Source organism: Arachis stenosperma, chromosome 9 (genome assembly GCF_014773155.1).
Source record: "Arachis stenosperma cultivar V10309 chromosome 9, arast.V10309.gnm1.PFL2, whole genome shotgun sequence".
NCBI lineage: Eukaryota > Viridiplantae > Streptophyta > Magnoliopsida > Fabales > Fabaceae > Arachis > Arachis stenosperma.
Window position 1 is genome coordinate 144,633,375 of NC_080385.1, and position 72,089 is coordinate 144,705,463.

At 39.2% G+C, this 72,089-nt stretch overlaps 1 protein-coding gene, 2 long non-coding RNA genes and 1 other non-coding gene across 5 annotated transcripts; 3 read left to right on the forward strand and 1 right to left on the reverse strand.

Annotated features, from left to right (window-relative positions):
- The first annotated feature begins 21,268 nt into the window (after positions 1-21,268).
- LOC130948076 (uncharacterized) lies at positions 21,269-23,998 on the forward strand. The gene is made up of 3 exons (XR_009072922.1): positions 21,269-21,651; positions 22,247-22,410; positions 23,578-23,998. It is a non-coding gene; the product is annotated as an uncharacterized LOC130948076 (long non-coding RNA).
- A 401-nt stretch (positions 23,999-24,399) lies between these two features.
- Positions 24,400-26,995, reverse strand: LOC130947954 (uncharacterized). Of its 2 annotated transcripts, XR_009072876.1 has the most exons (5): positions 26,757-26,995; positions 26,512-26,630; positions 25,319-25,409; positions 25,176-25,236; positions 24,400-24,803 (listed from the first exon to the last, which is right to left on the reverse strand). It is a non-coding gene; the product is annotated as an uncharacterized LOC130947954 (long non-coding RNA). The 2 variants fall into 2 exon arrangements; XR_009072875.1 differs by having other exon boundaries at positions 24,402-24,803; positions 25,176-25,409.
- A 181-nt stretch (positions 26,996-27,176) lies between these two features.
- LOC130951257 (uncharacterized) lies at positions 27,177-30,534 on the forward strand. Its single transcript, XM_057879903.1, has 4 exons — positions 27,177-27,637; positions 28,423-29,649; positions 29,730-29,806; positions 30,103-30,534. The coding sequence occupies exons 1-4, from the start codon at positions 27,206-27,208 to the stop codon at positions 30,383-30,385; spliced, it is 2,019 nt and encodes a 672-aa protein (XP_057735886.1). The 5' UTR covers positions 27,177-27,205; the 3' UTR covers positions 30,386-30,534.
- Positions 30,535-68,456: 37,922 nt separating this feature from the next.
- On the forward strand, positions 68,457-68,564 carry LOC130952933 (small nucleolar RNA R71). The gene has a single exon (XR_009075107.1). It is a non-coding gene; the product is annotated as a small nucleolar RNA R71 (small nucleolar RNA).
- The last annotated feature ends 3,525 nt before the right edge of the window (positions 68,565-72,089 follow it).

The window sequence follows — 72,089 nt, forward strand, 5'->3', positions numbered from 1 at the left end:
GCATGAGACGTCAAACAAGCTTTCAATTGATCCAAAAGAATACAAAAGTCATAGGAAAAGACAACTCAATCATTAGTAATTTCTCAAGGATAAATCTTTGACTAAAAACTCTGGTAAAGACAATGAGAGGATAAACGATGCACTATTTTGAAACGAATTAAACTGACTCATATAAGAATGAGATTCACCAGAGAAGTGAAGCTGAGATTGATTGTAGTGCTCACAAGAGGTAGAAGAATAATTAAAACAGAATCAAGTATAACATTCATAAAGATGAAAAGCTTAAGGGAGAATTAGTCCGCTCATAAGAAGAAAGCTATGAGTCCAACATTTTCAAAAGAATCACAATGACATAAACAATGTAGTAGGCTAAACCAAACTCAAATAAAAAGTAAATTAAGTGAAGTTTACCAAACAAAACTCAACCGGAGTAAGAGTGAAAAATTCTTTCTTTCTAGAATTTTGAAAAATACCCAAATACATAATAAAATGAAGATGTGCATTGGAGCTATAGTAGAATTACTAGAAAGGCAATTTACAATTAAAGTAAGTGCAGTTCCGTAAACAAGTAAAAGTACAGGCGAGGCATCAGGAATAAATAGTTGTTAAACTATATAAGTAATCTTCAAAGTTTCATATATAGATAAGTATATATCTAACCAACAGCAATCTTTATAAAAATCTCAAAATTGACTGTAATCACTGTCAAATAAGAGAAAAACTGAATCAATAATTTCTCTAAGAATGGACTCGAAATATGGAGTAAAAAGGCATAGCGCATTAAGACAAGTTCAAAGCTACATCAAAGAATACATGAATCAAGAAGAATCAAACAAAGGAAGATAGATGCAACAAGGATTTCAAACAAGCATATGCACGTAAGATCAAACAAGAATGCATATTAATAGAGGGATAGAGTTAAAAAAATCAAACTACCTTTCAAAAGGATTAGCAAACAAGAACTTCAAGTTAGGATATGAAAGAACAAGTCGACTCGAACAGAATTCAAGACACACAACTGAATAGCCTCGAGAAATAGTTTCCAACGTTCCCAAAACCCGCGATTCGCTTTACGCAAAACTCGTATATCATCTATGATAACCTATTAGTGCTTTCATATACATAATTCAACAGTATTAAGCCGGCCAAACTTAATACCAAGAATTATGCAATGCAAGACTAACATCATTAATTAATAGACCGTCATGTGCATAAAGCTCTAATTCTCGTCGTCTGACAAGACCTAATACATGACAAACGCTTATAGTATGCAATTGAAGCATAGTCGGTCCATTCCTCAGGCTCTACAGAAAAGACCGCTCTAATACCATAATGTAACACCCTAACAATCAAAGCTCACGCTTTTGGCTGCGCGACTCTGATAGCTCAGACATTATGACGACTCTTATAAGAATTTAATACTAAAATATGAGTGTTTAAAACTTTAAACCGCAATACCGATCTAAAAATACTTTTTCTAAACAACGTGCATCCATACATACAATAAAACTTACAAAAACTCTCAAAGAGTACATACATACATATATATATATATATATATATATATATATATATATATATATATATATATATAATATTACAAGCATTATCCAATACAATTTCTATCCCTCTTACAGAATATATCAAGATAAAGGCGAGGGTACAATAAATAATAATCTAAAGCAATACATAGCATTTCAACAACAACTAAAATAAACTCTTCGGTGGATCAACTATAATAACCACGCGCATCAAAACTTTCTCGAAACCCAAAATGACAGAAACCACAAATTTAAAACCCTTACCGGCTTTAGTCTGTCTAGTATCGCACATTTTGGAAGGGTGAAAATAATTTAGAACTAAAAACCGGGCACTAATCTTAAAGGTTTTGGCCTAAAGTACTCCAAACGGATCAAAAACACTTAGCGGGTTGGACCGGCCCAAGTGGGCCCAAGTCCAACATATATAACCCTCATTTAATGAGGTTTTCAGCTCATTCCACCCACATTTGAAGGAGGGGGGCACGGTTATGAGAGAAGAGAGGAAGAAGGGGGTGGTTACTACTCACCTCTACCTATCGGGAGCCATAACTTTTGATCAGGAGCTTCGATTGACGAGTCATTTGTAGCCACGCGAAGCTCTCATCGTGCACTATGTTTCTATCCAAGAAAATCTGGTAAGAACTCGAAGCTCTCACCCCAGTTTCCAGCTCTAGCAGTTCTACATTTTTAAGTTTGGTTTTTGAGTAGATTTTGTGGTTTTGCTTGTTTAGGTGATCTCTAGTAGCGGGCAAATATTGAATTTTATCCCTAATCACGCTGGATAAGGTAAGGTTTTTCTAAACCCTTGTATTTAGTTGTTATATATATATATATATATATATATATATATTTATTAGGTTTTGATGTTGGTATATATATGTGTGTGTGTGTGTGTGTGTGTGTGTGTGTGTGATATTAGATTGAGTTTTGGTGTTTGTTGGAGTTGGTTAAGGCTTTGGATCAAGTTTGGTGGCTTCGTTTTGGTGTTTGGTGCGGTTGGAAATCAGCCAAGGTATGATTTCGGTTTCCTTTATGTAATATGTAATATTCATGGACACTTAGGCTAGTAGACCATAAGATAAGATTGAATTGGATGTGTGGTTGTTTGAATTAATATTGTGGTGTATGCATGTTGAAGGGGATTTAAGGGATTGTATATGTTAAAGTAGGATTTATGTTAATTGAAGATTGATATTGATTATTGTGGTTGATGAGGATTATTGGGAATTGTGGGGTTAACGAGTATTGATGATTAGTGTTGTTGATGAGGTTGTTGGTATTTAAGGATTGATGATGAATAATGATGTTGTTGGTGCTAATTATAAATTGTGATGTTGGTTGATGTTGGTGAGTATGTATGTTGAGTGTAGTAATATGATTATGGATAATAATTGAATATGTTGAGGTTAAGTGATGAGGATTTAAAGTAGTTGTTGATGTTCGTTGTTGGTTAAAGATAATTTATGATGGTTTTGGATATTGATGAGTAAGGAATTTGATGGTATTGAGTAGTGTAATTGGGATTATGAATGGTTGAGTTGGAAAAGAAAGGGTATGGGCTTTTATGTTGTTTTGGTAATGTTTGGGTTGTGGTTGGTTTGGTTTTGAATTGTGAGTTTTGGAAAAATTGGAGTTTTGAGGCCTTTGGTAAAAATGGATTTTTAGTGAACTTTGTCTGATCATAACTTTTGTCTCAATTTTCAAAATCTGATGAAACTTATTTAGAATTAAAGATCTTTGAAAACCCTTTAAATCGATATAAAGTTTGTAAGATTTGGAATTCTGTAGAGGAAGTTATGATCATTCAAACTTGGTGTTAAAAATATGAAATTATGCAAAGTTGCAGAATTTTAGGATTTTCTGATATGTGCGCACGTACAGCCTTGTGCGTACGCACAACCCTGTGAAAAGTTAGACCTGTGCGTACGCACATGCAAGGGAAGGCTTACTGTCTTGAGCGATGGCATAGCTGGTGCGCTGGTGCACGAAATTGCAATAACACTTTTGCAATCCCGCACAACTAACCAGCAAGTGCACTGGGTCGTCCAAGTAATACCTTGCGTGAGCAAGGGTCGATCCCACGGAGATTGTCGGCTTGAAGCAAGCTATGGTTATCTTGTAAATCTTAGTCAGGATACCAGAAATTATCAGGATTGATTGTAAAAAGCAAAAGAACATGAAAAAGGTACTTGTTTTGCAGTAATGGAGAATAGGCTGAGGCTTTGGAGATGCTCCATCTTCCGAATCTCTGCTTTCCTACTGTCTTCTTCATCAAACACGCAAGGCTCCTTCCATGGCAAGCTGTATGTAGGGTTTCACCATTGTCAGTGGCTACCTCCCATCCTCTCAGTGAAAATACGTCCCTGATGCTCTGTCACAGCATAGGCTAATCATCTGTCGGTTCTCAATCAGGCCGGAATAGAATCCAGTGATTCTTTTGCGTCTGTCACTAACGCCCCGCCTTCAGGAGTTTGAAGCACGTCACAGTCATCCAGTCATTGAATCCTACTCAGAATACCACAGACAAGGTTTAGACCTTCCGGATTCTCTTGAATGCCGCCATCAGTTCTAGCTTATACCACGAAGATTCCGATTAAAGAACCCAAGAGATATCTACTTAATCTAAGATAGAACGGAGGTGGTTGTCAGTCACACGTTCATAGTTGAGAATATGATGAGTGTCACGGATCATCACATTCATCCGGGTTAAGAGCAAGTGATATCTTAGAATGGAAGCAAGCATGATTGAATAAGAAACAGTAGTAATTGCATTAATCCATCAAGACACAGCAGAGCTCCTCACCCCCAACCATGGGGTTTAGAGGCTCATGCTGTGGAAGGTACACAATGAAACGTCTAAAATGTTATGAGGTCATAAGGTACCGATACAATGTCAAAAGGTCCTATTAATAGTAAACTAGTAACCTAAGGTATTACAGAAATGAGTAAATGACACAAAAATCCACTTCCGGGCCCACTTGGTGTGTGCTTGGGTTGAGCAATGAAGTAATTTCGTGTAGAGACCTTTTCTGGAGTTAAACGCCAGCTTTCATGCCAGTTTGGGCGTTTAACTCCAAGTTTCATGCCAGTTCCGGCGTTTAACGCTGGAATTTCTGTAGGTGACTTTGAGCGCCGGTTTGGGCCATCAAATCTTGGGCAAAGTATGGACTATCATATATTGCTGGAAAGCCCAGGATGTCTACTTTCCAATGCCGTTGAGAGCGCGCCAATTGGGCTTCTGTAGCTCCAGAAAATCCACTTCGAGTGCAGGGAGGTCAGAATCCAACAGTATCTGCAGTCCTTTTTGGTCTCTGGATCAGATTTTTGCTCAGAACCCTCAATTTCAGCCAGAAAATACCTGAAATCACAGAAAAATACACAAACTCATAGTAAAGTCCAGAAAAGTGAATTTTAATTAAAAACTAATAAGAATATACTAAAAACTAACTAAAAGATACTAAAAACACACTAAAAACAATGCCAAAAAGCGTACAAATTATCCGCTCATCACAACACCAAACTTAAATTGTTGCTTGTCCCCAAGCAACTGAAAATCAAAATAGGATAAAAAGAAGAGAATATACTATAGACTCCAAAATATCAAAGAAACATAGCTCCAATTAGATGAGCGGGACTAGTAGCTTTTTGCCTCCGAACAGTTTTGGCATCTCACTCTATCCTTTGAAGTTCAGAATGATTGGCATCTATAAGAACTCAGAACTCAGATAGTGTTATTGATTCTCCTAGTTAAGTATAATGATTCTTGAACATAGCTAGTGTATGAGTCTTGGCTGTGGCCCAAAGCACTCTGTCTTCCAGTATTACCACCGGATACATACATGCCACAGACACATAATTGGGTGAACCTTTTTAGATTGTGACTCAGCTTTGCTAAAGTCCCCAATTAGAGGTGTCCAGGGTTCTTAAGCACACTCTTTTTGCCTTGGTTCACACCCTTATTTCTTTCTTTTTCCTTCTTTTTCCTTTTCTTTTTCTTTCTTTTTTTTTCGAAAATTTTTTTTTTCTCTTTTTTTTTCACTGCTTTTTTTTTCTTGCTTCAAGAATCAATTTGATGATTTTTCAGATCCTCAATAACAGTTCTCTTTCTCCTCATTCTTTCAAGAGCCAACAATTTTAACATTCTTAAAACAACAAATTCAAAAGACATATGCACTGTTCAAGCATTCATTCAGAAAACAAAAAGTATTGTCACCACATCAAGCTAATTCAACTAGTTTCAAGGATAAATTTCGAAATCCTGTACTTCTTGTTCTTTTGTGATTAAAGCATTTTTCATTTAAGAGAGGTGATGGATTCATAGGACATTCATAACTTTAAGGCATAAATTTTATTAATTATGAACTAAGAACAAGACTCAAATCTAGATATAAGATGAGAATAAGAAAAAATAAAAATAGAAAACAAAACAAGAAAAACGAAAAAATTAGGCTCCTAATGATAGAGGTTTTCACAGAGTTAGGACTCAACAACCTTGATTTTGAGAAGTGGATGCTCCCTCAGCTTGAGAGGAGAGCTTTTGGCGCTTCATCTCTTGGATTTCACGCCCCTGCTTCTCTTGTTCCTTCAGCAATTTGCAGAGCATGCAGTTCTGATTTTGCTGTTCTTCCTTAAGTTGCTCCATAGTCTCTTGCAACTTGGTGATAGATGCTTCCAGGCTGGCCCAGTAGCCAATTTCAGGAAATTCAGGGAGGAACTCATGCACCCTCCTTTTGATAGAGTTGTCTTGCACTTGTCCTTCCATTGACTTCTTGGTGATTGGGTGTTCAATGGGTATGAATTCATCTACCCCCATCTTCACCCCAGCCTCTTTACAGAGCAAGGAAATCAAGCTTGGGTAAGCTAGTTTGGCTTCAGTGGAATTTTTATATGCAATTGTGTAAATCTCACAAGTAATCACATGATGAACCTCCACTTCTTTTCCAAGCATAATGCAATGAATCATCACTGCCCTCTTGATGGTGACCTCAGAACGGTTGCTAGTGGGCAATATGGAGCGCCCAATGAAGTCTAGCCAACCTCTTGCAATTGGCTTGAGATCTCCCCTCTTGAGTTGGTTTGGGACACCCTTTGAATTGGTTATCCACTTAGTCCCAGGGAGACATATGTCTTCTAGAACTTGATCCAACCCCTTATCTACTCTCACCATCCTCCTATTGAAGGAATCAGGATCATCTTGCAGTTGAGGTAGTTTGAAGATTTCTCTTATTTTGTCCAGATGGAAGTACATAACTTTCCCTCTGACCATAGTTCTGTAGGTATGGTAAGCAGTTCCAGTCATTCTCTGCTTATCTGTCAGCCACAGATTTGAGTAGAATTCCTGAACCATGTTCCTTCCAACCTTTGTCTCAGGATTGGTTAGAACTTCCCATCCTCTGTTTCGAATTTGCTCTTGGATCCCCGGATATTCATCTTCTTTCAGATCAAATTTAACTTCTGGGATCACTGACCTCAGACCCATTATTTTGTGATAATGGTCTTCATGTTCTTTAGTTAAGAACTTCTCTTGATTCCAAAGATTCTTTGGATTATTCTCTTTCTTGCCTCTTAAATTGGTTTGTTTTCCCTTAGGAGCCATGATATTGATGAATCTTGGCTTAGTGATCACGGAAAAGCACACCAAACTTAGAGGTTTGCTTGTCCTCAAGCAAAAGAAAAGAGAGAAGAGAGGGGGAGGAAGAGGAAATTCGAATGGTGTGGTTGGAAGAGGGGAAACAAACGTGCATTTATAAGGTGGGGAGGGGAGTTTTCGAAAAAAAAGGAATTTGAAAGAAGATTTGAGAAGATATGAAAGGGAATTGAGAAAAGGGTGAAATTTTTTAACAATGTTTGTAATTGATTTGAAATAGATTTGAAAAATGGTTTTAATTTTTGAAGATTTGAAAGTGAATGATGAATGATTGAAGTGTGATTTTGTAGAAAAGCATGGGTGAGAAAAGGAAAGTTTGAAAAAAATTTGAGTAGAAAACAAAATTGTGGTCCCCCCACCTTGCTGGCGTTAAACGCCCAGAATGGCACCCATTCTGGCGTTTAATGCCCATTTGTTGCCCAATTTGGGCGTTTAACGCCCAGCTAGGTGCCCTGGCTGGCGTTAAACGCCAGAAATCCTTTGTCACTGGGCGTTTTTTCAAAACGCCCAGGATGCTGCACACCTGGCGTTAAACGCCCAGAATGGTGCCCATTCTGGCGTTTAACGCCCAAAATGGTACCATTACTAGCGTTAAACGCCCAGAATGGTGCCCATTCTGGCGTTTAACGCCCAAAATGCCCCTTACTGGCGTTTTTTCGCCAGTAAGCTCATTTTCTCTGCTTTTTGAGCTGGATCCTTCTGTAACTCTGTGAATTCCTTCATTTTTGATACTTGCCTCTGTAAGAACAATTCATACAACCTTCTAATGACTGGGTTGCCTCCCAGCAAGCGCTTCTTTACTGTCTTTAGCTGGACTTTCACTGAAAATCACTCAAGTCTCAGTTTTGAGCATTCTTGCTCAAAATTTCCTTCAAGATAGTGCTTGATTCTCTGTCCATTTACAATGAACTTTCTATCAGAATCAGTATCCTGAAGCTCAACATATCCATATGGTGAGACTCCTGTAATCACATACGGACCCCTCCACCGGGATTTGAGTTTTCCTGGAAACAGTTTGAGCCTAGAGTTGAAGAGCAGAACTTTTTGTCCTGGCTCAAAGACTCTGGTTGACAACTTCTTGTCATGCCATTTCTTTGCCTTTTCCTTATAAATTTTTGCATTTTCAAAGGCATTGAGTCTGAACTCCTCTAGCTCATTTAGCTGGAGCAATCTTTTTTCACCAGCTAACTGTGCATCCATGTTTAGGAATCTGGTTGCCCAGTAGGCTTTATGTTCCAGTTCCACAGGCAAATGACAGGCCTTCCCATACACCAGTTGGTATGGAGAGGTTCCTATAGGAGTCTTGAATGCTGTTTTGTATGCCCACAGAGCATCATCCAAGCTCTTTGCCCAATCCTTTCTTCGGGCTATCACAGTCCGTTCTAGGATTCTCTTTAGTTCTCTGTTAGAGACTTCAGCTTGCCCATTTGTCTGTGGATGATATGCAGTTGCCACTTTATGGCTAATTCCATATCTAACCATAGCAGAGTATAGCTGTTTGTTACAGAAATGAGAGCCCCCATCACTGATTAGCACTCTGGGGACACCAAACCTGCTGAAAATATTTTTCTGGAGGAATTTCAGTACAGTCTTGGTATCATTAGTGGGTATAGCAATTGCTTCTACCCACTTAGATACATAGTCCACTGCCACCAGAATGTAAGTGTTTGAGTATGATGGTGGGAATGGTCCCATGAAATCAATTCCCCATACATCAAACAATTCTATCTCTAATATCCCTTGTTGAGGTATGGCATATCCGTGAGGCAGGTTACCAGCTCTTTGGCAACTGTCACAGTTACGCACAAACTCTCGGGAATCTTTATAGAGAGTAGGCCAGTAGAAGCCGCACTGGAGAACTTTAGTGGCTGTTCGCTCACTTCCAAAATGTCCTCCATACTGTGATCCATGGCAGTGCCATAGGATCCTTCGTGCTTCTTCTCTGGGTACACATCTGCGGATCACTCCGTCAGCACATCTCTTAAAGAGATATGGTTCATCCCAGAGGTAGTACTTGGCATCTGAAATTAATTTCTTTCTTTGCACTCTGCTGTACTCCTTGGGTATGAACCTCACAGCTTTATAGTTTGCAATATCTGCAAACCATGGAGCTTCCTGAATGGCAAAGAGTTGCTCATCTGGGAAAGTCTCAGAGATCTCAGTAGAAGGGAGGGACGTCCCACCTACTGGTTCTATTCGGGACAGATGATCAGCCACTTGGTTCTCTGTCCCTTTTCTGTCTCTTATTTCTATATCAAACTCTTGCAGAAGCAACACCCATCTGATAAGCCTGGGTTTTGAATCCTGCTTTGTGAGTAAGTATTTAAGAGCAGCATGGTCAGTGTACACAATCACCTTTGATCCCACTAGGTAGGATCTAAACTTGTCAATGGCATAGACCACTGCAAGTAATTCTTTTTCTGTGGTTGTGTAATTCTTCTGTGCATCATTTAGAACACGGCTAGCATAATAAATGACATGCAGAAGTTTGTTATGCCTCTGTCCCAACACTGCACCAATGGCATGATCACTGGCATCACACATTAATTCAAATGGTAATGCCCAATCTGGTGCAGAGATGACTGGTGCTGTGACCAGCTTAGCTTTCAGGGTCTCAAATGCCTGCAGACACTGTGTGTCAAACACAAATGGTGTGTCAGCAGCTAACAGGTTACTCAAAGGCTTTGCAATTTTCGAAAAATCCTTTATAAATCTTCTATAAAATCCTGCATGCCCCAGAAAGCTTCTGATTGCCTTAACATTGGCAGGTGGTGGTAATTTTTCAATTACCTCTACCTTTGCCTTATCCACCTCTATTCCCCTGCTTGAAATTTTGTGCCCAAGGACAATTCCTTCAGTCACCATAAAGTGACATTTCTCCCAGTTTAAAACCAGGTTAGTCTCTTGGCATCTTTTCAGGACAAGTGATAGGTGGTTAAGACAGGAGCTAAATGAGTCTCCATATACTGAAAAGTCATCCATGAAGACTTCCAGAAATTTCTCTACCATATCTGAGAAGATAGAGAGCATGCACCTTTGAAAGGTTGCAGGTGCATTGCACAGACCAAAAGGCATCCTTCTGTAGGCAAACACGCCAGAAGGGCAAGTGAATGCTGTCTTTTCTTGGTCCTGGGGATCTACTGCAATTTGGTTGTAGCCTGAGTAGCCATCCAAAAAGCAGTAGTAATCATGACCAGCTAGTCTTTCTAGCATTTGGTCTATGAATGGTAAAGGAAAATGATCCTTTCTGGTGGCTGTATTGAGTCTTCTGTAGTCAATACACATGCGCCACCCTGTGACTGTTCTTGTAGGAACCAGTTCATTTTTTTCATTATGAACCACTGTCATGCCTCCCTTTTTGGGAACAACTTGGACAGGGCTCACCCAGGGGCTATCAGAAATAGGATAAATAATCCCAGCCTCTAGTAATTTAGTGACCTCTTTCTGCACCACCTCCTTCATGGCAGGATTTAGCCTCCTCTGTGGTTGGACCACTGGTTTGGCATTATCCTCCAATAGGATCTTATGCATGCATCTAGCTGGGCTAATGCCCTTAAGATCACTTATGGACCACCCAAGAGCTATCTTGTGTGTCTTCAGCACTTTAATCAGTGCTTCCTCTTCCTGTGAGTTTAAAGCAGAGCTTATAATCACTGGAAAAGTGTCACCCTCTCCCAGAAATGCATATTTCAGGGATGATGGTAGTGGTTTGAGTTCAGGCTTAGGAGGCTTATCCTCTTCCTGAGGAATTTTCGAAAATTCCTTTGCCTCCTCTGATTCTTCCTGATCAGGTTGAGCATCTTTGAAGATGTCCTCAAGCTCTGATTCTAGGCTTTCAGTCATATTGATCTCTTCTACCAGAGAGTCAATAATGTCAGCGCCCATGCAGTCCTCTGGTGTGTCTGGATGCTGCATAGCTTTTACAGCATTCAACTTGAACTCATCCTCATTGACTCTCAAGGTTACTTCGCCCTTTTGTACATCAATGAGAATTCGTCCAGTTGCTAGGAAAGGTCTTCCTAGAATGAGAGTTGCACTCTTGTGCTCCTCCATTTCCAGCACCACAAAGTCAGTTGGAAAGGCAAATGGCCAAACCTTGACAATCATGTCCTCTATTATGCCTGATGGGTGTTTAATGGAGCCATCAGCAAGTTGGAGGCATATCCTGGTTGGTTTGACTTCTCCAATCAACCCAAGCTTTCTGATAGTGGATGCAGGTATTAAATTGATGCTTGCTCCAAGATCACATAAAGCTGTCTTGGTGCAAGTGCCTTCTAATGTGCATGGTATCAGAAAGCTTCCAGGATCTTGAAGCTTTTCTGGTAAGCTTTTTAGAATGACTGCACTGCATTCTTCAGTGAGAAACACTTTTTCAGTTTCTCTCCAATCCTTCTTATGACTTAAGATCTCCTTCATGAATTTAGCATAAGAAGGTATTTGCTCAAGTGCCTCTGCAAAAGGAATCTTTATTTCAAGAGTCCTTAAATAGTCTGCAAAGCGGGCAAATTGCTTATCCTGTTCCGCTTTGCGGAGTTTTTGAGGATAAGGCATCTTGGCTTGATATTCTTCAACCTTAGATGCTGCAGGTTTATTCCTTACAGAAGTGGTTGAAGAAGCCTTTTTAGAGGGATTACTGTCAGCACTCTCAGGTGTCTGATCTTCCCTTGGCGTTTGAACACCAGGAATGGGTGGAAATTGGGCGTTAAACGCCAGCTTTTCCCCCTTTTCTGGCGTTTGAACGCCAGAACTGGGCAAGGAATGGGCGTTTAACGCCAGCTTTCCTTCCCTTTCTGGCGTTTGAACGCCAATAAAATTCCTCTCTGGGCTCTTACTGTCCTCAAAGGGATTTTGAACAGTGGTTTGGTTGTCCTCTGTCATTTGTTCCTTGTTTGGCTTTTTGCTCTTTTGAGCAGTGTTATTCAAGGTCTTCCCACTCCTTAATTGAACTGCTTGACACTCCTCTGTTATCTGTTTGGATATTTGCTGTTTTGCTTGATTCAACTGTAGTTCTATGCTCTTATTAGCAACTTTAGTTTCATAGAGCATCTCTATAAATTCTGCTAACTGTTCTGTCATCAGGAGTAGTTGTTGATTAAGCTCAATTATCTGTTCTTGAGGATTAGAGTCAGTGACTACCGTCATGACTTCCTCTTCTGGAGAGAACTCATTGCTAGAATACAAATATTGGTTTCTAGCAACAGTGTCTATAAGCTCTTGAGCTTCTTCAATTGTCTTCCTCATATGTATAGATCCACCAGCTGAGTGGTCTAAAGACATCTGAGCTTTTTCTGTAAGCCCATAGTAGAAAATGTCTAACTGTACCCACTCTGAAAACATTTCAGAGGGACATTTCCTTAGCATACCTCTATACCTCTCCCAGGCATTGTAAAGGGATTCATTATCCTTTTGTCTAAAGCCTTGGATGTCCAGCCTTAGCTGTGTCATCCTCTTTGGAGGGTAAAAATGATTCAGGAATTTGTCTGACAACTGTTTCCATGTCTTTATGCTTGCTGTAGGTTGGTTATTCAACCACCTTTTAGCTTGATCCTTTACAGCAAATGGAAATAGTAATAGTCTGTAGACATCCTGATCTACCTCTTTATCATGTACTGTGTCAGCAATTTGTAAGAACTGTGCCAGAAACTCAGTAGGTTCTTCCTGTGGAAGACCGGAATACTGGCAATTTTGCTGCACTATGATAATGAGTTGAGGGTTTAGCTCAAAGCTGCTTGCCTTGATGGGAGGTGTGCAGATGCTACTCCCATATGCAGCTGTAATGGGGTTAGCATACGACCCCAGAGTCCTTTTGGACTGATTGATTCCACTTGAGTCCATTATGGACAAAAGGGAAATGATAATAATTGCAAAGAGATAAATTTTGTTTATTTTTTTTTTGAAATAACCGAAAAAAAAGGAAATTAAAATAAAATAAAATAAAACAAAAGGAAAATAAATTAAAATTCGAAAATTAAAAATAAAATAAGATCAAAGCAAATTGAGAACTGAATCAATTAGTAAAGAAAAAGATTTTGAAAACAGCAATTAAGAAGATATGATTGAAAAATTTTTATGAAAAAGATTTGATTTTTTTTAAAAGGAGGAAAGAGAAAAATACAAAAAGACACCAAACTTAAAATTTTTAGAAAATCAAACACACAGTTTTCGAAAATTATTAAGGGAAAAACACAAAGAGGACACCAAACTTAGAATTTTTATGAATCAAAAAGGGACTAAGAACATGCAAAATTCGAAAATCAAAAGAAAAACAAAAGCATGCAAAAGACACCAAACTTAAAATATGAAACTAGACTCAACTAAAAGACTCTAAACCAACAAAAATAAAACAGTCCTAATCTAAGCAACAAGATAAGCCGTCAGTTGTCCAAACTCGAACAATCCCCGGCAATGGCGCCAAAAACTTGGTGCACGAAATTGCAATAACACTTTTGCAATCCCGCACAACTAACCAGCAAGTGCACTGGGTCGTCCAAGTAATACCTTGCGTGAGCAAGGGTCGATCCCACGGAGATTGTCGGCTTGAAGCAAGCTATGGTTATCTTGTAAATCTTAGTCAGGATACCAGAAATTATCAGGATTGATTGTAAAAAGCAAAAGAACATGAAAAAGGTACTTGTTTTGCAGTAATGGAGAATAGGCTGAGGCTTTGGAGATGCTCCATCTTCCGAATCTCTGCTTTCCTACTGTCTTCTTCATCAAACACGCAAGGCTCCTTCCATGGCAAGCTGTATGTAGGGTTTCACCATTGTCAGTGGCTACCTCACATCCTCTCAGTGAAAATACGTCCCTGATGCTCTGTCACAGCATAGGCTAATCATCTGTCGGTTCTCAATCAGGCCGGAATAGAATCCAGTGATTCTTTTGCGTCTGTCACTAACGCCCCGCCTTCAGGAGTTTGAAGCACGTCACAGTCATCCAGTCATTGAATCCTACTCAGAATACCACAGACAAGGTTTAGACCTTCCGGATTCTCTTGAATGCCGCCATCAGTTCTAGCTTATACCACGAAGATTCCGATTAAAGAACCCAAGAGATATCTACTTAATCTAAGATAGAACGGAGGTGGTTGTCAGTCACACGTTCATAGTTGAGAATATGATGAGTGTCACGGATCATCACATTCATCCGGGTTAAGAGCAAGTGATATCTTAGAATGGAAGCAAGCATGATTGAATAAGAAACAGTAGTAATTGCATTAATCCATCAAGACACAGCAGAGCTCCTCACCCCCAACCATGGGGTTTAGAGGCTCATGCTGTGGAAGGTACACAATGAAACGTCTAAAATGTTATGAGGTCATAAGGTACCGATACAATGTCAAAAGGTCCTATTAATAGTAAACTAGTAACCTAAGGTATTACAGAAATGAGTAAATGACACAAAAATCCACTTCCGGGCCCACTTGGTGTGTGCTTGGGTTGAGCAATGAAGTAATTTCGTGTAGAGACCTTTTCTGGAGTTAAACGCCAGCTTTCATGCCAGTTTGGGCGTTTAACTCCAAGTTTCATGCCAGTTCCGGCGTTTAACGCTGGAATTTCTGTAGGTGACTTTGAGTGCCGGTTTGGGCCATCAAATCTTGGGCAAAGTATGGACTATCATATATTGCTGGAAAGCCCAGGATGTCTACTTTCCAATGCCGTTGAGAGCGCGCCAATTGGGCTTCTGTAGCTCCAGAAAATCCACTTCGAGTGCAGGGAGGTCAGAATCCAACAGCATCTGCAGTCCTTTTTGGTCTCTGGATCAGATTTTTGCTCAGAACCCTCAATTTCAGCCAGAAAATACCTGAAATCACAGAAAAACACACAAACTCATAGTAAAGTCCAGAAAAGTGAATTTTAATTAAAAACTAATAAGAATATACTAAAAACTAACTAAAAGATACTAAAAACATACTAAAAACAATGCCAAAAAGCATACAAATTATCCGCTCATCATGCGCGCGCACATCAATGAAAGATTACGACCTGTGTAGATACACAGCCCTGTGCGCACGCACAAGTCAGGAAGGGTCGTCTGTTGGGGGCATTCGCACAGCTTGTGCGAGTGAACATACTTTATAAATTTTAGTACCTGTGCGTACGCACACTTTCAAAATCTTCTTGGGTGTGCACACGCACACCCCTGTGCGGACGCACACTCCCTGTTTCATAATTTCAAACTTTGTTTTCAACTATTTCACCTTTCCAACAAGGTTGTAAGCTTCTATTACACCATTTTAAGGCTTTCAGGCTTAGATTTGAGTATGGAAATAAGGGGAATAGACTAAGGGTTTTAGTTGATGATTATATTAAAAAGTTAGAGAATGGAGGTTTAGGTTTTTGATGTATTGACGTTGGGTTTGGTTGAGAGAGAAGGAAGAGTAGCGAACTTGGTGATTGCCGATGATGAATTGAGAAACTAAGGAACTAATGAGTTTGGAATGGAAACGGTGAATGGCTAAGGTTGATGGAATGAGTATGAGTGGAAGTGTGTTATGAGGAGTGGCCTCTGAGATTAAATATGTAATTATACTATGCATTGTTCTCCGTTGTAGGGGCTGTGGCAGAATCCTGCCTACGTTCGGATGTGAGAGTTGAAGCTGGACTTCTCACACTTTTCGCAACCAAAGGAAGGTGGTAGGGCACTCTCCCTCGGAATATTTTCCTCTGAAAGGAGAAAGTGGTAGGGCACTTATCCCTCGAAATTATTCCTCCTGAAAATGCGATTTCTCTCTGATTGCAAGGTGGTAGGGCACTAACCCACAGAATCATGCGACAACCAGAGGAAGGTGGTAGGTCACGTCCCCTCAGAATATTTTTCTCTGAAAGATGAATGTGGTAGGGCACTCTCCCTCGGAATTTTCCTCCTTATGCGCAATAGAGAGACTAATCCAGGAGTTGTCGACCGGATTTGCCGTCGGGTTTGGCACAATAACCGACATGTGATATCACAGCCAATAGGGCAGACATTCATCATGTGCATCTTCTATATGCTTGCTTGCTTTGTTTACTTGAGTTTGCCTAATTGTATAATATGCCTATTTGCTTCTTGAACTACTTGTTGTATATGAATATTATCTGTGTTTTACTTGTTTGTATTAATTGTGATTGACTGGTGCTTAGGAGGTTAGGTAGGCGGTGGCGATGGGATCGCACGAAGGTTAGGTTGGTGACAGCTGTGGGATACAACGGTGTTAGTAGTATTAGTTAGAATTTCCCTAAGTTAGATAACCCGGTTTATGGTTTAAGTTCTTTATTTATTTATACCGTTAAGCTTGAATATCAGTATGTGATGTGAAGTTCTAGGATTTTCTTCGGTGTCCCGGGGCCTTACATCTTACATCATTGGGAACTGTTACCATATTGAGAACCTCTGGTTCTCATTCCATACTTTGTTGTTGTTTTTCAGATGCAGGTCATAATCTACTACGGTGAGATTGTGGATATGGTGACAGAGTAGAGCATGGTTTGTTCCTTGTTTATTTCTGTTTTACTTTTGTCATAGTATTCTCTCACCTTTTGTGTATTTATCTTTATGGCCTTAGAGGCTTATTTGAGAGATAGGTGGTATAAGCTGTTTTGATTCTAAAACTCTATATCTCTTTATTTGTAACTAGTCGGCTTAAACTCCGCAAGCTGTGGCTAGTTTTCTATGATTATTATATTCTTGTATTTATATGTTTTATTCTCTTATACCTATACCTTGTATCTTATGCTTTGGCTTCGTGTGAACGTTTTGCGCTTTTGTAATTCTGTTTTTGAGCTTAATCCTTCATCAGGCTTCTAGAATATATTAATTCCTTCTATATATAAATATGTATAAGCCTTAGGACTGTCGTAACCTCTAATTAACCTTTGCTTTATGGCTAGAGGTAAAGCTTAGGGTAATTGGGGTGTTACAATGATCGAAGTCTATTCTTGTCGAATATGGACTTGTCAAAGAGTTCAATAATATATTTATCAAAAATATTATTTTCGATATAACAAATGCCCCCTAAGTATTTATTTTTTTTCGACTAGAAGGAAGAAAGTATAAATACTTACTATTATTCAATATTTTTGAGGGGGTACGAGTCATTTCTTCATCTTCTTCCTCAAAATTTTCCTTGACATAGTTAATCCATTTTTAGGAATGGAGTTTCAACTGCTTTAGCTCGATCAGTCGAAGTAGAAGGAACACGATGCAATTGTCGACCACTTTGATTATCACCAATTCGACCTCGAAAATTGGTATTTCTAGCACGGTCTCTACCAAAATAACTACATCGAGCCTGTTGTTATTGCTATTATCTCATTTTTGGATTACCAAACTCTTGCCAATTCTTGATCCATCCAACCCCAATAACTCTTCTTTGTTGAAACTGATCTTCAATGGCTTGATCAATTTGAAATTGACCCCAAATAACTATTTGATCAAATTCATATATTGTGCAATTTTTCACAAATATTTTCACATAGTTCATGACAAAATATTAGTAAAGCATCATTCCATTCTTGAAGAGCCAAGGAAATTTTTTTCAATTTATCGAAGAAAAATTATCTTCGATATAAAAAATTCCCTCAAGTATTATTTTTGAACTCTTGAGGCAAAGTGGCTGTTTGTCGAACTATTGGATCTTCGACATTTTGTTGAATATTTTTAGCAGTATTCATTTTTGATACCTCATCGAATTTTTTATGACAACGTATTACCCAAATCATGGTAATTTTCCTTTTCCTTCTCGGATCATTGTGGTCATAGAGTTGTCATATTTGATGATTTGAAAATATCATAATCAAGATTTTTTTTAAATTTCCAACTTCACAATTTCCAAAGTGAACAGAGAAGCTTTTTCTTATCTGAAATTTGATCAACTTTATAGAGTTTTAAAGTTGAATAAAGATTTTTCTCTTTTCCACAATTATATCTAACAACTGCCAATAATCGCTTCTCAAGAACTTCTTTTTACACATACTTATACATACCTTAATAGAGTATGTAACTCCTTCCAAAGTGTTCCAATGTGCACCTGTAAATTGATAAAGTTTGAATTTGTCGAACATTGGCTTGTCGAAAAATTCAACAATATCTTGTCCAAAATATTATTTTTGATGATTTTTTTTGCTAGATGGACAAAAGCAAAAATACTTATCATCATTGAATATTGTTTTCGACAAACTTATATTCAACCATTTCTCTTTCTTTCCTCTTTTCTTCTTTTATTTTTTCAACTTGTCAAACTCTCTCAGTCAAATAGGCTAAATTAGGAATATGCATATTGAGTAATTTTTGACGCATATACAAGCCAAGACCTTTGATGGCTATTTTGACGATCTCGCTTTCAGGGACCGATACATAACACCGATTGTGAGCATTTTTAAATCGAATTATATAGTCATCTATCGTTTCTCCATCGTCTCGTTCTATTGCAAGCAAATCTGTCAATGAGGCATTCAATTCTGCTCTATAAAATTGAGCATGAAAAGCTTTTTTCAATTGTGCCCACGTTAAAATCAAACTGGGTCTCAGATTTGAAAACCAAGTGAAAGTATTTTTTATTAATAAAACAAGAAAAAACTTCATTCTTAGGTTTTCATTATTTGCCAAATTTCCTAATTTGACCATATAGCGAGCTATATGCTCGACAGTTGACTCTCCAACCTCTCCTGCAAATTTTGTAATTATTTTGGATTTTTTTACACCCATTGGCACTTCTGTCATTTGCACTGCAAAAGAAAAAGCAAAAACAAAATATGGTCGATGTATGAGACCCGCGTTGATACCTATTCTATTGAGGACATCCTCGACAATCCTTGTCACCTGGTAATGATATCCACGCTGTGTGTGAAGTCTATTCAAAACTTCATCAGCATTTTTATTTCGTCGAACAAGATAAGGGATATTTTCTTCCCTTTCAGGATTGTTAAATACATTCTCCTCATTATATCCTACGTTCTCCTAGTCTACTATCAAATCTTGGGGAATAGGTTCCCCCTCATCATAATCGACAATTCGAGCAATTCTCTTAACTTGTTTAACCAGTCGATCATATTTTGACTCATTGTCAACCATGATAGGATTCAGAATAGTAGTCAACTGGTGAGTCAACAGGTTGAGTAAATTATGATGGCTTTCGTCAATATATTGTCGAAACTCGACCATCGATCCTGAATTATTCGACGAGGAGCCCACTTGGTAATCTCGATTAACGTTGGGATATGAGAAAAAATGTTGGTTAGAAACCATACCTGACACATTTCGAAATCTGAGTGAAAATGTGTAACTGCCCATAGGAGGCGTATAGCCAGTAGGAAGGCCAAATGGAAGCCAACCTACGGTTAATTATGGTTGATTCTGCACTGGGGTGATCCTAGAGCGTGAATTTCGCCCACTACCACCAACACTTGCATCAATAACTGCAATATTCTCCCCAGAATTATACTATGTATGTGGAATCAAATTTGCAGAAATTTGTGTAGCAGTTATTGGGGCATTATTACTTGTTTCTGCATTGCCATTTGAAACTTCGTCAGACATAGTAACAATTCTACCACTTCTTAATCGCATGCACCAATTATCAACACTGCATGCACAATGCAACAGTTGAAAGCAACAAATTTTGACACAATTAAATTTTAAAACTATCCCATTGGGCGTGCCAATTTGTTTTGTCGACTTTTAACAAACCGATAGTGGTTCAATTCTAATGGTCTGGGAGCGAAAGCTACTCCTCTTTTGCGGGTACCAGTTTTATTTGCATCAAAATTTATGCCTTTGACAATGACGAAGAAGAAAGAACCAAACTTTACAGAAATTCGAAATGAACAATAAAACTTAATGGCTTGAATAAAAGGGAAATCAAATTACAGAAAGAAAAATGTTTGGAAAAATAAATGGCAAATTAAAAGGTAAAGACTAGAAAGGATAAAAGTTGTTGAATTTAAAGGAAATGAAAGGACATTGCAAGAAAGATAAATTGCATAAAAAAAGTTGCACGGAATTTAAATGAAAAGTAAAGACATGGAAGGAACCCTTCAAAGAAAAAAGACTCTTGACTGACTCAGAAAATCGCCAGGAATGTGAGTGTTTTCTCTAAAAAAATTCCAACCTTTATTCCTTCGATCTTTCACGTATTTATGGAAGTCTTCGATCAATCAAATTCAGATATAACTTCCACGTGCGTCAATCCTTGAATAACCGTTCCCGCTCTCTTTGAGTGCCATCTGTAACAGCCATTAACCATTTCACTTATTAACTTTTTCATTTCTTCGATTGCTTCACTCTTTCTTAATGAGTCCTAGTCGATCAAAATTCTCTCCTTCATGGATTGACTATTCTCGATGAATCCTATGTAGTTAATCTTCACTTCTTTTCTCAACTAAAAATTACTTTAGAGATTGAAACCTTTACCTTTGATTCAGTTTTCTGTCTACCATCTTCACACCGCTAATCTCTTTTTTGATACTGCTGACCTCCATCGAGTCTGTCTCTTCGATTTTCACCTTTGCGTCAATCGATTAATAGAGAGTACCGATCGGAATACCTAATTGATTCCAATAACAAAGTTAATTCTAACATGTATTTAGAGGTTGATCGAAATATTTTTTGGCACTTGACAATGATCAAAGTCTATTCTTATCGAATATAAACTTGTAAAAAAGAGTTCAATAATATCTTTATCGAAAATATTATTTTCTATATACAAAATCATCATTATCAACTTTAAAACCCGCAATCTAATATTATTATCAACCATGAAAACCATCTTCACCTTTTTCAAATACTAGGAATAACTAATTCCAAGTTTCACTAGCATGTATTATTAATGTCAAAATTGCATATCAAATGACGATATGAAATATATAGTTACTTTGTTGACAAAAACAATGGATGAAAATTTAAAACAAAATTTTCTTATTCTACAATCTTATTGTGGCTACGGATTTCTTACTCCGAATGTTAGGTAGGAGTATCATTAACCACCACTCAAATATTTAAAAATAAACCCCGTTTTTTATTTTTGAAAGAATTGATAATTAAACATTTGGCTCTCTAAATTTTATGTTTTATACATTCCTCCTATTTCCTTTTAATCAGAGTTTTAAAGAGAAGAGTTCATAGCTCTGCTAGGGCTTTTGCCCCACTCTCTCCTCTCCATCAACATCGCTCATTCCTTGTTCCTCACCCTCCGCGGTAGCTCGCTCTCTGATCTCCTCCCTGCGACGTGGTCGTTCGCTGATCTTCTCCATCCACGCGGTTGCTCGTTCTCCCCTGCACCGTGCTTGTTCTCTGATCCTCGACGCCACAACATACTGCTGCCGCCGCCATCACCACACTGGGGTTAACCATATTGGCACAATGACGGAATCTATTCAGGCTGCACTTGACTCAAAGGCAGTAGGCTGGGTTGTCATGGTTAGGCATCGGAGTGATGAGACTGAAGATAATTTCATTGCTGATCTCTCTGTCGGCTTGGCCAGTGGACAGGTTCTATTTCCTTAATATATTTGTTTGGGTACTTAATATTTTGCTATTGTAAACTGTACCATGTTATGGCTTGTGTTGATGATCCGAGCTTTTGTCATCTAGATTAAGACTGGTGCTCCTTGCCGAAGTGAGCGATTGGCAGTATAATTAAGTAATTGGTATTTTGTGCTAATTTCCTCCTCTTTGCTTCAAGATTTTAGCATAGACCATAGGCTATAGCATTAGTATTTTACTCAGAAATCCTTAGGACTAAACTGTCATAACTCGTTTTATTCAAATTTCACTATATACTCTTCTTTGACTCTGAGGCTGACTATTTTTATCTTGAGCCGCCATAGAAAAGATTAGTTTAACTAAAGAAATTGAACATCATTATGCCGACTCAGAATAAACAACTAATGTGCAATAATTCTGTTTTAGTTCTTGGTTTTGAAACTTGAATTTTGCTAGCAAATAGAAAACCATCGTTATCCTTGAAAAAAAAATTGATTCCTTCTTTGAATTCAATTGTTATATAGTATACTGTGTGATCATTAGTTATTGTTTAATGGAATGATCTAAAAAACTTTTCCCTTCAAATCATTGTTCTTTTCAGCTTCTTCGCATTGAAGAGGAACTTGAAAGCGTGCGATATGCTGGTGAAGCCTTCAGATCACATTACAGTGAATAAGTGCTGATCTCAAATATGTATCTTGAAATATTATTTCTGCAAGAGTCATTATCATCATCGATTAAGTTAGGAAAACAAACATTACCAAGGTAAATCCAGAATTTTGAGAGCTGCAATTGATGGGTTTAGCCTTCAAATGTGTGTTAGTTTTGAACTGAAATAATTACTCTAGGAATAAGAAACTTGAGCTTGGTGAAGCTTCTACTATAATGTGAAGACGTAGCTTAATGTAACTTCATGTAGGGACTATAGGTGTAACTTTCAAATAAATCTTGGTGATGAGTTAATTCGAATGTGTGTTGTTTTAAAAGTCTGCTGATATTTTTTTTAACATGTGCAGAATTATAGCATTGGTTAGTTTAGCAATTTTAGCACTTCAGAAAGTTATGTTTTTTTTCTTTCAAATAGCATTAGTTAATTTTTTGAATTTTGACTAGTTATGTTTTTTGCCAGTAGAAGATAAAAATTTTGCAAAACCATTTACCTTTGTTGTTGAGTAGCATTGCTATGTCATTATTATGCATGGACTAGGGTTCAAGTTCAGCAGATATTATAGTAGATTCTTAGATGTTATTGCATGTCAATTCGATCTATTATGTTCGTATTATATTTTATTACTGTCAAGTGATTACTTGGCTTGGGAGTGTGCTGTTCTTGATTCTTGTATCTGACATTATCCTACCATGTTGGTATATCATTATGTTCAAAATATAATTCTTAGCCTTTTCACGTGTTTATGCAGATTAGATTATTAACATTGTGATTGAATATCTATTTTCTTTTGTTTGGTTTGGAGTCCTCAATGGCCCAATTTCATACTTGTTGGATATGTATGAATAAATCATATAAAAACTTTTACAAAGAGTTCACTTCATCCGGTGCTTCCTCTTCCGAGATTAGTTTGACTCTTGGATTTAGTGAGACTTACCAAGGGGTTGAATCTGATCTTGGAACTCTTTTAATTACTTACACCAAAGAACTAAGTGCAAGAGAAAAAAGTACACCTCATGAACCTGACTTAGTCACACAAATTGATGAACCTAGTTTGTGGCAAATTGCCAAATATGGCTTATACCTAACAACATGGATTGCTTCAGATGTAATAACTAGCAAGGTTTCTTTTAAATCTTTTGTACTTGAATTTGAAATTGAGCACACTGTTCCACTTATGTGATTGCTAATTTGCTATGCTATTTGTATTGTGAGCACAACTGTGATGAGTTCCACATCAGGCCTCCTTATCCTTTTATTCATAGCTCTTTTCATGCAGGACTCGCTAACTACCATCAGGATGGTTGCATGTTAATCAAGCATAGTTGGTGTTTATATTACAACAGTTGAAAAAACTTGGGCAGCAGATGACTATATCATTAACAGAAGCATTTCCTTCACAGTGTTTCCATATTATTAACAATAGTTGCAAATATTATATTTCGCTCTATATTTACATTGTTGTTGCTTCGATTTCTGAAAATAGATATAGTCTTCCTAAGGACTGGAAAGCATTCTTTAAATGGTGACATTTTTGGTTTAGTTTCAACAATATTGCATTGGTTACACTACTGTAGCATTGTCTTAAATAAATAATTTTTTGGCTGTATTGGTGAACATCTGAATTTTTTATTTATATTTGTTGCTTACCCTTATTAGCTTAATTGGTGATTGTAAATGGTGAAGCAGTGCTGCCTTATTTTTATGCTTACATATATCTAATAGATGCTATTTTTAAGTATGTGCATCATGGCCAAATAAGATTGTGTTAAATCACAAAAAAAACTCAATTCAGTCAAGAAGCTGAACTATTTGTTTCCATAATATCGCACAAAATGATGACGAAAGAGCATAATGATGAATCAGAACTTGTGTGTCACACAATTAATATCATGTTGATTTATCCAATAAATAGTGGTGTTGATACAAGAGTAATTATTGTAAAAAACCATAATTTAGTCATATTCCAATTTTATAATACAAACCTTTCCAATTCAAGAACTAGAAAATCCCAATCCGCTTGGAATATAGCGAAACTAGTTTAAAATGTGGTTAATGTAAAAACATAAACAAGAATGCATATCTCTTTCAGCTAAAGGATGAGATAATAGTTCATTAGTTCTATCTGGAATATTCAAGCCATGGAGTACCATTAAAAGCATTTGGAAAGCTTTAGAAAAAGGAACCAACACAAATAACACTCCATTTATCTATTTCACCTCAAATAACCTCAAATTTTTGTCTTCAATTTCTTCAAGAATAACCAAAACTCATTTTGGGAACTCTTTCATTATTGTTCTAATTGAATACAACTTTCAAAAAAAAAAAAAAAATTAACAAAGGTTCTAATGCACCATGCATTAACTTAACAGCATATATGACAATCTTTAGCATTCGTATAGACATTTAACTAGGATAATTTCTGGTAATGCCCTTCCCTCCATATAGCATGTAGTCTTTCTTCATTTCCCCCAAAACTGTATCATTAGTGCTGTAAAAAAATAAAACACAGAAAAAGAGGTCTATCACTACATTTTCAATACTAAAATCCTAATTGATTGTGCATACATATAAAAGCAAGCTGATGATAATGCCCCAAGAAAGAGCTAATGACAAATGAAAATTTGCAGGAGGTATGAGTATTGCTTGTGTTTAGAATTAAACAAAAAATAATGCCTTATATCAATTCGGACACCTGAGGAAAACATTGGCTTAAGGAAAAGACGTCAACTATGTATGATGTATTCCATAGAAACATAATTCTAAACCACGAAAAGTAATAGTTCCAAGTTTAAAGTTACATACAAAAGGGGAAAAAAAGATAGCATAACAAATTCTAGTAAATGGTCAAAGTAAGTTGTACCTTCAAAATTTTCTATGAGAATATTCATTCTTCTTACGAAAGCACAAGAAAGAAATGTTATCTGCAACAAAGAATGAAAGAATAATAATAACAAATTTCTTTGGTGTTTGATCCCCCTACCTAGACAAATTAAAGAATGTTACCTCCCCTTTGTGTGTATAGAAACAAAGAAATGAAATCAAATTGGCTGAGAAATAGATGAAGAGGTTCCTGCAGCATCAAGAGGTGCCCAAGCTGAAACAGTGAACAAAGGATCTTATTTGGCATTGACTCTGACATTGGAACTAGCACATATAGTCCTTGAAGCTCTTCTAAGTTCTAACACATGAACTATGATAAAATGTATCTGTACTTATGATAAAATTAATTTGGTCATTCTTAAATAAATTTTTATGATTAGAAAATAATTAAAGTGACATTATAAAATGTATCTGTAATTAATTTGATGGAGAGGATATCATTGTATGAAAACAGTAGAAGAGAATTTGTTTTGACAATACAAAGTTTTGTTGATGTGCAATCTCAAGTATGAACAGTGTATGCAGACTATAAAACTTGTCTTCTATCTCCGGTGTAGTAATCATCAGAAGAGACAAGGTTCTTCTGATCTGAGAGGTGCAAGCAACCAGTCCCGAGAATAATCATCTTCATAACTTATTGCTTTTCCTTCTCACCGTGACAAGTCAAACCAACTTCTAAATATATCTAATTACTTAATTAATTAATTAAGCAGCTAGCGAAAGCTTCAACTATTATTTTATGCGTAGAGATCAGAATACTTCATTAACAAGTTGAAAGAAAGTGTGACACAGTAATAATCTATTTATGCCGATGACTGTTCTATAGGTCTGACAACGGCCAATTACGAGAATCCCACCCCTGCTCAATGGTTTAGAGTTTAGACCTTAAATTAGGCAAATTATTTTGTGACAGGAAAACAGTAACAAACAATGAATTTATATATCTTCAATACAGGTTTAAGGCTAATTTTTTTACCTACAGATAATTTTAACATAAAATACAAAAATATTTAATTATTTTAATATTTATACTATTATAATAATAACTTAAAACATATAGTTGACATTTTGGACTAGCTATACCCAATGAATGCTGCAGCTCCCAGTATATGCAAACCAGATAATGCAATCTACATGATTCTATTCAATGGACAACAGGATTAAACTTCTAGAACAGTTTGGATCCACCAAAAAAGTGTAATGCCGCAAATATTATCCTAAGAATGGGTGTCAATGACATGGATTTTGGTCCAGTTCAGAGTCAATTCAATGATACACCAAAGAGAATGCAAAGCAAAGTCCCCAATTCGATTTACCCAACAATGAATTAGCAATCACTAACACTACCGAATGAGCCCCTCACTCCACCCGATGTCTTTTTGGGATGAATTTCGAGTCTTTGCCAGCTGTGTGAACTCTTCTTGGCAATCACTACCTAAAGGCAAAAGAACCATGAAAGGATTCGACATAAACTAGCATCAAGCCATAACAAGAGTACAAACCTCAATCCCAAATAAAATAAAAATTAGAGAATACCAGTAACTTAAACCATTAATTATACCTTATTACAGCACTTCATTGCTATTATACCCCATCAGCGGCGGCGAGATACGGCGAGACACGGGGAGAAGTAGAGTCGCAACGACGGCGCACAGTGAGGAGCAGAGAACCAGCAACAGCTCACGGCAAGGATTAGAGAACGAGCGACCGCAAATGGAGAAGAACAAAGAACGAGTGACGGTGGTAGAAGGAGGTAAGAACCCTAGCAGAGACAAATGTCTCCTCTTTAAAACTCTGATTAAAAATGAAAAGGAAGAAAGTGTAAAAAACATAAATAGAGAGGTAAATGTCAAATTATGAATTCTTTCGAAAACAAAAAATGGGGTTCTTTTTACAAATTATGGCCTTCTTTTCATATTTCGCCCGCGTGACAACAGTTTCAAAATTCCCAAAACCTCTGCTCTCTCTGTCTCTCACTCACTCAGCCAAAGAAACTCCTTCTCATGAAGAATGGAAAACCCTAAGACCCTATACCTCTCCTTATCTAAATCCAATTCCAACTTCAACCACAGTGACCTTCTCATTCTTTGCGAAATCCTCTTCGAAAATCTCGACACCGCATTCCGAACTCTCTTCTCTGCCCTCCCTCTCTTCCATGACCGTCACGCTGCCGGGTCAGATCCGAATCCGGATCAGAATTCACGGATTTGGCCGCTTGTTGAAGATGCTGCTATCCTTCTTCGCTGCTGCATGGTTTCTCTGACACTCCTTCACTCCGACCAGAAGTTCCTCGTCGACAAGACGCGTTTTCTCCATCGTGCACTCCACGCCTTCGTCTCCGTCGACGTCGCCAATTGCCTCCTGCGCTTCCGGAACTTCGTCTCAGGTGCTGACGTGGAACTATCCGATTCTTGCTGTCCGTTTCTGTGTGCGCTGCTAGAGGCAAGGCTACTACCTGCAACTGCTTCTAGCTTCTGCTTGTGTGGCTATGTTCTCTGCCTGATTAATGTTTCTGATGTTTAATTTAGGATTGGTTATTAATTTAAATTGTTTTGTGGAGCTTGTGATTTTGTTTCTTACTTGAAAATTTGGGTGCATTGATTACACATTGCATTCGAGAATATTAGCAATAGCCACGTTTTCTTTTGATAGCTTTAGTTGGTTGCATGGATTCAACTATCGGGTTTCGACCGTAGTAAAAGCAATATTTTGTCCCTTAGAATAACTCAGAGGAAACCGTAAAGTTCCAGTGGCTTCTCTGAAGGTTTTATGAAGTTTTAGACTTTTGTTTTAATTGGACTAGCTGTTTTTGGTTTACTTTTCTTGTGGAAGGCCTATTATTTTCCTTTGACATTACCAAATCAGCATAGTTAAGTGTCTACATCTTTTCTTCACTGCAGTCTTCTCTATACAAGTATATATTGTCATTGGCGCTTATTTGTTCTGATGACCAGCCTCATGGTGTGGATGCGCAACAAGATTCAGCTTTGAAAATATTTTCTTTCAGTTTGTTTGAAGTTTTAGTTTCAATTTGCTTACCATTAATTTTAGTTGTAGTTGCAAATGCAATATTCTTGTCACAGCTATCCAAGTTTTTGACGTTTGTAGTCATATTTTCTATATATATATATATATATATATATATTAGCTGTTTTATTAACTTCCAAACACAAACATGTATAGAAATGTTATGATTCATGTCCAACTAAACTTGAAAGTTATTTCAGGTTTTTGCAGATGAGCTTCTAAGACATCAAACTTTAAGAAGCTATCTCATGCTTGTTGATTCAGTATCTTCCATGGGTGAAAAGCTTTTTGTGCACAATTCCATGCATCATGATTTTGCAAGTGTTCTGTTGGTGATAGCTGCCCATTTTAATCTGTCAGTTTCTAATGAGAATGCTTTTGAGAATTTTGTCAGTAGATTATTTTCGCATTGTGACAAGGATTCTCGATTTCCTGGACTTAGCCCAGCACCTGCCATATCATTGCTTATGGACCCTACTATGCCTTCTGCACCAAAGATGTTCCAGGCACATGTAATCTCCTTGGTTTCTGAAGCCATTGATGCTGGCTTAGATTCCACTAGTTTGGCTCCTAATATTAACTGGTACTTAATTGGATTCCAAAAAGCTGTTGTTTTGTACTCTATGCACATTACTCATTTGCAAATTGATCATTTTTACTCCAAATCGAAATGTGGCTATGATTTGTCCCAGCATAAGAAGCGTCATCCAACATTTCAATCTTCTATTCTGCAAGTCACAAATAGCAAATTAAACCAAGTCTTATTGCTGTCAGATAATTCATGCAAAATATCCTCCAAAACAAAAGCCAACATTTTGGCCGATTGCGTTGCTTTTATGAAAGGGAAGCAGTGCATATTTGCTGATTCATGCAGGGTCATGGCTGACTCAATTTTGGAAGGCCTAATTCATCGAGCTTTCTCCCAATATCCTTCTAGAGATGGTTTTTGTGTAAAGGAAAATACCAGTGCCAGAGATATATGTCTTCTTGCATCCATATTGAAGTTCATGGGTGTTTCGTTGATGCAAGCGGTCAAGTATCTAATTAATAGTGGTGCTTCAGGTTGTTTGAAAACCATGGAAAATACCTCTCTCCACGAGAAATATGGTTCATTGATCAGCCATGTTCGCCATTTTCAAGAAATAAAGTTTTGCTTACCCTTTCAAGCTTTTTTGTGTGATTTGATGAAAATGCAACAAACAACAAGTCACAGTGTTTCAAAATCGATGATTGTGCATTTCTCTGGCTTGCTATATATAAGTTTTAGTAGTGAGCTACATTTGTTGGCAAAGGGGTGTATATATGTAATTATGGCACTGATGTCTCTCATTGCTTTTGAAGAAGGGGATTTAGTTTCTTTAGATCCATTAAGGCATGGACCACTGAAATCTTGCTCCATTGTAGTCCAATCTAATAATACTGAAGAGGTGAAGTGTGCTTTCAGTTCTCTTGTTCTTGAATTAAGTTTGGTTTGTATGTTGTTCTTAAATCGTTGGTGAATTTGCAGGGGTTCGGATATGGAGATAAACAATCTATCTACAAAGTTGTAGAGCAGTTCATTGGAATTCAAAAGGAAAATTTAAGGTACACATTGTTTCTAAATTGTAATCCAGTTTGGCCTTTTAGGTGTTGGGCATTTGTCTTTGAAAAGAAAAAGGAAACGTCATGCAATTAGTCCGATGAATTATAATGTTGCTGAAATGAAAAGATAGAGAAAAAGTGCCTTCGAGTCAATACTGTTCAGTTTTAATGCTATTGTTATTCATTTCATGAGTTGTTGATGTTTGAACCAGCTTCATAAATTGCTTGATGAAGTAATTACAGTTTTGTTTAAGTGAAAAGGTTCCTGATGGTGTCCCTTCTGCCTTTATATTTTACAGATCAGGTTCTGCCACCTCCTACACCTGCAATGGGGAAGCTTTCCTTGATTGCATACTAGGAAACCCCAAAGAACTCGATGATTATGATGAACTTGTGGACTTCGTTGTCTGCACTACAGGAAAAGATTATTTCAGCTGGTTGAATAACCGCACACGATATCGGAAACAGAGACATGAGAAGATGATAGATCAAAGAAAGATTAAGAAGAAAGCAGTCATGAATGGAAAGTCTTGTAAGCGTCAGAAAATGGGTAGGTCTACCAAGCGTCAGATTTGGAAGTGATGTTTATATTTGATTGATGATTTCATGTAAAAATATGTTAAATGTATATGCGATCCATTAATAGGAGGAAAAAAAACTTGCCTTCAGATGTGAACTTTTAAATTTGGTCACAAAGAGTCTAACAACTCAACGATAACTCTTTCATCCAATGTGCACATTAGTTTTGTTGTACACAATTCGCATATCGGTTCACCTAAGAAAAAAGCGGCGGTTCACCTCAGAAAAAAGCGGCATAAATTCAAATTAGGTACGGTCTTCTCTAGCTGCTAGATATGCGCAAACGAAATTTGTGTAAACTAGCAACTATTGGATTAACTTAAAGAAGGCGTATCTAGCAAACGAAATTTGTGTAAACTAGCAACTATTGGATTAACTTAAAGAAGGCGTTTATGATACTGATTTAGAGGATAACATTGATATAATTTAGATTTAATTAGTCTGTTAATTTTTATAATTTTATTAAATTTATAATTAATTTTATTTTATTTTTTTATCAATTAGATTTTATATTACTTTTAATTTTGTAATTAAATTTTTTTAATTTAAAAATATTAAAATTAATAGAATATTTTTTTTAAAAAATATATGATCAAAGATCTAATTAAGTTTTTAGTTTTAGATATTTTTAATTTGTAGAAAAATATTGTCAATTCTAATATTTTTTATATTGATAATGACCTAGTTATAAAATTAAAAGTAATATAAGAACTTAGTTGAAAGAAAAATTATAGAAATTTAATTATAAATTTAGTAAAACTATAAAGGGTAATAGAGTAGTTAAATCTATAATTTATTATGATTTATAATGTATTTGATTTTATTTTTCAATATAATATAATTTAATTCAATAGAGTGCTAATCACAATTATTTGAATCAAATTAGATTACAATAACAAAGTCTTATCCCATAAAATAGGTCAGCTATATGGATTAAAGAATGTTATTATTTCATGTCGTGTATTATTTTTCAATGAGATTGTTGATATGTAGATCTCTTTGACCACCCTATATAGAGTCTTTTTAGGTCTTTTTTTTATCATTTGTCACCTGTCCACCTTTTATCTTATCCACCTTTTTAATTGGGTGCTTTGTTAATCTTCTTTTCCCATGTCTAAACCACTTTAGATGAGATTCTACCATCTTTTTTACAAAATATGCTACTTTAACTTTTTCTCTTATATCTTCTGTTCCGAGGGTTACCTGAAATAGTGATTTGGGTCTAAACATGAGGTCCAGACTTCTTCTGAGGCAGTGTCTGATTCGTATTGGTGCCGAAGTGCCACTGTTCGAGTTTCTCGTGAGGAGGTGGGAGTAGTACCTGTAGGAGACTCCGATGCTTAAGTTAGCAAGGGTTTTAGGCAGGTTTTAGTAGATTGGGTCCTGAATATACCTGAGGATGTTTAGTATATTTATAGTAGGTAGGATAATCACCTTTTAAAATAGTCCCACCTTTTAATGGTAGATAACTGTTCCCTTTTTTCTAGGAAAGTTGTTGCGATCTCCTTTCAAGATTGATAGGAGATATCTAAAAAAGTAGTTATTTATTCAGATAAATAAGGTTGAATTACCTTCATTGTGCCTGACCTCTATGAGGTTGGGTAGGAGTAATGGAGGCCACCTTTATGGGGGTGGACTTTTGTTCTTTTTGGATCTAGCTTTATTTTGGGCCAGGTTCAAACATTTTGTGGCTTTGGATGTTGACACGTCACGTCGGGTAAACCGCCTATCTGGGACAGATTGGGTAGTCGACGTGCTTTTAAAATTTGAAACATTACGTCATCCACGTTCCTTCTTCGATAGCCTTAGTAACCGTGCATGCTATTAATGAAGAGTGCGAAATGACATTTTTTCCCCAGTGTCTTATAAATATTCAATTTTCTTTCTCTTTCTTCTTTTTCTCTTTTTTGAATTGCTTTGTCTTCATTTTTTTTCCAAAAATTTATCATAGCTCTTTTCTTTCTTCAAGATTTCCTCTGTTTGTTTGTTTGTTTTACTGGAGATTTTTTATTCGTACGTGCTTTTGCTGTTTGAAGTGCGCATTTTTTCATCTCACATTCTTCTTTTCATGTTGGTTTTTATCCCTTCTTCTTGCTTTGTCTCTTGCGTTCTGCTTTACCACTTTTGTGTTGTTTAATTGGAAATTTGCTTGCTTTCTTATTTTTTGGATTTTTGGATGGTGGTGTTATTTTTATCGGTGTCGAAAATACTTTTGAAAATGGGGTTTAGCCTTAGAAATTTTGCATTGGTCCTGAGCTTTATTTGTTACTGTTGCTAGCGGGTCTGAATGTGAAATTTTCATTCTTATGTTGCCTCTAAATGATGGCACTTTATATGTTTAAAGATAGTGCCATTTTTGTATCTGATAATGTGATGATAGTTTGTGTTGTATAAGAATTTTTAAGAATTCTAATCCTTTGTTGGTGTTATTGACGATGATCCGACTTCCCGTAAATGTTACCCGACTTCTTGTTGTGACAATTTTCTTGTTTGTTGTATTGTAGGTATAGCTTGTATTTGTCGGTCAATTGTTCACAACATGTCCTCTAAAGTTCCATCCGACCTGACTTGGATATATATATATATATATATATATATATATATATATATATATATATATATATCTGTTCTTACTCATGTCTCCGTTATTAATAGAAAGTATACCGAGACCTTTCGTAGGCACCATATGTTTTGTGAGAATCGAGAGGATGAGCGTATGTATGAGATCTTAGTTGCCGATCCTAAGGAGAGGGTTTGTTTTTTCCGAATCGATAGGTCAGAACGTCATTTCATATATGTGTATGATTATTTTTTTACAAAATTAGGAGCTACCCTTTCCTTCTCAGATTTTGAGTCCAAGGTCCTTAAATTCTACAATGTTGCTCCTATCCAATTGTATCCAATTTTTGGATTTCTTGAAAATATACCAACTTCTTTGTTGGAAACTAGATGTCCGACCTTCTCTTAAGTTCTTCTTTTATCTTTTTGTCTTGACCAAACCTTTTAGCTCCAAAAAATAAGGTTGGGTCTCTTTTTAAGCTATTCAGGGTAGAATAGTTTTTGCCACCTTTGTTGAGTCCTTTCATGATTTTAAGAATTAATTCTTAAGGTTCTTGCTATAGAGGGTGTCCAGCCTATCTTTTTAGGTGAAAGGAATGAGCCCTTTTTTTCTTTGTACTGGAAAGAGAACCCTGTGATTGTTAAGTATAACCTGGATGACTTAGATGAGATTGAGGAGAGTGTAGTCAGGTTGTTCCAAGAATATTGGGGCCGAGCTCCTTATCTGGATACTAAAAGATATTTAGGAAATCCAAGCTAGCTCCAGTTCGAGTTAGGTAGTCTTCTTTTTCCATTTTATAGTACTTTTAGCAAAATGATTTCAGTGACTGACGTTACCTGACTTTTGTATCATGCAGAAAAAAAGGCTCCCAAGTTGGCCGCTATGAAAACACTTCGGACTGCAAAGAAGAATGTTGTTGCCTAAAGCAAACAACTAAAAGGGATCGGTAAAACTACTGATCTTTCCTCGTCCTCTAAGTCGAACTCGGGTGCCTCAGCTTCTTTGAAGATTACTCCTAATCTGGTTCCCCAACCAACCCCTCTTCCGTCTAGTTCGGCCAAACAGACAGTTCATCCTCTACCTTCCAATCCCGAGCCGAACCCTAAAAAGTGTAAGTTTTCGAATTCGGGTAGTATATACGAGCAGGGTTTTAACACCCTTGCCTGGAGTGAGAAAAACATCCTTCCCTGTAGCTTTATTAGTATGGACAATATTACCATACAGAGCCATCTTTAGCTTCTCATCCATGGTGGAGTTTGGATAGCTGGTATATGCACAGCCTTATCAAGAGAACTGGAGAAAACTCCCTTTGGTGCTACTCAACGCATGTTGTCTGACTTGTAAGCTGTAGTGGCATCCTTGAGGGAGTCTAAAAGGAGTGGGAGGAGGAAAAAAAATCTCTACTTTTTGACCTTGGCAAAGCTCAGGCTAACGTAAAGCAGGCAGAAGCCACTTTAGCCATGTCGGAGGGGGGGTTAAAGAAGAATGCCGAGGAGAGTTATACCAGGATCTTCAGGGAAAAACTCAACTTGATGGACGTGATCACTAAATCTTAAGACAAATACGCGGAGCTTGAGGAGACTGTAGCCAAAAGTATGGACGAGATGGTAGCGAACCTGAAGGCTCAATTTCGAGTTGTTGCTCCTTAGGCGGACCTTTCCCTCATCAGTCCTGTTCCGAGGGTTACCTAAAATTGTAGGTCGATCTCGGATGAGATCTTCTGTGTGGGTCGGAGCTGTTGTGTCCAACTTGTTGGACTTGGTGATGGTGCTAATCCTTCGTCCCCGGAGGGTGGGGGGTACCTGCAATGAACTCTGATGCTTAAGTTAGCAAGGGTATTAAGTAGGTATTGAGTAGAATCAGAGTATGAGTTATACCTGGGTGCTCCAATGTATTTATAATGGTGTAGAGTGACCTTTTCAGATAAGATAAGTTAGTTATCTTATCTTTATCTTTATCTTATCTTTCATGGAAACCGCCCTTATCTCTATAGGATTGGGCTGCCTTTTGGATTGGGGTCGTGTTCCTCTATTTGGGCCCTTTATTGGGCTATCCTGTGACTTGGCCGAGCTCTTTGAGAAGAGGTCGGTTTGTCCTGACCTGAAGAGGTCGGTTGCTTTGTCTGTAGAACATTCCGAGTTGGACATCTCGACCCAGGGTATGAACAGTGCCCCTGCTCGAGCTCGGTTTTCCTTTGGAGGTAAAGTCTTAGTTTTTAGGACTTCGAACCTTCTCGGGTGGAGCCGAACTCGAGCATTTTGTCTACTTTATCTTTGTAGAGTTTCTTTTTGAATGTGGAACGTTTCGCTTCCTCTGAGAGCGCGCGCTTTTAGATTAGCGTTCTTGCCTTGGGAACGCACGAGGGTTTTTAAATGCCCTCATTAATTGGTTTTAATGCTTTGTTTCTTTGATCTTTTTGAACTTTTCACCAAACGATTTCTCTTCTCTATTTCATAACTTCCCTTTTCTTTCTCATCTTCTGTTTTCCCCTGAAAGCTTACGTTTCTTGGTGTCTCAACGTGGTTTTGGCGATCGTGAGTGCTTCTGACGGCAGCTTCTGGCCTCTTCGTCTTCAACCTTCTTCCGCATTCTTCTCCTTTTTTCAGGTTGGTTTTTCTTTTTCTTCTGTCGTCTGTTTTACTGCTCTGTATTTGTTTTTTGAAGTTTTGACTGAGTGCATGTTGGAAAGCTTGAATCTTTGTATATTATCACGCTCGTTTTATCACTGTGATGCACACCTTCTGGTCTTCTTTTTGCCTTTATGTATGTTTCTGGGTGTTTTCTCCGGATTTGGATTTTTAGGGCTTCGTATGCTACTCCTGTTTTGCTGAACTTTGTTTGTTTTGAGGAAGTTTGCTCCTTTTGATGGCTTTTTTGATCTTCTTCGCGTTTGTTTTTCTTGGAAAGGATTTATGTTGAGACATTAGTCTTATGGATTTTCCTTGAATCTTTATTTCCTGATTGCCTCCAAAGGATGCCCCTGGACTTTGGGTTGTGTCCTGGGGTTTTCCTTTTTATTTGCTGTACCGCGTTGGATTGTGTTGTTCGAGTTGTTTTGATTTCGTCTGGGATGTCTTTACCTTTTTAGTAACCCAATTTTTTTCTTGCTTATAGGATTAGTTGGCCATGTCTTCCTGAAAAAATATTGTCGAGGCATCTTCTGAGGTTCCCGAAGGGATGTCCGATTGGCTGTACTCTCTTGTCTTGCTGTGTGTTTCTTTAGTCGATTCAGAATTTTGTGTGACGCTTAGAAAGCATCATCGTGTCTGTAGAAGTGAGGATCAGGAGGGCAATTATGAGTTGGTAGCACCTGATTCTGGTGATAGAGCTTGCTTCCCAGTCCTGATCCAGGGGGAGCGTCCCTTCTTCTATGCTTATGACTTCTTTTTTAGCCAAATGAACATCACCTTCCTTTTATTTCTTTTGAAATAGACCTGTTATGGTCTTGTAACATAGCCCCTTCGCAGCTCCATCCGAATTCATGGGGCTTCATCAAGATTTTTTAGCTTGTTTGTCAAGAATTTGGTGTTACACCTTCGCAAACTCTTTTTCTATACCTTTTTGTTTTGACCAAGCCTGGGACTACCAAGAAGAAGGCTTCTTGGGTTTCTTTTAGGTCTGCCCAGGGGCATAAGGTTTTTTCCATGTATGACGAATCTTTCCGGGATTTTAAGAACTACTTCTTTAAGGTCCGGGCTGTTGAAGGAGCCCGGCCTTTCTTTCTGGACGAAAATAACGAGCCCTGCTTTCCCTTAGAGTGGCAGAGAAACATAGTGGTATCCCGATATACTTGGGAGATGCTGGATGAGGTCGAGCAGGCCTTTGTGAATGTCTTGGAGGATATTTGGGGGGAACCTCCTTACTTGGATACTAAAAAATCTTTGGGAGACCCGTCCCTTATTCGAACTGCATTGGGTATTTGTCTTGATATATCTTGTTATCTTATTTTTCTCCTGCTTTCTTTCCTGGCGTGATAAATTGTTGTTTTTCATTTTGCAGAGATGGCCAAGAATAATGATGCAATGAAGGCTTTCAAGAAAGCGAGGAAAGCTACTGCAGCTCAAAATATCTTGGCCCGGGCTGATGGGGAAGGAACTTCCCAAGCTCCTTTGAAGCCATCCGTGCCGAACTCTCCTGGCCCGAGGAGAATGATCCCTACACCTTAGGTTCGTTTAGTGGATCCCCCTCAATTCTCTACTACTGCTGTGGTTTCTTCTTCGGCCGCCCTTCCTCCAAAAAGACCTCGAACTGTTGAACCTTTCAATCTAGATGCCCTGGATTTTGATCCTATTGGTTTTGTGGACCAGCAGATCATACCTTATGGTGCTCTTTCAATGGATGATGTATCTCTCCTTCATCACTTGGATTTTATAACTCGGAGTAGTGTTAAGATGGCTCATATGGGAGCTGCTTTGTATCGCACTGCCCAAAATCTGCCTCTGCATGCTACCAAAGCTTTTATGGAGGATGCTAAGCAAGAATTTGATCAGATGAAGGGTCTCAAGAAGGAGTTTGAAGCGGAGGTGACTAAACTGAAGAAGGAGCTAGAGGGGGAGAAGGCCAGCTCTCTTGCTCTGGCGGCCTCTGTGCGATTGGATGAGGATGTGGCTTTGAAGCACAAAGAAAGCTATGTCACGTCCTACCGAGAAGTGATGCGTCTTCGGGAGGAGCTAGAATCGGTCCGGGTTGATTATTTCGAGCTCCAGGGTCATTTTGTAGGCAACGTAACTACTGCTTATGAGAACCTGAAGGAACAGGTTCGGGTTATTGCCCCGGAGGCTGACCTTGCCTTGTTTAGCTTGGATAATGTTGTGAAGGATGGCAAAATCGTTCCTGAGGACCCCGATGATGTTGATGTTGAGCCTCCTCCTGTTCCTTCTACCAAAGTCTCCGTTGTGCCGCCCTCTTCTTCTCAGGCAGCTGAAGTCGTTCAGCCTGAGTCCGATCCTGATGTCCAGATCCTGAACCAGGATGATGGGACGGTAGATGCAGTACCTCTTCAGACTCACCCTCCTTCACCTTGTGATGCTGCTACTGGGAAACCTTTGGACTCTCTTTGATTATTTTTAATGTATTTGTGTATAGCCCGACCTGTGGGCTTTGAACTCTTTTATTTTGTAAATGGTGTTTTGTTGACTGTTGATACTTCTGTTGCTTGTTTAGCAATTTTGTTTTGAAAAACAAACTGGCTTTCGAGCTTCCTGGGCTGATTTTGGTGGCCTCTGAAGCTTGCTATTATCATAACTTAGTAGTTTTTATATCCTGTCTGCTTTGCACTCATCTTGGCACCTTCGTAGGTTTTTGTCTGACATGATCAGCTTGATTTTTTGGCTTGATGCTGCTCTCATCAATCTTAAACTGTTGTTTTTTGCTTGGAGTTGTAATACTGAGATTGCCAATTTTTCAAATTGGTTTTTGTTCGTTTGTAGCCCTCCTTTTTGGACTTTACTTAAGGTCTCTTCCAAGGGTAGCTTTATCATGTCGGTTCCTATCAAATTACTTGGTAATCCTCTTTCTTGGACTTTGTTCAGGTCTCTTTCAGGGATTACCTTTGTAGCTTTGTATCTTGGACCGACTTCGTCCTATCGGGCTTTGTCGAGTTTGCTTGGTAATCCTCTTTCTTGGACTTTGTTTAGGTCTCTATCAGGGATTACCTTCTGTAGCTTTGTATCTTGGACCGACTTCGTCCTGTCGGGCTTTGTCGAGTTTGCTTGGTAATCCTTTTTCTTGGACTTTGTTTAGGTCTCTTTCAGAGATTACCTTCTGTAGCTTTACATCTTGGGCCGACTTCATCATGTCGGATCCTGTCGAGTTACTTGGTAATCCTCTTTCTTGGACCTGGTTCAGGTCTTTTTCAGGGATCACCTTCTGTAACTTTGTATCTTGGGCCGACTTCGTCATGTCGGGCCCCGTCGAGTTACTTGGTAATCCTCTTTTTTGGACCTTTTTAGGTCTCTTTCAGTGATTATCTTTTGTAACATATCTTTCTGGGCCGACTTTGTCATGTCGGGCCCTGTCGAGTTACTTGATAATCCTCTTTTTTGGACCTTGTTTAGGTTTCTTTCAGGGATTATCTTCTATAACTTATCTTTGTAGGAGTCCGACTTCCTCATGTCGGGCTCTTCGAAGTTATAGTAATCCTCTTTTATAGGGTTGGCCAGACTTCTTTCTAGGGCTTTACTTATAACTTGGGTTGTTGTGGCTGGTCTGACTTTTTGTGCCGGCCAGTCTTTTAAGTTATTTTATAGTAATCCATTTTATTAGGACCTCGTCAGGTCCTTTCTATGGATCACTTTCTATAACTTCTTACATTATTCTGTTTTCATCTTTGCCGATTTTGTAGAATTTGGGTTTTAGCCCTCGTTTTTATCGTGATCGCGCAGTGAATTCGGTTTTCACTTTCTGTCGATCTGTAGCTTTACAATCGGGCGATGAATGTTTTCAGAATAATACGACTTGAGCGTTTGTAGAGAATCTGAATAAATTTTATTAAAAGAGAATGCAAATATAGATAAGGAGTTAATTTCCTAAGTCGCGTGATTTGTAGGTCTTGGCGGGGCACCTTGTTAAAAAACCTTTTTCAGGAAAAAGAGTGCGCCTTGTCCAAGATCTTTTATCATCCCTAGCTATGGTACCTTCTTAGGTTGCAGGCATGCCATGATCTAGGAAGCTCTCGCCCGTCGAGTTCGGAAAGCTTGTAGTAGCCCTTTCCCAGTACTTCTATGACTCGGAAGGGTCCTTTCCAGTTTGCTGCCAGCTTTCCTTCTCCAGGTCGAGTTGTTCCTATGTCGTTTCGGATTAGGATGAGGTCGTCTTCAACAAAGGCCCGCTGTATTACTTTTCGGTTGTATCTGGAGGCCATTCGTCTTTTCAACTCCTCTTCCTTTATCCGAGCTTTTTCTCGGATTTCTGGAAGTAAGTCGAGCTCTTCCCTTTGAAGTTGGGAATTGGCTTTTTCGCTAAAATGGATTACTCTGGGTGATCCTTCTTCGACCTCTACTGGGATCATTGCCTCCATTCCGTAAGCTAATCGGAAGGGTAACTCCTTTGTCGTGGAATGTGGAGTCATTCGGTATGCCCATAGGTCTTGTGGGAGCTCCTCAGCCCAGGCTCCCTTTGCATCCTGTAATCTCCATTTTAACCCTGCTAATATAACTTTGTTAGCAGCTTCAGCTTGTCCATTGGCTTGGGGGTGCTCAACAGAGGTGAATTGTTGTTTTATATTCAAGTCGGCTGCTAGTTTTCTGAAGCTTGCGTCTGTGAATTGGGTACCATTGTCTGTGGTGATGGAGTATGGAACTCCGAACCTTGTGACGATGTTTCTATATAGGAATTTCTAACTTCTTTGAGCTGCGGCGTTGGCTAGGGGTTCTGCCTCGATCCATTTTGTGAAGTAGTCTATTCCTACTATGAGGAATTTGACTTGTCCTGATCCTTGAGGAAAAGGTCCGAGGAGATTGAGTCCCCATTTTGTGAATGGCCAAGGTGAGATTACGCTGATGAGTTTCTCTGGTAGAGCAGTGTGAAAGTTGGCATGTTTCTGACATGGTGAACATGTCCTTACAAATTCTGTGGCTTATTTTTGTAGAGTTGGCCAATAGAATCCTGCCCGAAGTACTTTTTTGGCGAGTGCCTGGGCTCCGAGGTGATTACCACAAATGCCACTGTGTACTTCCTCTAAGACATATTTTGTGTTGGAAGTCGGCACGCATTTTAGCAATGGTATTGAAATCCCTCTTTTGTATAAAGTATTATTTATGATGGTGTAGTATTGTGCTTCCCGTTTTAACCTCTTTGCCTCTTTCTCACCTGTAGGGAGGGCTTCTGTTTTGAGGTAATTAATTATGGGAGTCATCCATCCCTGATCGCGACCTGTTATGGCTAAGATTTTTTCTTCTTCTGAGATTGATGGATTCTGTATAATTTCTTGGATAAGGCTTCTATTGTTGCCTCCTGGTTTGGTGCTGGCTAGTTTTGAGAGTGCATCAGCCTGGGCATTCTGTTCTCGGGGTATGTGACGAATCTCATATTCTTCGAGTTGTCCGAGCTGTTCCCTGGTTTTGTCCAAGTATTTTTTCATAGTGGGATCTTTGGCTTGGTAGCTTCCTGTTATTTGTGAAGTGACTACCTGTGAGTCGCTGAAGACGATAAGTTTTTGAGCTCCAACCTCCCTAGCCAGCTTCAAACCAACTAGTAGTGACTCATATTCCGCTTGATTGTTTGAGGCAGGGAACCCGAATTTGAGGGAGAGTTCGATTTGGGTTCCCTGGTTGCTTTCAATTATTACGCCCGCGCCACTTCCCGTTTTATTTGAGGAACCATCCACATATAGATTCCATTCTGTGGGGATTTTCGGTGTGTCCGTGAATTCTGCAATGAAGTCGGCCAGATATTGAGATTTGATGGCCGTCCGAGCTTCGTATTAAAGGTTGAATTCGGACAGTTCGACTGCCCATTGCAAGATTCTGCCTGCCAAGTCTGTTTTTTGTAAGATCCCTTTTATGGGCTGGTTAGTCCGAACTTTAATGGTGTGAGACTGGAAATATGGGCGAAGTCGTCGAGATGCTATTAGGAGAGCGTAAGCGAACTTTTCGATTTTCTGGTAGTTCAGCTCGGATCCTTGTAATGCTTTGCTGATAAAGTATATGTGTTGTTGTCTGCTGTTGTCTTCTCGGACCAGTGTTGAGGCTATTGCCCGATTTCCCACCGTGAGGTACAATATGAGTGGTTCTCCTTTCTGTGGCCATCCCAGGAATCTTTTGAACTCTTGGAAGGCTTGCTTGCATTCTGCTGTTTATTCAAACTCCTTTCCCTTCCTTAGAGTAGCGTAGAAGGGGAGAGATCTTATTGCTGATTTGGCCAGGAATCTGGACAAGGCTGCCAACCTTCCGTTGAGTTGTTGTACCTCTTTAACACAAGTCGGACTTTTCATGTCGAGTACGGCCCTGCACTTGTCCGGGTTTGCCTCGATTCCTCTCTGTGTGATCATAAAACCCAAGAATTTACTAGCTTCTACTGCGAAGGTATATTTTGCGGGATTGAATCGCATGCCATGTCGTCTTATGGTGTTGAATACTTGCGTTAGGTTGGATAATAACATCTTTTCGTCTTGCGTCTTCACTAACATGTCGTCTATGTAGACTTCCATGATCTTTCCGTTGTGATCCGAAAAAACTTTGTTCATTAATCTTTGGTAAGTGGCTCCTGCATTTTTAAGACCGAAGGGCATAACAATGTAGCAGTAATTTGCCTTTGGGGTTAGGAACGAGGTTTTTTCTTAGTCGGGTGGGTACATTGGAATTTGGTTATATCCCGAGTATGCATCCATGAAGGAGAGGTATTTATATCCGGAGGAGGCATCCACCAGAGCGTCGATGTTCGGGAGTGGGTAGGGATCTTTTGGGCAGGCTTTGTTGAGATCGGTATAGTCAGTGCACATTCTCCACTTCCCGTTTGACTTTTTTACCAATACGACATTAGTAAGCCATAGCGGTATTTGACTTCTCTTATGAAACCTGCCTCCAGTAGAGCTCGTACCTATTCTTCCACGGCTTGAGAGGGTTCTGGTCCTAGCTTTCTACGCCTTTGTTGTACCGGCCGAGATCCTGGGTAGACTGCTAGTTTGTGGCACATTAGTTTGGGATCTATGCCTGGCATGTCTGCGGCCTTCCACGCAAAGAGGTCGGCGTTGTCTCGTAGAAACTGTATGAGTGATTCTTTTGTGTCTCTTTTTAGGAGTGTGCCGATGTTGGTTGTTTGGTCCGGGGTGTCCCCGATCTGGATTTTCTCTACTTCTCCTTCAGGTTGTGGGTGGAGCTCCTCCCGTCTCTGGACTCCTCCGAGCTCAATTGTGTGGAATTCTTCTCCTCTGCCTCTGAGGTTTAGACTTTCGTTGTAACAGCGGCACACCATCTTCTGTTCTGCCTTTATCGTGGCTATTCCTCCTGCAGTTGGGAACTTCATGCATAGATGCGGAGTCGAGACTATTGCGCCGAGCTGATTTAACATTGTCTGACCTATTAGGGGATTGTAAGCTGAACTTACGTCGACTACGATATAATCTATTTTGAGTGTTCTTGACTGACTTCCTTTCCCGAAAGTTGTGTGGAGCGAGATATATCCCATCGGTTGAACTGGGGTATCTCCTAGCCCGAACAGGCTGTCCGGATATGCTATGAGTTCTTTTTCTTCCAAGCCGAGTTTGTGGAAAGCAGTTTTGAATAAGATATCGGCGGAGCTCCCCTGGTCTATCAACGTGAGGTGAAGATTTGCGTTTGCTAGTATAATAGTGATGACCATAGGGTCGTCATGCCCTGAAGCGACGCCGGACGCGTCTTCTTTGGTAAAAATGATCGCCGGGATGTCGGGTGCTTCCTTCTTTCCTGCAACGTGATATACGTCTTTGAGATGCCTTTTGCGAGATGATTTGGAGATTCCTCCCCTGGCAAATCTACCGTGTATCATGTGGACATGTCTTTCTGGTGTTCGAGATGATCGCACGTTGGTCCGACATCTTCTGCTCTTCTTCTTTTTCTTTGTTCATCATCATAGGTGGCTAGATATCGATCTAAATTTCCTTCTCGTACGAGCTTTTCTATGACATTTTTTAAGTCAAAACACTCATTGGTGGAGTGCCCGCGGATCCGATGGTATTCACAATATTCAACCCGGTTTCCTCCTCATTTTTTTTGCCTTTGAGAGGTCGAGCTGGTGGTATCTTTTTCGTGTTGCAAAACTCTCTGTATACATCCACAAGAGATACCCGAAGAGGGGTGTAATTGTGGTATTTTTTGATTTTCTCTCCATGTCGATATTCCTTCTTTCTGAAATCTTTGTCTTTATCCCGGGGGGTGAACCCGGCCTTCGAGGTCTCTCCTAATCGGGAGTTTTCCTCCATGTTGATGTACTTTTCCGCTCGTTCCTGCACCTCGTTCATTGATGTGGGGTATTTCTTTGATATAGATTGACTAAAGCGCCCTTCTCGCAAGCCATTAGTGAGGCCCATAATAGCGACTTCTGTTGGTAGGTTCTGTATATCCATGCATGTCTTGTTGAATCTCTCCATGTAGTTACGCAAGGTTTCCCACTCTCATTGTCTGATTCCCAGTAAGCTTGGAGCATGTTTAGCTTTGTCCTTTTAGATGGAGAATCTGGCCAGAAATTTCTTAGCCATGTCGTCGAAACTTGAGATGGACCTAGGAGGGAGGTTGTCGAACCATCTAATTGTTGTTTTTGTTAAAGTAGTTGGAAAGGTGATGAGCGGATAATTTGTATACTTTTTGGCATTGTTTTTAGTATGTTTTTAGTATCTTTTAGTTAGTTTTTAGTATATTTTTATTAGTTTTTAATTAAAATTCACTTTTCTGGACTTTACTATGAGTTTGTGTGTTTTTCTGTGATTTCAGGTATTTTCTGACTGAAATTGAAGGTTCTGAGCAAAAATCTGATCCAGAGACTGAAAAGGACTGCAGATGCTGTTGGATTCTGACCTCCCTGCACTCGAAGTGGATTTTCTGGAGCTACAGAAGCCCAATTGGCGCGCTCTCAACGGCATTGGAAAGTAGACATCCAGGGCTTTCCAGCAATATATAATAGTCCATACTTTGTCGAAGATTTGATGGCCCAAACCCGCGTTGCAATCCGGCCTCAGAAATTCCAGCGTTAAACGCCGGAACTGGATTAAAAGTTGGAGTTAAACGCCCAAACTGGCACCAAAGCTGGCGTTTAACTCCAGAAAAAGTCTCTACACGAATTTCCTTGATTGCTCAGCCCAAGCACACACCAAGTGGGCCCGGAAGTGGATTTTTCTGTCATTTACTCATTTCTGTAAACCTTAGGACACTAGTTTACTACTTATAGGACCTTTTTACATTGTAATCGGTACCGAACGCTACTCTAAGACATTGTACACGTTCTTTCCACAGTATGAGCCTCTAAACCCCATGGTTGGGGGTGAGGAGCTCTGCTGTGTCTTGATGGATTAATGCAATTACTACTGTTTCTTATTCAATCATGCTTGCTTCCATTCTAAGATAACACTTGTTCTTAATCCGGATGAATGTGATGATCCGTGACAATCATCATCATTCTCAACCATGAACACGTGCCTGACAAGCACCTCTGTTCTATCTTAGATTGAGTAGTTATCTCTTGGATTCTTCTGAGTCTTCGTGGTATAGGCAGGATCTGATGGCAGCATTCAAGAGAATCCGGAAGGTCTAAACCTTGTCTGTGGTATTCTGAGTAGGATTCAATGATTGAATGACTGTGACGTGCTTCAAACCTGTAATCTACTGGGCGTTAGTGACAGACGCAAAAGAGTGATTCTATTCCGGTAGAGGAGGGAACCAAACCGGTGATTGGCGGCACTGTGACAGAGTGCTCTGCATTAGCTTTCACTGCGCGGATGGGAGGTAGCTGCTGACAACAGTGAGACCCTACACGAGCTTGCCATGGAAGGAGACATGCGTGACTGATGAAGGAGACAGTGGGAAAGCAGAGATTCAGAAGATGGAGCATCTCCAAACCTCAACCTATTCTCCATTACTGCAATACAAGTAACCATTACATGTTCTTTTGCTTTTCACAATCAATCCTGATAATTTCTGATCTCCTGACTAAGATTTACAAAATAACCATAGCTTGCTCCAAGCCGACAATCTCCGTGGGATCGACCCTTGCTCACGCAAGGTATTACTTGGACGACCCAGTGCACTTGCTGGTTAGTTGTGCGGGATTGCAAAAAGTGTTATTGCAATTTCGTGCACCAAGTTTTTGGCGCCGTTGCCGGGGATTGTTCGAGTTTGGACAACTAACGGTTTATTTTGTTGCTTAGATTAGGACTGTTTTCTTTTTGGTGGTTTAGAGTCTTTTAGTTGAGTCTAGTTCATATTCTAAGTTTGGTGTCAATTGCATGCTTTTTGTTTTTCTTTTAAATTTTCGAAATTTTCTTGTTCTTAGTCCCTTTTTGATTCTTAAAAGTTCTAAGTTTGGTGTCCTCTTTGTGTTTTTCTCTTTAAAATTTTCAAAAAAAAATTGTGTTTGATCTTCTAAAATTTTAAGTTTGGTGTTCTTTTGTGTTTTTCTCTTTCCTCTTTTTAAAAATCAAATCTTTTTCATAAAAATTTTTCAATCATATCTTCTTAATTGCTGTTTTCAAAATCTTTTTCTTTACTAATTGATTTAGTTCTCAATTTGCTTTGATCTCATTTTATTTTTAAATTTTCGAATTTTATTATATTTTTCCTTTATCTTGTTTTATTTTATTTTAAATTTTCTTTTTTTTCGGTTATTTCAAAAAATTTTAAAAATAAACAAAAATTTATCTCTTTGCAATTATTATCATTTCCCTTTTGTCCATGATGGACCTAAGTGGAATTAACCAGTCCAAAAGGACTCTGGGGTCCTATGCCAACCCCAGTACAGCTGCATATGGGAGTAGCATCTGTATACCTCCCATCAAAGCAAGCAGCTTTGAGCTAAACCCTCAACTCATTATCATAGTGCAGCAAAATTGCCAGTATTCCGGTCTTCCAGAGGAAGAACCTACTGAGTTTCTGGCACAGTTCTTACAAATTGCTGACACAATACATGATAAAGAGGTAGATCAGGATGTCTACAGACTGTTACTGTTTCCATTTGCTGTAAAAGATCAAGCAAAAAGGTGGTTAAATAACCAACCTACAGCAAGCATAAAGACATGGAAACAGTTATCAGAAAAATTCCTGAATCATTTTTACCCTCCAAAAAGGATGACACAGCTAAGGCTGGACATCCAAGGCTTTAAACAAGAGGATAATGAATCTCTTTATGATGCCTGGGAGAGGTATAGAGGTATGCTAAGAAAATGTCCCTCTGAAATGTTTTCAGAGTGGGTACAATTAGACATTTTCTACTATGGGCTTACAGAAAAAGCTCAGATGTCTTTAGACCACTCAGCTGGTGGTTCTATACACATGAGAAAGACAATTGAAGAAGCTCAAGAGCTTATAGACACTGTTGCTAGAAATCAATACTTGTATTCTAGCAATGAGTACGTTCCAAAGGAGGAGATCATGGCATTAGTCACTGATCCTAATCCTCAGGAACAGATGAATGAGCTCAATCAACAGTTGCTCCTGATGACAGAACAGTTAGCAGAATTTAAAGAAATGCTCCATGATACTAAGGTTGCTAACAAGAGCATAGAACTGCAGTTGAATCAAGCAAAACAGCAAATATCTAAACAAATTACAGAAGAATGTCAAGCAGTTCAACTAAGGAGTGGGAAAACACTGAAAGCCACTGCTCAAAAGAGCAAGAAATCAATTAAGGAACAGTTGACAGAGGATGACCAAGCCACTGTTAAAAATCCCTCTGAGGACAGTAAGAGCCCAGAGAGGAACTTTACTGGCGTTCAAACGCCAGAAGGGGAAGGGAACTTGGCGTTAAACGCCCATTCCTTGCCCAGTTCTGGCGTTCAAACGCCAGAAAAGGGGGAAAAGCTGGCGTTTAACGCCCAAATTCCTCCCAATCCTGGCGTTCAAACGCCCAAGGAGAATCAGGCACCTGAGGGTCCTGATGATTACCCCCCTAACAAGGCTTCTTCAACCATTTCTGTAAGGAATAAACCTGCAGCATCTAAGGTTGAAGAATATCAAGCCAAGATGCCTTATCCTCAGAAACTCCGCAAAGCGGAACAGGATAAGCAATTTGCCCGCTTTGCAGACTATTTAAGGACTCTTGAAATAAAGATTCCTTTTGCAGAGGCACTTGAGCAAATACCTTCTTATGCTAAGTTCATGAAAGAGATCTTAAGTCATAAGAAGGATTGGAGAGAAACTGAAAAAGTGTTTCTCACTGAAGAATGCAGTGCAGTCATTCTAAAAAGCTTACCAGAAAAGCTTCAAGATCCTGGAAGCTTTCTGATACCATGCACATTGGAAGGCACTTACACCAGGGTGGCCTTATGTGATCTTGGAGCAAGTATTAATTTAATACCTGCATCCACTATCAGAAAGCTTGGGTTGATTGGAGAAGTCAAACCAACCAGGATATGCCTCCAACTTGCTGATGGTTCCATTAAACACCCATCAGGCATAATAGAGGACATGATTGTCAAGGTTGGACCATTTGCCTTTCCAACTGACTTTGTGGTGCTGGAAATGGAGGAGCATAAAAATGCAACTCTCATTCTAGGAAGACCTTTCCTAGCAACTGGACGAACTCTCATTGATGTACAAAAGGGAGAAGTAACCTTGAGAGTCAATGAGGATGAGTTCAAGTTGAATGCTGTAAAAGCAATGCAGCATCCAGACACACCAGAGGACTGCATGGGCGCTGACATTATTGACTCTCTGGTAGAAGAGATCAATATGGCTGAAAGCCTAGAATCAGAACTTGAGAACATCCTCACGGATGCTCAAACTGATCAGGAAGCGCCAGAGGAGGCAAAGGAATTTTCGAAAATTCCTCAAGAGGAGGATAAGCCTCCTAAGCCTGAACTCAAACCATTACCATCATCCTTGAAATATGCATTTCTAGGAGAGGGTGACACTTTTCCAGTGATTATAAGCTCTGCCTTAAATTCACAGGAAGAGGAAGCACTGATTAAAGTGCTAAGGACACACAAGACAGCTCTTGGGTGGTCCATAAGTGATCTCAAGGGCATTAGCCCAGCTAGATGCATGCACAAGATCCTGTTGGAGGATAATGCCAAACCAGTGGTCCAACCACAGAGGAGGCTAAATCCTGCCATGAAGGAGGTGGTGCAGAAAGAGGTCACTAAATTACTAGAGGCTGGGATTATTTATCCTATTTCTGATAGCCCCTGGGTGAGCCCTGTCCAAGTTGTTCCCAAAAAGGGAGGCATGACAGTGGTTCATAATGAAAAAAATGAACTGGTCCCTACAAGGACAGTCACAGGGTGGCGCATGTGTATTGATTACAGAAGACTCAATACAGCCACCAGAAAGGATCATTTTCCTTTACCATTCATAGACCAAATGCTAGAAAGACTAGCTGGTCATGATTACTACTGCTTTTTGGATGGCTATTCAGGCTACAACCAAATTGCAGTAGACCCACAGGACCAAGAGAAAACAGCATTCACTTGTCCTTCAGGCGTGTTTGCCTATAGGAGAATGCCTTTTGGTCTGTGCAATGCACCTGCAACCTTTCAGAGGTGCATGCTCTCTATCTTCTCAGATATGGTAGAGAAATTTCTGGAAGTCTTCATGGATGACTTTTCAGTATATGGAGACTCATTTAGCTCCTGTCTTAACCACTTATCACTTGTCCTGAAAAGATGCCAAGAGACTAATCTGGTTTTAAACTGGGAGAAATGTCACTTTATGGTGACTGAAGGAATTGTCCTTGGGCACAAAATTTCAAGCAGGGGAATAGAGGTGGATAAGGCAAAGGTAGAGGTAATTGAAAAATTACCACCACCTGCCAATGTTAAGGCAATCAGAAGCTTTCTGGGGCATGCAGGATTCTACAGAAGGTTTATTAAGGATTTTTCGAAAATTGCTAAACCTCTGAGTAACCTGTTAGCTGCTGACACACCATTTGTGTTTGATACACAGTGTCTGCAGGCATTTGAGACCCTGAAAGCTAAGTTGGTCACAGCACCAGTAATCTCTGCACCAGATTGGGCATTACCATTTGAACTAATGTGTGATGCCAGTGATCATGCCATTGGTGCAGTGTTGGGGCAGAGGCATAATAAACTTCTGCATGTCATTTATTATGCTAGTCGTGTTCTAAATGATGCACAGAAGAACTACACAACCACAGAAAAAGAATTACTTGCAGTGGTCTATGCCATTGACAAGTTTAGATCCTACTTAGTGGGGTCAAAGGTGATTGTGTACACTGACCATGCTGCTCTTAAATACTTACTCACAAAGCAGGATTCAAAACCCAGGCTTATCAGATGGGTGTTGCTTCTGCAAGAGTTTGATATAGAAATAAGAGACAGAAAAGGGACAGAGAATCAGGTAGCTGATCATCTGTCCAGAATAGAGCCAGTAGTTGGGGCGTCCCTCCCTTCTACTGAGATCTCTGAGACTTTCCCAGATGAGCAACTCTTTGCCATTCAGGAAGCTCCATGGTTTGCAGATATTGCAAACTATAAAGCTGTGAGGTTCATACCCAAAGAGTACAGTCATGTGCAGAGAAAGAAACTAATTTCAGATGCCAAGTACTACCTTTGGGATGAGCCATATCTCTTTAAGAGATGTGCTGACGGAGTGATCCGCAGGTGTGTACCCAGAGAGGAAGCACGAAAGATCCTATGGCACTGCCATGGATCACAGTATGGAGGACACTTTGGAAGTGAGCGAACAGCCACTAAAGTTCTCCAGTGCGGCTTCTACTGGCCTACTCTCTATAAAGATTCCCGAGAGTTTGTGCGTAACTGTGACAGTTGCCAAAGAGCTGGTAACCTGCCTCATGGATATGCCATGCCTCAACAAGGGATATTAGAGATAGAGCTGTTTGATGTATGGGGAATTGACTTCATGGGGCCATTCCCACCATCATACTCAAACACTTACATTCTGGTGGCAGTGGACTATGTATCTAAGTGGGTAGAAGCAATTGCTACACCCACTAATGATACCAAAACTGTGCTGAAATTCCTCCAGAAAAACATTTTCAGCAGGTTTGGCGTCCCCAGAGTGCTAATCAGTGATGGAGGCACTCATTTCATCAATAAACAGCTATACTCTGCTATGGTTAGATATGGAATCAGCCATAAAGTGGCAACTCCGTATCATCCACAGACAAATGGGCAAGCTGAAGTCTCTAACAGAGAGCTGAAACGAATCCTGGAACGGACTGTAATGTCCCGAAGAAAGGATTGGGCAAAGAGCTTGGATGATGCTCTGTGGGCATACAGAACAGCATTCAAGACTCCTATAGGCACCTCTCCATACCAATTGGTGTATGGGAAGGCCTGCCATTTGCCTGTGGAACTGGAACATAAAGCCTACTGGGCAACCAGATTCCTAAACATGGATGCACAGTTAGCTGGTGAGAAAAGACTGCTCCAGCTAAATGAGCTAGAGGAGTTCAGACTCAATGCCTTTGAAAATGCTAAAATCTATAAGGAAAAGGCAAAGAAATGGCATGACAAGAGATTGTCAAACAGAGTCTTTGAGCCAGGACAAAAAGTTCTGCTCTTCAACTCTAGGCTCAGACTGTTTCCAGGAAAACTCAAATCCCGTTGGAGGGGTCCATATGTGATTACAAAAGTGTCACCATATGGATATGTTGAGCTTCAGGATATTGATTCTGACAGTAAGTTCACTGTTAATGGACAGAGGATCAAGCACTATCTTGAAGGAAATTTTGAGCAGGAATGCTCAACACTGAGACTTGAGTGATTCTCAGTGAAAGTCCAGCTAAGGACAGTAAAGAAGCGCTTGCTGGGAGGCAACCCAGTCATTAGGAAGGTGTATGAATTGTTCTTACAGAGGCAAGTATCAAAAATGAAGGAATTCACAGAGTTACAGAAGGATTCAGCTCAAAAAGCAGAGAAAATGAGCTTACTGGCGAAAAAACGCCAGTAAGGGGCATTTTGGGCGTTAAACGCCAGAATGGGCACCATTCTGGGCGTTTAACGCCAGGAATGGTACCTTTCTGGGCGTTAAACGCCAGAATGGGCACCATTCTGGGCGTTTAACGCCAGGTGTGCAGCATCACTGGGCGTTCAGAAAAACGCCCAGTGAGGAAGGTTTTCTGGCGTTTAACGCCAGCCAGGGTACCTGGCTGGGCGTTAAACGCCCAAAAGGGGTGCCAAGTGGGCGTTAAACGCCAGAATGGGTGCCATTCTGGGCGTTTAACGCCAGAAAGGTGGGGGGACCACACTTTTGTTTTCAACTCAATTTTTTTCAAACTTTCCTCTTTTTAACCATGCTCTTCTACATAAATGCACTTTAACCTTTCATCAATCAATTTCAAATCTTCACAAATCAAAACTTTTCTTCAAATCTATTTCAAAATAATCTCAAATCTTCTTCAAAAACTCACCCTTTTCTCAATTTCTTTTCATATATTTTCAAATTTCCTTTCAAATCTCTCTTTTTTTTTTTTTCGAAAATCTCTCCCCCCACTCTATAAAGGAACGTCCCTCACCCTTCCTTCCTCACACCATTCTTTCTTTTTTTTTTGCTTGAGGACAAGCAAAACCTCTAAGTTTGGTGTGCTTTTCCGTGATCACTAAGCCAAGATCATGGCTCCTAAGGGAAAACAAACCAACTCAAGAGGAAAGAAAGAGACTAATCCAAAGAATATTTGGAATGAAGAGAAGTTCTTAACCAAAGAACATGAAGACCATTATCACAAAATAATGGGTCTGAGATCAGTGATCCCGGAAGTTAAATTTGATCTGAAGGAAGATGAATATCCGGAGATCCAAGAGCAAATTCGAAACAGGGGTTGGGAAGTTCTGACCAATCCTGAGACAAAGGTTGGAAGGAACATGGTTCAGGAATTCTACTCAAATCTGTGGCTGACAGATAAGCAAAGAATGACTGGAACCGCTTACCATACCCACAAAACCATGGTCAGAGGGAAAGTTATGTACTTCCATCTGGACCAAATAAGAGAAATCTTCAAACTACCTCAACTACAAGATGATCCTGACTCCTTCAAAAGGAGGATGGTGAGAGTAGATAAAGGGTTGGATCAAATCCTAGAGGACATATGCCTCCCTGGGACTAAGTGGATAACCAATTCAAAGGGTGTCCCAAACCAACTCAAGAGGGGAGACCTCAAGCCAATTGCAAGAGGTTGGCTAGATTTTATTGGGCGTTCCATATTGCCCACTAGCAACCGTTCTGAGGTCACCATCAAGAGAGCAGTGATGATTCATTGCATCATGCTTGGAAAAGAAGTGGAGGTTCATCATGTGATTGCTTGTGAGATCTACACAATAGCAAATAAGAACTCCACTGAGGCCAAACTAGCCTACCCAAGCTTGATTTCCAAGCTCTGTAAAGAGGCTGGGGTGAAGATGGGGGTAGATGAGTTCATACCCATTGAACACCCAATCACCAAGAAGTCAATGGAAGGACAAGTGCAAGACAACTCCATCAAGAGGAGGGCGCAGGAATTCCTCCCTGAATTCCCAAGAATTGACTACTGGTCCAGCCTAGAAGCATCTATTAACAAGCTGCAAGAGACTATGGAGCAACTGAAGGAAGAACAGCAGAATCAGAACTGCATGCTCTGCAAATTGCTAAAGGAGCAAGAGAAGCAGGGGCGTGAGATCCAAGAGATGAAACGCCAAAAGCTCTCCTCTCAAGCTGAGGGAGCATCCACTTCTCAAAATCAAGGTTGTTGAGTCCTAACTCTGTGAACTCCTCTATCATTAGAAGCCTCTGTTTTTCGTTTTTCTTATTTTGTTTTCCATTCTTATTTTTAGTTAATAATTAATAAAATTTTGAGTCTTGTTCTTAGTTAATAATTAATAAAATTTAATTTTATGTCTTAAAGTTATGAATGTCCTATGAATCCATCACCTCTCTTAAAAGAAAAATGCTTTAATCACAAAAGAACAAGAAGTACAGGATTTCGAAATTTATCTCTGAAACTAGTTGAATTAGTTTGATGTGGTGACAATACTTTTTGTTTTCTGAATGAATGCTTGAACAGTGCATATGTCTTTTGAATTTGTTGTTCTAAGAATGTTAAATTTGTTGGCTCTTGAAAGAATGAGGAGAAAGAGAACTGTTATTGAGGATCTGAAAAATCATCAATTTGATTCTTGAAGCAAGAAAAAGCAGTGAAAAAAAAAAAAAAATTTCGAAAAAAAAAAAAAAGAGAGAAAAAGAAAAAGAAAAGGAATAAAGTGGTGATCCAAAGCAATAAGAGTGTGCTTAAGAACCCTGGACACCTCTAATTGGGGACTTTAGCAAAGCTGAGTCACAATCCAAAAAGGTTCACCCAATTATGTGTCTGTGGCATGTATGTATCCGGTGGTAATACTGGAAGACAGAGTGCTTTGGGCCACAGCCAAGACTCATACACTGGCTATGTTCAAGAATCAATATACTTAACTAGGAGAATCAATAACATTATCTGAGTTCTGAGTTCTTATAGATGCTAATCATTCTGAACTTCAAAGGATAGAGTGAGATGCCAAAACTGTTCGGAGGCAAAAAGCTACTAGTCCCGCTCATCTAATTGGAGCTGTGTTTCTTTGATATTTTGGAGTCTATAGTATATTCTCTTCTTTTTATCCTATTTTGATTTTCAGTTGCTTGGGGACAAGCAACAATTTAAGTTTGGTGTTGTGATGAGCGGATAATTTGTATACTTTTTGGCATTGTTTTTAGTATGTTTTTAGTATCTTTTAGTTAGTTTTTAGTATATTTTTATTAGTTTTTAATTAAAATTCACTTTTCTGGACTTTACTATGAGTTTGTGTGTTTTTCTGTGATTTCAGGTATTTTCTGACTGAAATTGAAGGTTCTGAGCAAAAATCTGATCCAGAGACTGAAAAGGACTGCAGATGCTGTTGGATTCTGACCTCCCTGCACTCGAAGTGGATTTTCTGGAGCTACAGAAGCCCAATTGGCGCGCTCTCAACGGCATTGGAAAGTAGACATCCAGGGCTTTCCAGCAATATATAATAGTCCATACTTTGTCGAAGATTTGATGGCCCAAACCCGCGTTGCAATCCGGCCTCAGAAATTCCAGCGTTAAACGCCGGAACTGGATTAAAAGTTGGAGTTAAACGCCCAAACTGGCACCAAAGCTGGCGTTTAACTCCAGAAAAAGTCTCTACACGAATTTCCTTGATTGCTCAGCCCAAGCACACACCAAGTGGGCCCGGAAGTGGATTTTTCTATCATTTACTCATTTCTGTAAACCTTAGGACACTAGTTTACTACTTATAGGACCTTTTTACATTGTAATCGGTACCGAACGCTACTCTAAGACATTGTACACGTTCTTTCCACAGTATGAGCCTCTAAACCCCATGGTTGGGGGTGAGGAGCTCTGCTGTGTCTTGATGGATTAATGCAATTACTACTGTTTCTTATTCAATCATGCTTGCTTCCATTCTAAGATAACACTTGTTCTTAATCCGGATGAATGTGATGATCCGTGACAATCATCATCATTCTCAACCATGAACACGTGCCTGACAAGCACCTCTGTTCTATCTTAGATTGAGTAGTTATCTCTTGGATTCTTCTGAGTCTTCGTGGTATAGGCAGGATCTGATGGCAGCATTCAAGAGAATCCGGAAGGTCTAAACCTTGTCTGTGGTATTCTGAGTAGGATTCAATGATTGAATGACTGTGACGTGCTTCAAACCTGTAATCTACTGGGCGTTAGTGACAGACGCAAAAGAGTGATTCTATTCCGGTAGAGGAGGGAACCAAACCGGTGATTGGCGGCACTGTGACAGAGTGCTCTGCATTAGCTTTCACTGCGCGGATGGGAGGTAGCTGCTGACAACAGTGAGACCCTACACGAGCTTGCCATGGAAGGAGACATGCGTGACTGATGAAGGAGACAGTGGGAAAGCAGAGATTCAGAAGATGGAGCATCTCCAAACCTCAACCTATTCTCCATTACTGCAATACAAGTAACCATTACATGTTCTTTTGCTTTTCACAATCAATCCTGATAATTTCTGATCTCCTGACTAAGATTTACAAAATAACCATAGCTTGCTCCAAGCCGACAATCTCCGTGGGATCGACCCTTGCTCACGCAAGGTATTACTTGGACGACCCAGTGCACTTGCTGGTTAGTTGTGCGGGATTGCAAAAAGTGTTATTGCAATTTCGTGCACCAAAAGGCTTTGCAACGAATTGCATCTGAGGCGTCGGTGAGACACATTCTGCTTCTGAAGTTGCTGAGATGATGGCTGGGATCTGTAGTGCCGTCGTATAAGGTCATGTCTGGGAGTTTAAAGTCCTTTGGGGTTTTTGTCTTCATGATCTCCTTGGTGAATGGATCTTGCTCCTTGTGGTTGCTATCTTCAGGAGTAGATCGGCTGGCTTTCATCTTGACATCAGTCTCAAGTTTTAGGAGTTTGTTCTCCAATTCCCGGCGTCGCCTTATTTCCCTTTGTAGGTCCTTTTCGGCCTCTCGTTGGCATAGGGCTTCTTCCTCAAGTTGTTTTAACCGATCTTGAAATGCATCCATAGCTCCCTCATTTGGGGAGTTCTTCTTGTTGTTGATTTGAGAAGTATCTTTTGTTGTGGTATCTGCGTTTTTGTGCGGTGTTCTTTCCTCTAAATCTGAGGTGTGGTCGTTGTCATGATCGTCCGCCATGGTGATGGGATGACTTCAGGGTTCCCCGGCAACGGCGCCAATGTTCCGAGGGTTATCTGAAACTGTAGGTCGATCTCGGATGAGATCTTCTGTGTGGGTCGGAGCTGTTGTGTCCGACTTGTTGGACTTGGTGATGGTGCTGATCCTTCGTCCCCAGAGGGTGGGGGTACCTGTAAGGGACTCCGATGCTTAAATTAGCAAGGGTATTAAGCAGGTATTGAGTAGAATCAGAGTATGAGTTATACCTGGGTGCTCCAGTGTATTTATAATAGTGTAGAGTGACCTTTTCAGATAAGATAAGTTAGTTATCTTATCTTTATCTTTATCTTATCTTTCATGGGAACCGCCCTTATCTCTATAGGCTTGGGCTGCCTTTTGGATTGGGGTCGTGTTCCTCTATTTGGGGCATTTATTGGGATTTCCTGTGACTTGGCCGAGCTCTTTGAGAAGAGGTCGGTTTGTCCTGACCTGAAGAGGTCGGTCGCTTTGTCTGTAGAACATTCCGGGTTGGACATCTCGACCCAGGGTATGAACAAGTCCCGACAACATTGTGGTGGACGGCAAGATTGTTCCTGCTCCAGATGATGAGGAGAACACTACTATGCCTGATCCAAGGATCTCGGGGGGCGCAATTCAGATAGGCTTCTGAAGCTCCCGATCTTCAATTGGGTGGTGAGTCCCTTCCCTCTACAGCTTTATCGATCCCTAGAGTGTCAATGTTTGAATGTGCTTCGACCTTTTCTTCTTAGCCTGAAGATGCTGCTACTGGCAAACAATTCTGCCCTCTATAATTTCTAGCTTTGAATGGCCCGACCTGTAGGTCTTTTACGAATAATTTTATCTTTTGTAATAATTGTATACTTAACCAACTTTTATTTTGTTACAGTTCTAGTTTGGACAGCTTTTATTTTGTTGTTTTAAAAATCTTTTTTCACTATTCTGATAGTGGTTGTTGCTTGATAATGTTGTTTAGTTATCCTTCCTTAGTTGGTATAACTGTTAGCTTAGTAGAAACTTTGATGGGGTTGTTTCGATAACCTTCGATGATTTTGGAAAAAATGTCGGTACAAGAAGTTGATCATTTTTCTACCCTTAGTTTATTTGAACTCTGACTTTGAGTAGTCAGGCCTTATCAATTTACTCTTGCCCTTTGTTTTAGGCCTAAATCTTTTAAGGTTAGACCATGAATTGTTTATATAACTTCTCACACTAATTTGTACCTCGTCACTTCATCTTGCCGACCATGTAGGTCAGAAAATAATTTTTACGGTTTTTCGAGTTTAAAATTAACGCGTTTGAATGGAAAATTGGTAAAAAATGAATTATCCTTAATAAAAGGAAAAGATTTACATAAGTCCACTTGCTACTAAGGATTTCTTTTACCCTTATCCCTTGCTATGGTGCCTCATTAAAATCCCCTTCAGAAAAATCTTCTCAGAAAAAAAACCATGAAGTGGAGAAAAAGAGTACTCTAGGGAGCAATGTGCGCTTTCTAGTTGTAGTACCTCTTTAAGTTACATGAATGCCAGGACCTTGGGAGCTCGTTTTCCTTTAAGTCAGACACTTTATAGTAACCATTTCCTAAGACTTCGACAACTTTATAAGGTCCTTTCCAGTTTGCAGACACTTTCCCTCTCCTGACTTCTGAACTCCGATATCATTTCAGATTAGTATGAGGTCGTTCGTGGTAAAGTTTCTCCTGATGAATTTTTGGTTGTACCTTAAGGCCATCCTTTATTTCAATGCTTCCTCTTTTATCCGAGCTTGTTCTCGGACTTCTAGAAGGAGGTCAAGTTCTTTCTTTTGTGCTCAGACGTTGATCACTTCATCATAAAATATAACTCTTGGAGATTCTTCAGAGATCTCTATAGGGATCATGGCCTCTATGCCATAAGCTAGTTGAGAAGGTGATTCCCCAATTGTTGAGTGGGGAGTTATCTGATGTGCCCATAAGACTTGAGGAAGCTCGTCTACCCATGCTCCATTTGCATCTTGTAGTCGGCATTTTAACCCACCCAATACGACTTTGTTTGCCACTTCGGCTTGTCCATTAGCTTGAGGGTGTTCTACCAATGTAAACCAGTGCTTAATCTTGAGGTTGGCCACTAGGTTTCTAAATTTTGAGTCGGTGAACTGAGTTCCGTTGTCCGTAGTGATGGAGTGTGGAACTCTAAACCGAGTAACAATATTCTTGTAGAGAAACTTTCGATTTTTTTGTGCTGTGATGGTTGCCAAAGGTTCTACCTCGATGCACTTAGTAAAATAATCAATACCCACTATGAGGTACTTTACTTTTCCAGGGGCTTGTGAAATGGATCGAGGAGATCTACGCCTCATTTTACAAATGGCCATGGTAAAGTAACACTGATGTGTTCTTCTGGAGGTGCTATATGGAAGTTGGCATGCTTTTGACAATGTGAACATTTTTTAACAAAGTTGGCCACTTTTATTTTCAAGGTCGGTCAAAAAAAGCCGGCTCAAATAACTTTTTTGGCTAGTAATCATGCTCCTAAGGGATTTTCACATATGCCATTATGAACTTCTTCTAAGACCTCCTTAATTTTGGAGGTTGGGACACACTTCAATAGAGGTGTTGATACTCCTCTTTCATAGAGAACATTATGGATCACAGTGTAGTTTTGTGCTTCCCTTATGAGCCTCTTTGCTTCATTTTCATCTCCAGCAATGATATCGAATTTAAGATATTAAACTATGGGAGTCATCCATCCTAAACTTTGGTTGGATATGAATATTGTGTCTGATTTGTCATCTTTCTTTAGCACTGAGGATGCATGGAGAGTTTCCTGGATCATGCTTCTATTGCTGCCCCTGCCTTAGTGCTGCCTTATTTAGAGCGCATCATCTCGGATGTTGGACTCTCGAGCTATATATCGGACCTCTCTTTCTGAGAACTGAGCCAATTGTGCTTGTGCTTCTTCTAGGTACTTCTTCATTTTGGGATCTTTAGTTTGATAAGTCCCATTAACTTGGGAGGTTATCACTTGAGAGTCACTAAACACTATCAACCTTTCTGTTCTGACTTCTTTAGCCAGCTTTAACTCAGCAAGAAATGCTTCATGTTCTGCTTGATTGTTAGAAGCAAGAAACTTGAACTTTAATGATAGATCAATCCGTTTTCAGAATAACTCCTGCTCTACTTTCAGCTTTATTGGATGATCCGTCCACATATAGACTCTAGGTTGTAGGATTTCCCTAGCCTTCAGTATATTTGGCCACAAAGTTGGCCAGGTACTGGGATTTAATTGTTGTTCGAATTTCGTACCTTAAGTCAAACTTGGATAGTTCTACGACCTATTGTAGCATATTACCTGTGATGTCCGTCTTCTGCACAATATGTTTCATAGTTTGATTAGTTCAGACCTTTATAGTGTGAGTTTGAAAATAAGGTTAGAGCCTTTTGGAAGTGATGATAAGGATATATGAAAACATCTCTATCTTTTGATAGTTTAGTTCTGCCCTCTGCAGAGCTTTGCTCACAAAGTAGATGGATTGTTGTCTGTGTTTATCTTCTCGGACCAAGGCTGAAGCTATAGCCCGACTTGCTACTGCTAGATAGAGAATGAGCTCTTCCCCTGGGACAGGTTAGGTGAGGATTGAAAGGTTGGCTTAGGAATGTTTCAAAGTTTTGGAAGGCTTGTTCGCATTCCTGAGTCCATTCAAATTGGTTCCCTTTTTTTAGTGTTGAGAACAAGGGTAGAGACTTCAGGGTTGTTCTTGCTAGGAACCTGAACGAAGCTGCCAACCTCCCATTTAGTTGTTGGACTTTCTTTAGACAAGTTGGGCTTTTCATCTCTAATTTTACTGTGCATTTGTCCGGATTGACCTCTATACCTCTTTGAATGAGCATGAAATCTAAGAACTTCCCATCTTCTACTTTAATGGTGCACTTTGAAGGATTAAGTCTCATCTCATGCTTCCTTATTATGATAAATACTTTGGCTAGGTCGGACAACAGATTGAGATCATCTCTAGTCTTGACAAGCATGTCGTCCACATACACTTCCATCAATTTTCTGAGGTGAGATGAAAGTACCTTGTTCATCAATCATTGATATGTTGCGCCAGCAATTTTCAATCCAAAAGGCATTACTACATAATAATAGTTAGCCTTTAGAGTGATGAAATAGGTCTTATCCTGGTTCGGCTTGTACATAGGGATTTAATAGTAACCTGAGTATGCATCCATGAAGGAGAAATATCTATATCTTGAAGCTGAATCAATCAAGGCATCAATACTTGGAAGTGGATATGGATCCTTGAGACAAGCTTTGTTGAGATTGGTATAATTAACACGCATCATCCATTTCCTATTTTGCTTTTCCACAAGAACCACATTTGCCAACCACAAAAGGTATTTTATCTCCCTTATAAACCCGGCCTCTAGCAAAGCTTGCACTTGTTCTTTAACTACTTGTGTTCTTTCAGGGCCGAGTTTTCACCACTTTTGCTGGACAGGTCGGAAGCCTGCATAAACGTCGAGTTTGTGATTCATGAGGTCGGGGTCAATGGCGGATATATTGGAGGCTTTCTAGAGGAAGAGGTCAGAGTTTCTTTGTAAGATCTCAATAAAACCTGCCTTTAAACTTTCATCTAAATTGGCTCCTTTACTCGTTGTCTTTTCTGCCTGATCTCCGATTTGAACTTTTTGACTTTCCCTTCATGTTGTAGATGCAGTTCTTTTCGTACTCAGACATCGAGCTTAATAGTATTGACTTTCTTACCTTTGGTACTTCCCCTTAGGTTGAGACTTTCATTGTAACACTTTCTTGCTAATTTTTTATCTCCTCTTAGTGAAAATTTCTTCTTCAGTTAGAAATTTCATACATAGGTGAGGTGTAAAAATGATGGCAGCTAAAATACAATTATATATTTTCAAATACTTTTTTATTTTTTATTTTTATGCTTCTTTTAGTTATTAACTTTATTTATTTTATTTTACAATTTCGTATATATGCTCAAATTATGTGACTTATTTTTTAAAATAAAGATGGTTCTATTAACAAATATTATTTTGAACAATTTTATTGAAGTTAAAAATTAAAAGTGAATATTAAAAAAATTTACACTATAATTTGACAATTTTTTATTTGTATTTAATTTTTTAATTATTTTTTTATTAATTTTAATGATTTTTATTTTTCAAAAAAAAAAGAGTCAAGGGGGCTAGCCCGCTGGCCCACCAATTCGCCATAAAACGGGGTGGACTAGAATTTTGAACCCATTTTAGTTGCCAAGACGGGCCAACCTGCCCAGTTTATGGCGCAGGCCTAGGCATGGCGGGGCGGGTTGGGGCGGGCCAGCCGCTTTGCCACCCCTATCTTTTATGTGAGGACTTAGTAACCACTCCTCCTGTGAATTCTCCATTTATCATGTGCATATGCCTATCAGGGATTTTTAGTGGTTGATCTCCCCGACTTCCATCTTCGTCTCCTCTCTTCCTCTTTCCTAGGTCGTCCGACCTTTCAGTGAGGTATCTTTCTAGCCGACCTTCTCTGGCCAACTTTTCTATAACATTTTTCAGATCATAACAGTCATTCGTAGAATGCCCGTATAATTTGTGGTACTCGCAATATTCTATCCAACTTCTGGTCTTTTTGTGTTTAATGGGGCTAGGAGGTGAAAGTTTTTTAGTGTGACAGATCTCCCTATAGATATCAACAAGAGAAACTCGGAGCGAGGTGTAGTTGTGGTACATTCGCAGCTTCTCCGAGCTGTACTCCTCTTTTTTCTTTGTCTCCTTCTCCTTATCCCAAACTTGGTAGGAAAGGTTTGACTTTTGGATGGATCTCTAAGTTGATAGTTCTCTTCTATGTTGATATACTTCTCTGCTCATTCTTATACTTCATACAAGGAAGTCGGGTGTCGCTTGGATATGGATCGGAAAAATGACCCTTCTCTAAGGCTGTTAACCAACCCCATTATCACTGCTTTAAGAGGTAAGTTTTGTATTTTCAAGCAAGCTTTGTTGAATCTTTCTATATAATCTTGGAGTGTTTCACCGATCTCTTGTTTTACCCCTAAGAGAATCAGAGCAAGTTTGAATTTATCCTTCTAAATTGAAAATCGGGTTAGAAACTTCCTTGCCAGGTCATCAAAGCAAGTCACCGACCTGGGCGGTAAGTTATCAAACCATTTCATCACTACTTTGGTCAGCATTCTCGGGAAGGCCTTGCAACGAGTTGCATCGGACATATCAGCTAGGTACATCCAACTTTTGAGATTGCTCTAGTGATTTCTTAGGTCGGTCATTCCATCATAGAGATCTATGTCGGGATTTTTAAAGTTCTTGGGAACCTATGCTCGCATGTTTTCTTCAATGAATGGGTCCTCCCCACAAAGAGGACTTTCCTCCCTTTCGGCCCAATTTCTTCGACTTCGAAGTTTGGCCTCTATTCTTGAGAGCTTTTCCTTCAGCTATCTTCGTCGTTGTACCTCTTTTCGTAATTATCTTTTCGCTTCTTGCTATCATTGAGCTTCTTACTCGAGTTGTTATAATAAACTACAATCCCCGTGTACGAGTCCAGTATAGTGGTGAGTATTCCCGCCTGTTGATGAGCGAATATTTTATACACTTTTTGGCACTATTTTCTTAGTGTTTTTAGTTATATTTTATTAAGTTTTATTATGTTTTAGTAGGTTTTAGTACAAAATTCATATTTTGGATACTACTTTGAGCCTTTGTATTTTTCTTATAATTTCAGGTGATTTTTGGGTGAAATTGGCAAGTTTTTGGCAAAGTTTAATTGGTGCACGAAATTGTGATACACAATGGCACCAACAACTTGGTCGCACAATTGTAATCTCACTTCTTTGTCATAACTTCGCACAACTAACCAGCAAGTGCACTGGGTCGTCCAAGTAATACCTTACGTGAGTAAGGGTCGATCCCACGGAGATTGTTGGCTTGAAGCAAGCTATGGTCACCTTGTAAATCTCAGTCAGGCGGATTCAAATGGGTTATGGAGTTTTAATGATTAAAAAGATAAATAAAACATAAAGATAAAGATAGAGATACTTATGCAAATCATTGGTGGAAATTTCAGATAAGCGTATGGAGATGCTTCATCCCTCTTGAATCTCTCCTTTCCTACTACCTTCATCCAATCCTTCTTACTCCCTTCCATGGCAAGCTGTATGTTGGGTTTCACCGGCGTCAATGGCTACCTCACGTCCGCAGTGAAAATGGTCCAAATGCACTGTCACCACATGGCTAATCATCTGTCGGTTCTTGATCATGTTGGAATAGAATCCAGTGATCCTTTTGCGTCTGTCACTACGCCCAACACTCGCAAGTTTGAAGCTCGTCACAGTCATCCCTTCCCAGATCCTACTTAGAATACCACAGACAAGGTTTAGACTTTTCGGATCTCAGGAATGACCGCCAATAATTCTAGCTTATACGACGAAGACTCCGATCTTTCGAAATGGAGGCTAAGAGATACACGCTCGATCTAAGGTAGAACGGAAGTGGTTGTTAGTCACGCGTTCATAGGTGAGAATGATGATGAGTGTCATGGATCATCACATTCATCATGTTAAAGTGCAGCGAATATCTTAGAATAAGAATAAGCATGAATTGAATAGAAGAACCATAGTAATTGCATTAATACTCGAGGAACAGCAGAGCTCTACACCTTAATCTATGGTGTGTAGAAACTCCACCGTTGAAAATACATAAGAACAAGGTCCAGGCATGGCCGTGAGGCCAGCCCCCAAAATGTGATCAAGAGATCAAAAGATGATCAAAATATTTCAAGATGAAAATACAATAGTAAGAGGTCCTATTTATAAGAAAACTAGCTACTAGGGTTTACAGAAATAGGTAAATGATGCAGAAATCCACTTTCGGGCCCACTTGGTGTGTGCTTGGGCTGAGCATTGAGCTTTACACGTGTAGAGACTTCTCTTGGAGTTAAACGCCAGCTTTGGTGCCAGTTTGGGCGTTTAACTCCAGCTTTTATGCCAGTTCTGGCGTTTGGACTTCAGAATAGGGCAAAGAAGGGACGTTTGAATGCCAGTTTGCGTCGTCAAAACTCGAGAAAAGTTTGGACTATTATATATTGCTGGAAAGCCCTGGATGTCTACTTTCCAACGCAATTGAGAGCACACCATTTAGAGTTCTGTAGCTCCAGAAAATTCACTTCGAGTGCAGGGAGGTCCGAATCCAATAGCATCATCAGTCCTTTTTCAGCCTCTGAATCAGATTTGTGCTCAGGTCCCTCAATTTCAGCCAGAAAATAACTGAAATCACAGAAAAATACACAAACTCATAGTAAAGTCCAGAAATATGAATTTTGCATAAAAACTAATAAAAACATCCCAAAAAGTAGCTAGAACCTACTAAAAACTACCTAAAAATAATGTCAAAAAGCGTATAAATTATCCGCTCATCACAACACCAAACTTAAATTGTTGCTTGTTCCCAAGCAACTGAAAACAAAATAGGATAAAAAGAAGAGAATATACAATGAATCCCACAGTATCAATGAAACTTAGTTCTAATTAGATGAGCGGGGCTTGTAGCTTTTTGTTTCTGAACAGTTTTGGCATCTCATTTTTTCCTTTGAAATTCAGAATGATTGGCATCTATAGAAACTCAGAATTTCAGATAGTGTTATTGATTCTCCTATTTAAGTATGTTGATTCTTGAACACAGCTACTTTATGAGTCTTGGCTGTGACCCTAAGCACTTTGTTTTCCAGTATTACCACCGAATACATAAATGCCACAGACACATAACTGGGTGAACCTTTTCAGATTATGACTCAGCTTTGCTAAAGTCCTCAGTTAGAGGTGTCCAGAGTTCTTAAGCACACTCTTTTGCTTTGGATCACGACTTTAACCACTAAGTCTCAAGTTTTTTCACTTGGACCTATATGCCACAAGCACATGGTTAGGGACAGCTTGATTTAGCCGCTTAGGCCTGGATTTTATTTCCTTGGGCCCTCCTATCCATTAATGCTCAAAGCCTTGGATCCTTTTTACCCTTGCCTTTTTGGTTTAAAGGGCTATTGGCTTTTTCTGCTTGCTTTTTCTCTCTTTTTTTTCTTTCTTTTCTCTTTTTTTTTCGCCATAAAATTTTTTTTCACTGCTTTTTCTTGCTTCAAGAACCAATTTCATGATTTTTCAGATTATCAATAACATTTTTCTTTGTTCATTATTCTTTCAAGAGCCAACAACTTTAACATTCATAAACAACAAGATCAAAAACATGCACTGTTCAAGCATTCATTCAGGGAACAAAAAGTATTACCACCACATCAAAATAATTAAACTAGTTTCAAGATAAAATTTGAAATCCAAGTACTTCTTGTTCTTTTGTAATTAAGCACATTTTTTCATTTAAGAGAGGTGAAGGATTTATTTGTTCATAGCTTTAAGGCATAGACACTAGACACTAATGATCATGTAGTAAAGACATAAACATAGATAGCACATCAAGCAAAACTTCGAAAAACAGAAAAATAAATAGACAAGGAGATTAAGGAATGAGTCCACCTTAGTGAGGGTGGCATCTTCCTCCTCTTGAAGAACCAATGGTGCTCTTGAGCTCCTCTATGTCTATTCCTTGCCTTTGTTGCTCCATCCTTAGTGATTTTGGTGCTCCCAATAGTTGTGTGGAGGAAAATGTATCCCTTGAGGCATCTCAGGGATTTCTTGATGAGGGAATCCCTCATGCTCTTGTTGAGGTCCATGAGTGGGTTCTCTTGTTGTGTAGTTAGATGCTCTACTGCTGAGCTATGGACCCTTGAGATGAATCTCTCCATCTCCCATGACTCGGAGGTGGAAGCTTTTGTCTTCCCTTTCCTCTTTCTAGAGGTTTCTCCGGCCTTAGGTGCCATAAATGATTATGGAAAAACAAAAAGCGATGCTTTTACCACGCCAAACTTAAAAGGTTTGCTTGTCCTCGAGCAAAGAAAGAAGGAAAGAAGGGGAAGAAGAAGAAAATGGAGGAGATGGAGGGTGGGGTTTTTGGGGAAGAGATTATGAAGTGATTGGTGAAGGATATATGGGGAAGAGTGTTGTAGAAAGGTGTGAAGAAGAGAGAGAGTGAGTTGAGGTTGGTGGGGATCCTGTGGGATCCACAGATCTTGAGGGGCCAAGGATTTCTCAACCCTGCTCTAATTTGGCGTTCAACACGCCTTAGAGTGCAATTCTGGCGTTTAAACGCCAGCTTTCCTTCCTGTTCTGGCGTCTAAACGCCAGTTTGCTACCCTGCTTTGGCATTTACACGCCAGCTTTCTGCTCTATTTTGGCGTTTAAACGCCAGTCTGGTGCCCTGTTCTGGCGTTCAAATGCCCAGAAAGGTGCCAAATTGGGCGTTTAAACGCCCATTGTGCTGCCTTTACTGGCGTTTAAACGCTAGTAAGTCCTTCTCTAGGGTGTGCTATTTTCGACATCTGCTTTATTTTTATGAGTGTCTTTGTGACTTCACATGATCATCAACCTAAAAGAAAACATAAAATAACATAGATAAAATTAGAATAAAATTGGGTTGCCTCCCAATAAGCGTTTCTTTAATATCAATAGCTTGACAGTGAGCTCCCATGGAGTCTCACAGATAATCAGAGCATGGTTGAGATCTCTCAACACCAAACTTAGAGTTTGAATGTGGCCTCCCAACACCAAACTTAGAGTTTAAATGTGGGGGATCTGTTCGACTCTGTATTGGCAGAAGATCTTCATGCTTACTCTCTATGGTTACAGATGGAGAACCTTGAGTCTTTACTACAGGGCATTCTTTTTTCACATGAAGGATCAACTCTCCTCTGTCAACATCAATCATAGCTCTTGCTGTGGTTAGGAAAGGTCTTCCAAGGATGATGGACTCATCCTCATCCTCCTAGTGTCTAGGATTATGAAATCAGCAGAGAAGTAAAGGCCTTCAACCTTCACTAGCACATCCTCTACTATTCCATAAGCCTTTTTCATAGATTTATCTGTCATCTCCAATGAGAATTTGGCAGCCTGTACCTCATAGATTCCCAGTTTCTCCATTATAGAAAGTGGCATCATGTTTATCCCTGACCCCAGGTCACACAGAGCTTTTTCAAAGGTCATGGTGCCTATGGTACAGGGTATTAACAATTTACCAGGATCCTGTTTCTTTTGAGGTAACTTTTACTGAACCAATGTATTCGATTCATTGGTGAGCAAGCGAGGTTCACCTTCCCAAGTCTCATTACCAAATAATTTGGCATTCAGCTTCATGATTGCTCCTAAATATTGGGTAACTTGTCCTTCAACGATGTCTTCATCCTCTTCAGAAGATGAATAATCATCAGAGCTCATGAATGGTAAGAGAAAGTCCAATGAAATCTCTATGGTCTCTGTATGAGCCTCAGATTCCTTTTGTTCCTCATTAGTGTACTCCTTACTAAATGGTGGACGTTCCTTGAGGTCTTCCTCATTGGAGTTTTTGTCCTCCTCCTCCTTCAAGGTTTCGGCCATTTTGATTTCATCAATGGCCTTGCACTCTCCTTTGGGATCCTCTTCTGTATTGCTTGGGAGAGTGCTAGGAGGAGTTTCAGTAACCCTTTTACTCAGCTGGTCCACTTGTGCCTCCAAATTTCTAATGGAGGATCTTGTTTCAGTCATGAAACTAAGAGTAGCCTTAGATAGATCAGAGACTATGTTTGCTAAGTTAGAAGGATTCTTCTCAAAATGCTCTGTCTGTTGCTGAGATGATGATGGGAAAGGTTTGCTATTGCTAAACCTGTTTCTTCCACCATTGTTATTATTGAAGCCTTGCTTCTGTTGATCCTTCCATGAAAAATTTGGATGATTTTTCCATGAAGGATTATAGGTGTTGCCAAAGGCTTCACCCATGTAATTCACCTCTGCCATTGCAGGGTTCTCGGGATCATAAGCTTCTTCTTCAGAAGATGCTTCTTTAGTACTATTGGATGCATTTTGCAATACATTCAGACTCTGAGAGATCATATTGACTTGTTGGGTCAATATTTTATTCTCAGCCAATATGGCATTTAGAGCATCAATTTCAAGAATTCCTCTCTTTTGAGGCGTCCCATTACTCACAGGATTCCTCTAAGAGGTATACATGAACTGGTTATTTGCAACCATTTTAATGAGTTCCTGAGCTTCTGCAGGCATTTTCTTTAGGTGAATGGATTCATCTGCAGAGTGGTCCAGTGACATCTTGGAAAATTCAAACAGACCATCATAGAATATATCTAATATGGTCTATTCTGAAAGCATGTCAGAAGGACACTTTTTGGTCAGTTGCTTGTATCTTTCCCAAGCTTCATAGAGGGACTCACCATCTTTTTATCTGAAGGTTTAAACATCCACTCTAAGCTTGCTCAGCTTTTGAGGAGGAAAAAACTTGGCTAAGAAAGCACTGACCAGCTTATCCCAATAGTTCAGGCTTTCCTTAGGTTGTGAATCCAACCATGTTCTAGTTCTGTCTCTTACAGTAAAACGGAAAAGCATAAGCTTGTAGACTTCAGGATTAACTCCATTGGTCTTAACAGTATCACAGATCTGCAAGAACTCAGTTAAGAACTGATAAGGGTCTTTTGATGGAAGTCCATGAAACTTGCACTTCTGTTGCAGTAGGGCAACAAATTGAGGCTTTAGCTCAAAATTGTTTGCTCCTATGGCAGGAATTGAGATGCTTCTTCCATAGAAGTTGGAAGTTGGTGTAGTAAAATCACCAAGCATCTTCCTTGCATTGTTGTTTGGTTTGGCCATAATTGTTTCTTTTACTACTTCCTTTTCGAAAACATCAGTGAGGTCCTCTTCAGAGTCCTTTCAGGTTCTAGATCAGCTTCAACAAGTATGCCTTTATCTTTGTTCCTGCTCATATGAAAGAGAAGAAAACAAAGAAAATATAGAATCCTCTATGTCATAGTATAGAGATACCTTGAGGTGTCAGAGTAAAATAAGAATAGAAGAAGGAGGTAAGAATTCGAACACACAAAGAGAGATGGAGTTCGAATTGACAATGGAGGAGGAATGTTAGTGTTTGAATAGAAAAAGATAAGAGAGGGGGGAAGAATTTTCGAAAATTTTTATTAAAATTTAAAACAATTAGTGAAAAAAAATGAATTTTGAAAAAAAAAATGTTTTTTTTTCGAAAATTAAAAGTGAAAAAGGTAGTTAAGTGGTTTTGAAAAAGATAAGAAGTTAGAACAAGATTTTTGAAATTAGAATTTTAAAAAGATATGATTTGAAAAAGATATGATTTGAAAAAGATATGATTTTGAAGATATGATTGGAAAGATAAAAATTAAAAAGATTTGATTTTTGAAAAAGATATGATTGAAAAGATATGATTTTGAAAAAGATATGATTGAAAATATTTGATTTGAAAAAGATTTGATTTTGAAAAAAATATGAAGATTTGAAAAAGATTTAATTTGAAAATAAAATTCCTCTCCTTGTGTCATCCTGGCATTAAACGCCCAGGAGCTGCATGTTTTGGGCGTTTAACGCCCAATTGCTGTATAGTTTGGGCGTTTAAACGCTCAGCCAGGTACCCTGGCTGGCGTTTAAATGCCAGTTTTCCTTCCTTACTAGGCATTTAAACGCCCAACCAGGTCTGGCTGGCGTTTAAACGCCAGTTTTCCTTCTTCACTGGGCATTTTGAACGCCCAGCTTTTTCTTTATAAATTCTCTGCTTTATGTTCTTGGATCTTCATTTTGCTATATCCTTTATTCAAGAAGATATATTTTCAATTTTGAAAAACAACAAAATGAGACAAAACATATAATTCTTGGATCAAAACACAAGATATATGCAAAAACATTATGAGCGTCGAGATGAACATAAGAACAATCTTGAAGATCAAGATGAACATCAAGAACTCAGTTTTCTTAATGAAAGAAAACATGGAGGACACCAAACTTAGAACTTTCTCATGTTTGGGCCATATGAATGCAAGAATGCATATGTAGAACATCATGCAATGCAAATCAATAAATCATGAAGATCAAATAAGGCAATTCATCAAGAACGACTTGAAGATCATCAAGAACACAATATATGTGTTTCAAAATTTGCAAGACAATTAAAATCATGCAATTGACACCAAACTTAAAGTTTGGCCCTAGATTCAACAAGAACCATGAAATATTTGAGTTTTTATGATTTTATGAAAATTTTTTGGTTTTTTTCAAAAATTGATTTTGGAAAAACGAAAAAGAGAAGAAAATTTTTTTTTGAAAGATTTTTGAAAACTTTTTGAAAATAAAATAAGAAGAAAAGTACCTAATCTAAGCAACAAGATGAACCGTCAGTTGTCCAAACTCGAACAATCCCTGGCAATGGTGCCAAAAACTTGGTGCACGAAATTTGTGATACACAATGGCGCCAACAACTTGGTCGCACAATTGTAATCTCACTTCTTTGTCACAACTTCGCACAACTAACTAGCAAGTGCACTGGGTCGTCCAAGTAATACCTTACGTGAGTAAGGGTCGATCCCACGGAGATTGTTGGCTTGAAGCAAGCTATGGTCACCTTGTAAATATCAGTCAGGCGGATTCAAATGGGTTATGGAGTTTTAATGATTAAAAAGATAAATAAAACATAAAGATAAAGATAGAGATACTTATGTAAATCATTGGTGGGAATTTCAGATAAGCGTATGGAGATGCTTCATCCCTCTTGAATCTCTGCTTTTCTACTGCCTTCATCCAATCCTTCTTACTCCCTTCCATGTCAAGCTATATGTTGGGTTTCACCGGTGTCAATGGCTACCTCCCGTCCTCAGTGAAAATGGTCCAAATGCGCTGTCACCGCACGGCTAATCATCTGTTGGTTCTCGATCATGTTGGAATAGAATCCAGTGATCCTTTTGCGTCTGTCACTATGCCCAACACTCGCGAGTTTGAAGCTCGTCACAGTCATCCCTTCCCAGATCCTACTTAGAATACCACAGACAAGGTTTAGACTTTCTGGATCTCAGGAATGACTGCCAATAATTCTAGCTTATACCACGAAGACTCCGATCTTTCGGAATGGAGGCTAAGAGATACACACTCGATCTAAGGTAGAACGGAAGTGGTTGTCAGTCACGCGTTTATAGGTGAGAATGATGATGAGTGTCATGGATCATCACATTCATCATGTTGAAGTGCAGCGAATATCTTAGAATAAGAATAAGCATGAATTGAATAGAAGAACCATAGTAATTGCATTAATATTCGAGTAACAACAAAGTTCCACACCTTAATCTATGGTGTGTAGAAACTCCACCGTTGAAAATACATAAGAACAAGGTCCAGGCATGGCCGTGAGGCCAGCCTCCAAAATGTGATCAAGAGATCAAAAGATGATCAAAAGATTTCAAGATGAAAATACAATAGTAAGAGATCTTATTTTTAAGAAAACTAGCTACTAGGGTTTACAGAAATAGGTAAATGATGCAGAAATTCACTTCCGGGCTCACTTGGTGTGTGCTTGGGCTGAGAATTGAGCTTTACACATGTAGAGACTTCTCTTGGAGATAAACGCCAGCTTTGGTGCCAGTTTGGGCGTTTAACTCCAGCTTTTATGCCAGTTCTGGCGTTTTGACTTCAGAATAGGGCAGAGAAGGGGCGTTTGAACGCCAGATTGCATCATCAAAACTCGAGAAAAGTATGGACTATTATATATTGCTGGAAATCCCTGGATGTCTACTTTCCAACGCAATCAAGAGCGTGCCATTTGGATTTCTGTAGCTCCAGAAAATCCACTTTGAGTGCAGGGAGGTCAGAATCCAACAGCATCATCAGTCCTTTTTCAGCCTCTGAATCAGATTTGTGCTCAGGTCCCTCAATTTCAGCCAGAAAATACCTGAAATCACAGAAAAACACACAAACTCATAGTAAAGTCTAGAA

Bases quoted from the DNA above. Each gene is read 5' to 3' on its own strand.
- LOC130951257 (XM_057879903.1), top strand. From the start codon at position 27,206: ATGGAAAACCCTAAGACCCTATACCTCTCCTTATCTAAATCCAATTCC. The intron at 27,638-28,422 runs GCAAGGCTACTA...AAGTTATTTCAG, and splicing joins TTCTGTGTGCGCTGCTAGAG to GTTTTTGCAGATGAGCTTCT. The intron at 29,650-29,729 runs GTGAAGTGTGCT...GTGAATTTGCAG, and splicing joins AATCTAATAATACTGAAGAG to GGGTTCGGATATGGAGATAA.